This window comes from Diabrotica undecimpunctata, chromosome 1 (genome assembly GCF_040954645.1).
Source record: "Diabrotica undecimpunctata isolate CICGRU chromosome 1, icDiaUnde3, whole genome shotgun sequence".
NCBI lineage: Eukaryota > Metazoa > Arthropoda > Insecta > Coleoptera > Chrysomelidae > Diabrotica > Diabrotica undecimpunctata.
In genome coordinates this window covers 206,793,228-206,865,316 of record NC_092803.1, presented here as the reverse complement: position 1 = coordinate 206,865,316, position 72,089 = coordinate 206,793,228, and the positions used below count along the sequence as shown (strand labels likewise).

At 34.0% G+C, this 72,089-nt stretch overlaps 1 protein-coding gene and 3 long non-coding RNA genes across 4 annotated transcripts; all 4 read left to right on the top strand.

The window, feature by feature from the left end:
- Window positions 1-26,205: 26,205 nt before the first annotated feature.
- Window positions 26,206-27,775, top strand: LOC140442233 (uncharacterized). Its single transcript, XR_011951064.1, has 2 exons — window positions 26,206-26,600; window positions 26,862-27,775. It is a non-coding gene; the product is annotated as an uncharacterized lncRNA (long non-coding RNA).
- A 7,677-nt stretch (window positions 27,776-35,452) lies between these two features.
- On the top strand, window positions 35,453-37,843 carry LOC140432912 (uncharacterized). Its single transcript, XR_011949841.1, has 2 exons — window positions 35,453-36,668; window positions 36,930-37,843. It is a non-coding gene; the product is annotated as an uncharacterized lncRNA (long non-coding RNA).
- A 7,693-nt stretch (window positions 37,844-45,536) lies between these two features.
- LOC140432911 (uncharacterized) lies at window positions 45,537-47,927 on the top strand. Its single transcript, XR_011949840.1, has 2 exons — window positions 45,537-46,752; window positions 47,014-47,927. It is a non-coding gene; the product is annotated as an uncharacterized lncRNA (long non-coding RNA).
- A 2,526-nt stretch (window positions 47,928-50,453) lies between these two features.
- On the top strand, window positions 50,454-53,318 carry LOC140437254 (aspartate aminotransferase, mitochondrial-like). Its single transcript, XM_072526672.1, has 3 exons — window positions 50,454-50,507; window positions 52,555-52,759; window positions 53,032-53,318. The coding sequence occupies exons 1-3, from the start codon at window positions 50,454-50,456 to the stop codon at window positions 53,316-53,318; spliced, it is 546 nt and encodes a 181-aa protein (XP_072382773.1).
- The last annotated feature ends 18,771 nt before the right edge of the window (window positions 53,319-72,089 follow it).

The window sequence follows — 72,089 nt, the reverse complement described above, 5'->3', positions numbered from 1 at the left end:
CTAGAGATGGGTGTTTGTAACAGGTCAATAGTTTATCTTTGAAAATGAGTGTGAAAATTATGAAGTAAAGATTGTGTGAGGGGTTGTACAGCGATAATTTTCACGTCATTCTTATAATTATTTGCAAATTTGATGGTGGATTCTTGTTTTCCAAAAGTTTCCCTTAAACGGTTTAGAGTAAACGTTATCTATTTGCATTGCCTTGTTGCTTCTTTGTCCCATTGCTTGTTTGATCGCCACAAAAATCGAGGGTAGAGTTACCAGACATCCGGTTTTCTTCATGTTTGTATGGTGAAGAGAATCTGGGTAAGCCCGACAAGGGATTGTGCGATTTTAAAGAAATTTTGAATCTCTGACCCTTAGTTCAATTAACATAGATCTTACAACAAAAAAGACAGCAAGTAGGGTTCTTGCTAGGTAAATAAATAGTCCTAAAGCTAACTTCTTCACCCCGTCAATATTCCGTCAGTCTTCTTTAGCGCCTCGGTTAAGTCGCTAATTAGTTAAAATGGTAGTCACGTCGCTCTCTAAATTATATCAACGTCATCAATATTTCTTCTTCTAATTTTTTCTTCTTCTTCCTCTTTATAAGCAATTCTGCTTGTTCATTGGCGGATTAATACCTCTATGGAAGGTTTAGGATATTTCTTGTGCCGATTGGTGAGTTTTGGCGATCCTGCAGTTTTTTTTTGAGTGGATTCGACAGAACTGTGGCCGATCCCAAGCCCGGATAAAGGAGGAGAGGGTCTACAGGCAGGTTAGCATCCTACTGATAAAATTTAACATACAGCTGATAGAAACAGGATTATGTCTACTAATCTCGGAGTCAATATTTCCGTTTTGCAAAAATTCTAGTACCAGGAAAACAACAACATAAAATGATTGCCTGTTGATGTCAAAAATATAGTCCTGGAATGAAAAGACCTGAAGGGGCGCTTTGATTTCTTCGAAAACGAATACAAGGAGATCATTCACCAGATTCGTAGAAGGTGACTTAGTTTCCTTAAAGCTCTTGATAGAACGCTTTTATCGTAAGAGGCATTCTAGAACGAGGTTGTGATAATTACCTTTCGGCTGTTTGGGCTATTTATCAGACCAAGAAAACGAAATTTTGAGTGAGGCTAATACTATTTTTTAAACCACGAATTGAAAGAATTTATCACAAACACAACGAATGTGATCAGTAAAGAGCCGCGTAGATGCAAACTAGAAATAGACGGCAAAATTGTAGAACAAGTAATGAAATTCAATTACATAGTAGTGGAGATCACTAGTGACAGGGATATAAGAACAGAGACCACAAGGCAAGCATCGAAAGCGGCAAGAGTAAGTGGTTACCTCCGAGAAACCATATGGAGAAACAAATATCTGACCACGGAAAGCAAAATGAAAGTATACAATCCTAACATATGCAGCGAAGACAAGGACCGATACAAGAAAGACGAAACAACAAATCAACAATATCAACAGAAGTATACGCATCAACAATGCAAAATTCAAAATATTAACAGGTGGATAAAAACAAGAAAAAAAACTGGAACGAACATGTAAACCAAATGGGACCAGATAGATTAGCGAACATCTGTAAAAACAACAAGCCGTAAAGCAGAAGACCCGTTGGAAGGCCGCCAAAAAGGTGGAAAGATAATGTACAGTCAACAATGACTGAAACAGAATAAGATGCAGATAAACAGGAGTAATCCTAGTCGCGCGAAGAAGAAGAAGACAACGAATGTTTACTAAAGATTACTAGCTTATTTAGAGAAAAGGTACCCGTTTCAAAGTTTAGTTGTTTGAATTTCGAATACAAAATATTTCCAGCTTGGATTAACTACTCGAACTATGATCAATATCTCCATGGAAGTAGCATACTTCCACAGAACAGAATTGATGAAGTTAATTCTTGCAAAGTTTTGTTCGTAATATTTTTGAGTGGCGTTAATAATAATTGGGTTTATTTTCAAGTTACCCATTTCTATCCATAGTTGGGAGATCAAAATGTCATATGCTTTTTCCAAATCTATTAAAGCTATATGAGTTTCTCTATTTCTCTGCACTCGTTTTTCCATTGCAATTTTTAATGTGAAAATATTATCCATAGTGGAGCGTCCGGCCCTAAATCCCGCTTGTTCTTTGGGTTGTTTGTCTTTAATATCATTTTCTATCAAGTTTCGTAGTACTTTTGAGTATAGTCGGCCTGTAGTAGCAATCACTGCGATCCCTCTATAGTTTTTAGGATCCATCTTTGTGCCTTTCTTGTGTATTGGAGAGATATACGATTGTCTCGATTCTTCTGGAACTTCTTCCCCGTTTAAGCATCTTTCGAATAATTTTGGGATCATCTCAAACAGTTTTGATGATCTATACCTAATCAACTCTAGATGTATTCCGCCTGGGCCTGGAGATTTTTTAAATTTCATTCCCTTAACTGCTTCTTTCACTTGTTCTATTGATATTTCGATTCTTCCTTCTACTTCCACTTGTTCATTTGTCTGTTTAAACCTTTCTCTTCTCTCTGTTAATAAGTTCTCAAAATGCTCTACCCATGTGTTCTCTGGTATTCTATTTATTATGACTTGATTTTTTGTCGTTGTTCTCATCGATTTTATAGTTCTCCAGGCTTCAGACCTCTTTGTCCCTCCTACATGGTTGTCTAGGTAATGACAAACAACAGTAAACACACCATAAATGGCAAAAGTACTTTTATTAGATAACTAACGGTTTACCTGTGATCATAGAGAAATGCAACACTATGTGCGGGGGTAATTCACATGTGTAAAGGAATAAAACAGTCCACATGGTGTTCTATCTGAATATGGACTTGGTACCTATTCTTTTAAAGGTCACTATTTCAATTAGCAAACGATTTAGGACCTAGTGCTCTATTCCTTTAAATAAAGTGATGAAAGTTGATTATTAGTGAAAAAAAAATGTCTAAATTGAAAGAAAATGGACATATTGTTGTATCCCTCTAAGGTACAGATATATAGAAAAGGAGATTCTAAGATTTTTTTGGCATTTGTTATGGTATTTATCAGCTAATAAATGTCTTTAAAGTGTTCCGATGTTTTCTTAAACACATCCTAGTCGGGGACTCAGGGGACTCATAATCCATCAGTTAACCAAATTGATTTTTCTGCTGTTATTTCGCTAATTATCTAATATATATTTATATGCTTCTCTTATTTCGTTACTTTAAAGATTTCGTTCTATTTTCTTAATCTGGTCATTTGTGTTTTGTTTTTTGTCTTATTTTTGTTGTCCTTTATATTCCATATTGCTTCCACAAATGTTATTCTTCTTTTCATATACTGTTTGTGTGATCCGTTTCTTACTTGTGCCATATTCTTTACTTCCTTTTTATCTGTTTGCCTATTGTATTTGTTGTTATATTTAATACTTTCGTCTTTAGTTCTTTCCAATGGTCTTCTCTGTTTAGATTGTCTATGTTTATCAGTGTTTGTGTTATTTCCATTTCGTTGTTCTGCTTAGCATTTTGCTGCCACGTTTTTTATGGACAACACGGATATTGTTAGTCTTCACGAATATTTTAAAAAGTTCTTCTCAATATGGGAGGAGTAATGTGCGGGAAATAAGCTACATATCAGTTTTAGTGTAATTAAAGTATTAGAACCTACGGGATTGACTACAACCTTATGATTTAGGAACAACTTTAATTCAATTAGGTTAGAACAAAATGACGTATTAATCTAATTATAGATCAAATTGTAATAGTCTGTAAACAAAAAAATTGTTTATTTGTGTTGTTTGACCCTGTTTGTCTTTGTTTTTCGAGAGTTTGAATTTAATTTCACGTGGGCCAGTAAGTGACCAGATCTGAAACACACGCTTCCTTTAGTTTTTTTCATCTAGAATGTTAGGCATTACCCGTCGGCAATTGAGAAGTAATAGTAGTAGATTCTATTTAAAATGGAGGCAAAATACTGTTGATGAAAATAAAAGACTTCTTACAAAGGGATTCCAAATATGGTTAGAAGCAACATAAGACTAAGAACTATGGTACAAAAAGAGACATTTTATGTCATGCCGTGTATTTTATTCCATTTTCTAGCCATTATTTGGGCTATAGTGCTAATGAAAGAAAAATAAAAAAATGATGAATGAATGAACTAAAAGAATGCAAACTCCGGCAAAAACGTATACTGTTAGGAAAACGAAGAATATAGGAAAAATAAGAGAAAATAAAAAAAAAAGAATAAAAGAAAAAATTAAGTCAAGGTGGCCATGAACGATCACACCGAGAACGAGACGGAAATTGGACGACTATAAATAAGATTGCGATAAATTTAAACTACGCCGTATATTACTTAATAAATCATAAACAAATAAAGAATAAAATAAAAGGAAAACGTTGTAACAATACGTTACGTATACCGAAAAAGGTCCATCTCTATGAAGCACGCGGCCAGGTAAAAGCCAGAGCTACCTGCTAGAAAAAGAGAGACAGGACCCGGTTGAAGACGAAGATGAAGAAATTACAGTGGTAAGAAGAAGAAAGACGCAAGGCAAGAGGAATGGGCTACCTTGCGGCCATACTTCGAGTCGATTTGACAAGGCGTTGCCAGCTTTTAAACCGAATTTACCCAAATAATGGATTTATACCAAAATGGAATAAAAAGTCATACTTGAAAAAAAGACAATAGTATTTTTTTTTTTAGTATAATATGTAAATGTTCAATTTCTTTTTTTTTACTTATTTATTTTTAAAAATGGTGACGTATTGCCGGTAACTGTTACATGGTTTTTCGAAAAAGTTAAATTTTGATGATATTTTGAACATTTTTGATAATTTAACTTTGTGGTTCTGCAAAAAAAAGTAGTACAGCAAGCGGTTGGGTAGACTAGCGCGAAGAACAGAACTCTTCATACTGTTTTCTGTATTTTTAAATTTTAAATAATATTTTTAAAATTAAATTAAAGTCATTTTAGTATAGAGAAAATTTATACAGCGCTAGTATAGAAAATGCTACCATGGCTTCAAAAATAAAACAAGCCTGCTGAGAAGCTTATAGGAGTTACTGACAATTGAAAATTTTCTTGTTATATTATGGTTTGAGATGTACTTTTACAAATGTATAGATTTCTCGAGAATTTTTGGCATCAAATGCTTTTGAAAATCAGTTTCAATCTTTGTCCATTTATATTTTTGAAGACTTCACTGCAAATGCATGCTTTGTATTAAAGTAGCTATTACTAAAAATGTTTTTAATCATATAGCAATAATAAATTTGGAAGAAACCAAACAAGGAATAAGCTTATTGTGAACATATCCAGAAAATCCTTATAATATAAATACAAAAAAAAAATTAACCAAATAGTAAGTGCGTTGAAAAATGTTCTATTAAACACAATAAAATAATACAACAACACGACAACAATGTCATGGAACAGTGTCTCATGGTAATCGTGTAATAAAAGTATTTCATTCTTCTCTGATGGCTTGTGGCTCTAGTGTTTGTAATAGATACGATTCTATCGAGTAACTTTCAATCATCATGAGATTTCGGTGAAAAATATTAATTTAACAAGATATACACATGTGAAAAGCACCATTTGGCAACGTCGTCCGCTAACAGAGCATCCATGAACCAAGCTTATAGTGAACCAAAAGGAATTTCACGTGTCGACTCTTACACGTTGAAGTATGTACTCAAAAAGTAGATGGAAATAATAGCAATTACAGTGGGTTTTTTGCCGCGACGTAGCGATAGCGGTATTTCGATAGAATGTTACATAAAACATCGGTAAAAGTACGGAAATATAGTCGATTTAAATTTGATAGCCACTGCTTCGTCGTTAATCTGTGATACAGATCGGTACAATTACACAAAGTTAAATCACAGAAATGGATAACGCAACGATATTGGTTAGACTAGAATTTAGAATCTGGGAATCGATTTACTGATAGGGAAATCAAATATGTGCTAAAAATATTATTAACATTTTACATTTATTATACAAGGACTGGTAATGTACTATAATGCAACTTCTTACATACAAAAGTGGACAAAAGCTTTTTCACGTTGGGCTGTCATAAAGTCTGTGCTAAGAGAGTGTCCGAAAACAATCAAATAAAGCAGCTAATGTATCAAGATGTTTAAGCCATGTTATCTCGAAGAATACGAATATCGATTGTCCGCAGAATGGACTATTCGCGAGTTTGGAGAAGCTATTTTTATTATGAATGAAACGTAGTTAATAAAGTAGATCTAATGTATTATTTTTAACATTATAGGCAGAAACCTTAACTTTATAGTCTCACAAACACATCAACAGAAAAATTGAGGGGGATACGACGTAAAATGGAGAGATAAATGCTGGGAATAAGCTGAAGATACCAATACAATTTATTAAAAAACTTTCCATAGAAGCACGAGTTTCTACTACAAATTTTTAATATTATTTGGTCACAAAAATCAGTTCCAACAATCTGGAAAAATGCCGGTGTCATTCCTATTATTAAACCAAATAAAGATCGATTAACCAGAATCATATCATCCTTTATCATTAACATGTTCTTCATGTAAACTTATGGAAAAAATAGTAAAAGATTAATGTGGAACCTAGAACATAATGATCAACTTACCATCGAACAAGCTAGCTTTAGACCAGGCAGATCTACAAACAACAATATTATAGATCTAGAAAACGCTATTCAGGAAGCTTTACTTTGACATAGCTAAAGCATTTGATACACTATGGAAACACCATACTGTATCACATCACCAACATCAGCAAGTCCGAGTGAATGCTGCTCTATCCTATATTAGAGAACAACAAAACGGAATCCCACAAGGATCGATTATCAGTCCTACTCTATTTTTATTAGCAATAAACGATATAACAAAAATCATTGCGAAACCTTTTCAAGCAAGACTATAGGCTGATAACCTAATTATTTACATCAAAGGCCAGTACGTTAATCGTATGGTGTCAACACTTAATAAACTAGTAAATTGGTACCTAAGTACCGGGTTCAGGTTTTGCTCTGATAAAACAAAATGTATAATATTTTCAAAGAGACATATCGAGAATAAACCTAACCTAATGCTTAAAAACCAGAATATTTTCTGTACAAACGAAATGAAATTTCTAGGAGTGATATTTGATCAACAGTTAAATTGAAAAAGTCACATCCAACAGTTAGTTCTTTCATGTCGAAATCACATCATATGTTGGAATAGCAGGAAACGAAGCAGCAGACAAAAATGCGAAAGAAGCTATAAACGACAATAGTTTTTCCATGTCACCACAATTTGTAAGTATGGATCTAAAAAGCTACTATATAAAGCACCTCTTCGAGAACTGGAACAATAAATGAAATCCACACCATCAAAGCTTCAGGAGATAAAAAATAAGATTGGACCATGGCAACAACCCGAGGTATCCAGAAGAAAGCAAATAATTATTTCCCGTTTACGACTTGGAATTTCCCAGTTTTCTCATGAACATTCGTTTAAGAAAGAAGAACTCCCAATTTGTGATGAGTGTGGTTCACCCTTTTCGGTAAAACATGTGCTAGTGGAAAAGTGCGAAAAGTTCAATCGTCACAGAATTAAAAGGATGGACGGATAAAAAAAACCTCAAGAGTGGTTTGAACCTAAATTTGTACCAGAAGTCAAAAAACATTTAAAAGTACCAATTTGTAACAAATAGCTATGTTGTTAATTGAAATCTGCCCTTAAACCTGCTAAGATCTGCTGACGGAAAAATGTTTGCTAAAATTTTGCCCCCAAACACGACTGTGCTAGTACAATCTATAGTCTAAGGTGTTAGTGCTTTTATGAAGTAAAACTAGCGAACAAAGTTACTTCATAAAGTGGTAGTTTGCAAAGTCTTCAATAATTATGAATTGTGGTAATTATACATCATACATAAAGATATAAAATACCAAATATCTAAATAAGAGATCTCTAAAATACGGGAAGTTCTACAATGGTGTGGCGAATCCCACAAAGAGATTTTTAAATATTCACGTTAAATTAGATTTTTACATGTGTTCGATTGAATTTAGTTCAATGCTAAAACCATAAATATGAAAGTAGAGTTCTTATAAAAATATAACGAATATCTACATAAGCGCGACTTTGTGTAAACAATACGATTCATGTATTTAAAGCAACTTGTAAATAAAAAACAAGAATCCGAATCAATTAGTTTAGTCATTGCTTATATCGATTAATGTAGAACACAACTTTGCACAACCCGACCTGGGTTAAATTTATAATTGTTAAGTTATACAATAATTGGTTATGAAGTATTAGGAACAGAGAACAACGACAAAAAACACCACCAACCACCATGGATGGCAGAAAACGTAAAAGAAATGATACAAAAAAAAATCGGTTGCCTGTAAAGTCGGTTTTACGGGCGAAGATTTTACGTGACAACGTCTTTTCCCAGAGACACAAGCACGCACCGATTCAACGCGCCTAATTCTCTAGTGCTGCGCGCGCAGCGGACCGATCATGTTTGAGTGGGAGAGAGACGCAAGGCATTCGCCGGTCCGGCGGGCCTCTCTCTCGTTCGGTGACTCATCGTAACAGACGTGAGCGGGCGTTACACTTTTTCATGAGTGACTCCGAGCCACAACCTAATTTAAGACGTTGTCACGTCAAAAACCAAAATATATAAGAAATGGCTAACAAATAAAACATCTAGCAATAGAGTAACATATCAAAGGAAAAACGGAGAAGTAGGCAATCAAATAAAAGAAGCAAAAAACAATTTCTGGGAACAAAAATGTGTCCAAGTTGAAAATTTCATTGGTGGTTCTCAGACTACGGAAACATGGAGAACTATCACTAATCTAAAGAAAAACACCCATAACTCCTTAAGCAACTTAATTCCTATAAAAAAGTGAGAAAATCACTATAAAAATTTACTCCAAGAGTGCAGATTGGAATATTTGGGAGAGGAATACAATATGGAGAGACAAACAAATAGTAACATTAATACTACTAGCCACGAGGTCCGTACTGCGTAAATTGAAATGAAAAACGGGCGATCTCCAGAACCTGGCAATATAGCTGTAGAGTTAGTTAAAGCAGAAGGTCCACTCCTAATGGAACGAATAACTTTTCTGTTGAAAAATGAATCACGAATCAATGCTGCCAACAAATTAAAGTACCATCTGAATGGAAAACCGCCCACCAAGTGTCCATCTTTAAACAGGTGGGGGATTGTTTAGAAAGATAATAAATGGAAAAATACAAGATGATGTAGGACATCTAATTGGCGAAGCCCAAAGTGCATTTCAATATCCAAGAACTAAATGATATGTTACAACAATTAAATGCAGTTTCAGGAGCGGTAGGCTTAAAAATGAACTACAGCAAAACAAAAATACTGAGCCGAGACCAGACAAATATATCAATACAAAATCATACCATAGAAAATGTTGAACATTATGTATATCTAGGTCATGGTATCAAACTAGGAAAACCAAATCAAGATGCTGAAATTAAAAGAAGAACACAACTGGCATGGGGCGCTTTCGGCAAATTAGCATATATCTTGAAAAACACCTCCATTCCTGTAAACTTAAAGAAAAAGGTGTATAACACATGCATACTACCAGTTTGTACTTACGGCTTGGAGACAGTAGCCCTTACCAAAAAATCTGCTAAAAAATTAGAAACAACGCAAAGAGCAATGGAACGAATCATGCTTGGAATATCACTAAGAGACAAGATTAGAAACACCAAGATAAGACGTAGAACGAAGATTAGGGATATTGTGAAAGAAATTGCAAAAATGAAATGGCGCTGGGCAGGTCACGTAGCCCGATATAATGACAACAGGTGGACACGGAGAATTCTAGAATGGGGACCAAGGACGACAACAAGAAGCACGGGAAGACCTCAAAAAAGATGGGTAGATGACATAAGAACAGTGGCAGGCAAACAGTGGATTAGATTGGCGCAAGATAGAGAAAGATGAAAGCAATTGGGAGAGACCTACATTCAGGAGTGGATGGAAAATGGTTGACAAAGATGAAAGTGCATTTATGCCTGGTAGATCTTGCACTGATAACTTGTTTATACTCCAACAATTAATAGAAAAAAGAATAGCGGTTGGTACCAAACTACATCTAGCCTTCATCGACCTAGAAAAGGCGTATGAACAGTTCCAAGACTTAAATTGTGACAAGCTTTACAACAACTCGGCATTAGTCCATACCTTTTAGGAATAATCACAGAAGTATACAGGGTATCGACGCATATCGACAGTGTATCGACTCATACTGAGAATACCTTGGACAGACAGAGTGACCAACACAGAGGTATTAAGACAAATGGGTAAAGAGGTGGAATTGTTAACAACTGTTAAAAGGAGGAAAGCATCATACCTGGGCCATGTGTTCCGTAATGATAAGTACAGTCTGCTATAGCTTGTCGTGGAAGGCAAAATTGAAAGTAGAAGAGGTTTGGGCAGAAAAAAGAAATCCTGGCTGAGAAACTTGAGAGAATGGTTTCAAATACCAGAAGCTGCAAACATAATACATGCGGTACAAAACAGAGAAACCTATCGTTTGATGGTCGCCAACCTTCAGTAGAAGACGGCACATAAAGAAGAAGATACAGGGATAACACTACTTACCTAAAAATCGGAAATAGACTATCAGAGCCAATAAAAGTAATTAAAGGACTAAGATAAGGATGCAGTATGTCACTCTTACTGTTTAATTTGTATATTGAGGCAGCCCTCCAAAATTGGAACAACCACTGCCAGGGAATGGAAATCCCCATAGGAAATGACGTACTGTTTTTCCTGAACTATGCGGATGACCAAGTCGTCCTAGCTCAAGATTCTTATGATCTAGAATTTATGATAAGGCGTCTATACAGAGAATATGTAAAATGGGGATTACAAGTCAGCATGAAGAAAACAGAATATTTAGTTATCAATTCAGATGCTAGGTTTGAAGTAATAAACGAGGACGTCGAAATCAAACAAGTGGAAAAATTTAAATATTTAGGTGCACTCCTTGCTAAGAACGGTTCGGAAGAAACCCAAATTAAACACCGAATTAATCAGGGACGTAAAATTGTAGGATGTAGGAACTCGTTATGGTGGGATCGCAACATTTCCAAAAGGAACAAAAGAAGAATAGAGCAAACCATGGTTGAATTAATTCTTTGTTATGGCTCTGAAATATTATTTACGAAGTGCTAGGACATCAAGGCTGGAAAGGAAGACCAAGGAATCTATAAGAAATAACATGAATGCTACAGAAACGGTCATTGACAGAATAGAAAGAAGAGGTTTAAAATGGTTTGGACACCTATTGACGAACGTTGGCCTCAAAAAAAGATGGAAGCCCCCTGGAAGAAGAAAAAGAGGTAGACCTCGATGCTCATGAAATGAGGGAATTAGAAGATCGATGGAATCGAGAGGTTTGGAGGAGGAGCATGCCTTGGACCGGGAGGATTGGCGGAGGAGAACGGGAATACTGCGATAGCCGTCTCCAAAATGTATTGTATTTACAAGTTGAATCCTGTAATATATATATATATATATATATATATATATATATATATATATATATATATATATTATACAATAAAATAAAAGAGTACCATCTGGGTGAGCCAACGTAGTGGGAGACTAACGCCACAATGTAAAAGATAGAAAACGGGAATAGAATCAACATTTTACACAAATAAATAGTGAGAAAATAACAAGAAATGTAAGAAACAAACATCACAACTATAACTACAGCCTTACTATCGGCCAAGAACATGTTTCTGAGACAGAATAGGGTTTTATTATACTTATGAAACATTTTTGCCATTAATGTGGCTTCTATTTTAGATTCGCATATATTTAGGTTACTATTTTTAAAATACCATCAACCGATAAAGGTTTATTAAATATTTCTACGAATTATGATTCCTTTGGCATTGTACGCAATAAAACTTTAGAGGTATGGCTATTATGAAATTTCTGAAACAATATTTTTAATATATTTCCTATGAACTTCTTGATGCGTCAGTGATGATCCTCTCCGCATTCTAATCCTAATGACAGGTTAATGGATTATAGACAAAAAACCCACTTTATTTTTTATTTGCCCGACACTATATAATTTTCTACCATCAGAATGAAATAATAGTAACCAACAACGGTTAATAATATTCATCCGACAATGTACAAGAACAACACGAATAATCATGTCAAAAATGACTGTATAATGAGAAAAGTAGGTACATTTCGGTATTCTGCCATTATTTGATATCACGGATGGATTGGTTTCTATCTTGATGCTGCGTTATCAAGATCGAGTTCAAGAATTATCGTGGCTTTTTTCGAACGATAGCATTGTGCAAAACTACGAGGCAAGCAGATAAAATTAATGCCGTTCTTATATAATGTATTCAAATTTTTGTTCACCATACAACAAATGCATTTAATTGGATATAAAACAATTGAAAAACGTTAATTTTACATAAAAAAATTTAATTTAATAAATTAATTCTTAATTTTATCTTTTTTGTCACTCGACTTATTTACATTGCGTCAAAAATTCATTAGATATTGAATTATATATTATGGATGATGGGGTATATAGGATAGGAATACAATAAACCGGCATATCTATGTTTTGTGGACCTTAAGAAGACATTTCAAACTAAAGGACGTTATCGACTTATTGTACGCAAGAGAGTTACCTCTAGGAATAATCAAAACGATCGAAAATATCTACAAAACAACACAATAAAAGTAAAAATAGAAGAAGAACTAACTCACCCTTTTGAAGCTAACAATGGGATAAGACAGAGAGATTCCGTGAGTCATCTATTGTTCAACCTTATTATGGATAAAATAATAGAAAAGTAAGAACTAAAAAAGAACACCACTTGGGAAAAAAACAACTTAAAAATATCTGCTATGCAGACGACGCAATACTACTCTCCCAAAGTGAACTAGATTTACAACGTATGCTGCACCAATTTAATATAACCGCCAGAAAAACGAACATGTTAATTTCTCTAAAATAGACAAAATGGATGGTTATAGAAGCAAATTTACTAAGATGTAAACTGGAGCTAGAAGGGCAGATAATACAACAAGTGATGGAGTTTTCTATCAATTGTTCCAATTGTTCTCAAAAATTGAGAACAATTTTTCATTTTGAAATACATTGTCAAAAATGTATTGCAAGTATTAGTAAAATCATCGACCTGAAATCAAAATACCTGAACGTAATTGAATAATTTGCAATCAGTCACACTGTAAAATTATCCTAGTCGAATGAAAGATGATGTCTAGGTAACTAATAAACGTCTTGACCATTGACCAACGGGTCGTTCTCATGAAGCAAGTAAATATGCTCGACCATCATTAAAACTACTTAAAGCCATTTTTGCGCAATTTTAATCCGTTTCTAATAATTTATAGCTAAATTAGCCGTTTTTTTGTTAGAGCTTTATTACTTGCTCGCAGACATTATTTGCATAACATCGACTCAAGCGAATTATAGCTTTATCAATGGCGTCCCACATGCTTGACAATATCTCGGAAGAAATTAGGTGTTCTTAATCAGTTTTCTTGATTCCTTCATACTTCAAATTATTAGGAAGATCAATTAATAAAGAATTATGTGAAACATATTTCCTCTGTTTAGTGTGACAAGAATTACGAATACTATAATAGCAGTTTTGATGCAGTGTCTGATTTCGTGCAACTTTTGTGTTGCATCTAGAAATATATACAACTACAATAATATGCTGTAAAAGAGAGGCAAAGTGGAAGGAAATATGTTTTATAGGCAGAATCTTTCCGTGTATTTTTCATTGATGATATTAAGCGCATGTCTCGATAATTTCTTTTTCTTTATTAAAAACTTTTATTATGTTTTATATATTGAAAAAACTTTCTTGAGAATAGACCCATCTCAAACTAGATGTTATTAAAAACTTTTTATTTATTTATGAGTTGTTCTTTCGCCAGGTACTCCATCTATGTATTTATCAAAACTACTTCTAAAGTTCATCGATTATTTGTATTAAAGTATTTACAAAGTGCTAGTAAAAACTTACCATGAAACGTAAATTAGTCCATTTGGGGTGAAATCCAATAAAAAGTCATTAAGTTATATATAACAAACACAATTTTTTACAAAAATAATTCAACATTTTTAAAAATCTTAGCTATAGTCATTTCTACTCTTAACATGTCAATAAATTTCTTTATCGGTGGCCTATTGGAACGTAATTTGTTTCATGTTTTTGTGGTATTTAGTACAGGCTATTACAAACTGTTAAACCAAATTTTATTTAATAAATTTACATATTTTTTGTCATTTATAGCGTTTGAGCGTTGATGTGCATTGATTCATATATTCCTCTTTTTTTTGTGTTGTGTTTTACTTTTTAAAATTTTTGTTTGTTCAAAGTTGAAGGTGTGATTGTTGTTGTTTCTCATGTTTGATAAGGGTTGTCGTATTCTTTTTATCATATTTATGTGAATTTAATCTAGAATGCAGGTGCTGACTTGTTTGACCAATATAAACTCCTTGATTGTCTTTACATGAAGTTTCATAGATTATGTGTTTGTGTTTTTTCGATAGGGAAGTTTTCTCCTTAATTTTTCCAATTCGTTTTCCCGAGGAGTATCCCACACGTTTTTTTAATATATAGGTAAGTTAGGTAATATATCACTAGCCAAACATCCCTTGATTCAATTTTATGTCAAAAATAAACAAAACGTGAATCAAACATTCATCATACATCTTGTGCGACTCTCTATAGTCAGGAGAAAATATTTGTCATAAATTTCTTTTTTAATAGCAACTTTTGATATTACAATATATATTTTTTTTGATAAGTATTCCTAATCCAGATTTTGACTTACTTTACTCCCTTCTTTTTGGCTTCAATTATTATTACTATATTGATTTTGAACACCTATTGTTAATCCATTCATCTAATATATATTCCATGTTTAAGTTGAGAATTTTCTATCTTTGTTTTTTATTTATTTTTTTTGTCGAGCCAATCATGATGATGATATAATTACCCTAGGCAAAAAAAATTATTTAAAGAAATTATTACAATAATGTAATCAACAAGTAAAAAATTTGATCTTTTCGAACTCTTTGTTATATTCTCCCCTTTCGGGATTCGGTTTTTTCATATTGTAAATTTCCTTCTCTTACAATTTTACGTGAATTTGATTATTACACACTAATGGTTACAACAAATTCCATTTTCTGGTGATATATACATATATGGTACCTAATTTAAAGCAACTAGATCCTATCCCATAAAAAAAATAAAATTATCTCTAAAAAATGTGTTGAAACAACTTAAATGAAAAAGAAAATGTCCAAGTCGCACAAACATCGAAGAGCGGTAATCAATGGAAAGCGAAGTCAATGAAGCATCGAAAAAAATAGGATTGCAAGAGAATCTAATTCTAAAACCTAAATATTAAGCGATAATCAAAATAAAAGCATCATTCATAACCCAATAATAGAACATGTAGAACACTGTATGTATCATGTACACAACATAAAACTGGATAACGAAAACACACCTTGCCAACTGGTCTGTAAGGCAGAACTAGCATGGTCTATAAATCCAGTGAGCTTTGTCTATCGTTTTCGGTTGTAGATAGAAAAAGAACACTCAAGTCAATTGTAGTGGTGTAAAAAAACAACAGTTTATTCTTAAATTAGGATCAAGAGAAATGTCTGAAAATTACCCAAAAGATGGGTGAGTGACATTCGGAAAATAGTTAAGGACAAACTTAATTGAGGCTGAAAAGGATATACAAGCAAGGAAAAGCCTAGAGGCCTATATCCAGCAGTAGACTCTCTATGCTATAGTTGATATTCTCCTTAATTTTATATTTTTTTACTCAATCATCTTTCCCTTATTATAACATAAAAAATCTAAAATTATCTTGATAATGAATTGAAGGGGTCGTAGCCCTTCTCAGTATTCAACGACTACGCTTATCGTAGAAGTTGCTAGAAATACAGCTGGTAGAATTTTGATAGCAAAATAATTCGAGCTAGAGATATATAATCGGAGGTACGAAGGTATTATACGATCTTCTAATGCGCAATTAAATTGTTTAGTATCCCCCTATTATGTAGTCGATAGTTTTATTAGTTTTGAACCGTCGTGTAGCAGACGTAAAAGTTGCTTTCACGACCGATATGTCTCTGGAGGAGAAATAAAAATGTTCATTTTGACAGAAAAATTTATGATATCGACAACGTTACACGCGGCAACAAAGTTACTGTGAGGTAGATTAAATTGTAGCCATTGAATTATACTAATAGTAATAACTATGTGCTTAAAGACTAACAAAAATTCACTTAAGTATGCATTTGAAGATGAAAAGAGTATTATAAAATAAAAATTGGTTATAAAAATAGTTTATTACCAAAAAAACTGATGCAAATGTAATATCCCATTTATAAATAGTGGTTAGCTAGCTTTGATTGCCATTACACTATGATATTTCAAACTTCTCCCCCTTACGTCATCCGTCACTTGCCATAAGTCATCCGTCACATCATATGTCACGTATTTTTTTATTTTTTAAAACGATTTTTTTCTCCTCGGTCAAAATCATTTTTTTTCTCTCTATTAAAAATTTTATTTTCTATATGTCTAATCGTCTTCTTCCTTTTCCTCCGTCAATTTGTCTGCTTTTCCATTTATCGGATCGTCGCAGCGATCAAGTCCTCTTGTCGTTTGTCAAGTCTTTCTTGTCTGTGTAAATTCTTGTCGAAAAAGTATACTTCTTTTTCGTATCTGCTAATCTTTTCGTCAAAAGGGATCATTGATCAAGTAAACAGAAAAATAACAGAAGCCAACAGAGGTTAAAATAGTATCGTGCTACATAAAAGACATTGTTTCTCTGTTATACTCCGAAATACTCTTCGCTCTAGTAAGTTTTATATATTTTTTGTTTTGTTTACAAAACGATAGCGATTTTGGTGATATAGAAAAAAAGTTGAAATATCATTATGAAATTTATGTGCCTACACAATGGCATAACATAATTTCAAACTCAAGAGTTAAAAAGAACAAATTTGAAGTAGTATGCATGGAAAAAGAGGATTTCAAGAGTATGGATGCATTAAAACAAAATCTGGTAAACCGCAAAAAAGACTCAGATGAACAAAAAGTAGAATGGTTAAAAATAAAACAAATCAAATTTACTCAAGACCATCCAGGAGTTATGGAATTTAAATACACACATAACAAAGAAATACAATTTTATTCAGTAAATCTAAATAAGAGATTGAAAGGCCGACCTGTAAACCTAGCTTCTTTAAACTTAAGCATTCTTTACCCCGAAGGAAGAAAATTAAGTCAAGCAAAACTTAATGATATCAGATCACTTTTGCAATTCGTACCACCATGCCATCACCAATTTTACAATAAACTTCAACAAAGTGAAGTATTGGAAGATGACATTGAAGAAGAGAATGACAATAACAATGAAGAGGAAAATGAGATGAACAATGCGATCTAAATATTGCTACTATTAGTTTTTTCACACATTTTTGTATAATTTAATTACTCATAATTCTTGAAAATTTAATTCTTTTGTATTGTTAGTTTTAATGATGTATTAATAAACTTGATTACAAACAAAAAGAACAATTTATTTATACTTCTCGTGCCAGACAGAACTAAGTGCTAAAAAGTTTGCCAAAGTGAACCATGTACTGCAAATGCTGACCAAACAGCTTTAAAAGTAGACAAAATCATGTGCTGTTACTAAAAGTCTTAAAGAAATGTTCTTTTGAATAGTCTTAGAACCTTTTATATCCTATAAGAGATTAAAACATATTGCGTATATTTTATAACACCTTCATAACTTTAAACTGTCTTACTGAAAATTTTCAATTTCGGCTTTTGGTTCACTCTGGCATGAGACCATCCAAATATTCATTATTAAAATACTGTCACTGTCACTGCCAAATCTTAAAATTTGTCAGATAACTTATTTTGTTCAACCTCAAAAATGGCTTGAACTTTATTTAACCACCAGCAGATCTTTTTATTCTCATATGTTTTTCCTGAGAACAAATAAGCGAAAAGAAGAAGATCACAAACAAGATGAGTCCTCGCCGGGACGAATGAATGTACATAGCTTTATATAGAAAAAATTAAGGAGCTAACAGGAGGCCTATGTTTAACATTGTATGTCTCAATGCTAATCGATAAATAGATAGCAAAATTATGTATCCAACTGTTTCACAATTCTCACACTGCTCATCCAGGAAGTAATAATTCTGTAATGGATATAGTAATAGAAAATGTACCACCCTATACAAGCGCAGCGACTGACAGAAGAAAACCTCGGCTGGTGGTCACCCGGTGTACGTCTACGCATACAATCACGGAGATAATATAAATTGAATGGAGTTTATTCTCCAACAAAATCGCAAATCTTTATCTTAATCGTTTTGCATACGAGCAACGCGACAGAGCAGATATTTGACAGACAAGTTCTAGAGTTTTAGATGTAAATAAGGAGTAACTGATGGTACCTACAACTCTCCTCGGTACTTGTTGAAATTATGTGGCTGTCCTATGCGACTTTACTTTTAATTATAATACAGGGTGTTTTAATCAACGGGCATATATTCAAGGTTTTTTTGTTTGGATCGATTGAGATTGAGTGAGGCTTTAAGTAACGTCATTAATAAACTCGAAAATGGTTTTTTTAACAATACAGTAATACAGTCTTCTTTTTTTCTTCAAATTCTACCTTCTGTCGAAAGTTGGAAATGATTATGGCTATGTACATCTTGCTGATCGCCGCTCTAAATAGTTCTGGGCTACTGCATTCAAATCATTTCCACATGTTGCAATTTGTTCCTATGTTCAAATAAAATTGCCAATTACCTGAAGATAATTTGACCAATAGAAATAAATCCACGTGATTACAATTTACACGTCTTAAGCTCTGAGGGCACGCCAAATTATATTGCACATGTTGCCATAGTCAAGAAGGTCTTTCTTGTTCTTTGAAAAGGTGTAACATGTGTCACAATAAGTGTTTTAATATAATAATATATTTGTATATAGTCTGTATTCTATCACTTATTATTAGATTCACAAATTAAACTAAAAATTACCAGTAGTAACAAAAATTAAAAATAATGCTTTACTTCCTCCTAAGAATTGATTACTTTATACATTCAAAAAAAAATGTACAGGCCAAACCTTCAAAACTCTCACGTCCAATAAATTCTTGGTGAAATATAAAGTTGTACCTTTTTTACAAATTGTGTCAAATCAAATCTAAAAATGAAAAGAAAGTACTTAAAAATCAATTAGTAGCAAACCAGTTCCGCCTTCTTACTAACGAATTAAAATAATAGTACAGTATTCCTGGTGGGATGATATTATTAGTACCGCCTTTATCATTTATTTTATCTATTATTACGAAGTTAACAATATAAAACTGACATGAATTTATGATTTTAAACAACTGGTAATTACACTTCAGATCCAGAACTGTTTTAGCGGACGAGAACTATAACAGAACTAACAGTGAAAACGATCTAAATTAACCATCCACTTCAAAACACAAACCTCCTAACGAAAACAGCCTATTCTAGCATTAAAAAATGTCTCAAAATTCATAAAATCGGCGGTGAGTGGCAGTGACAGTAATGACTCAGCGACAGATAAAAAGGCTGAAAGTTTTTTTTGAGTGGCACAATAATCTACACTTTAAACGTAGATATGAAACACGTTACAATTTCATTTTTCTTGTATTGCATAGTTGATAAACGTCCAACTAATCTGGAGTGGTAACTTGCATTCAATCATTTCTTCGAAATATTCTTAGTTCATAACTTGATGATAATCACAGGTTTTCTCTGATTCAAACATATGTAAACCATCCGCAAGAAATCCTTTTACACTAACAATATGGGTAACTATGAGTCGTCGATCTTTTTGAGCTGTTCCACTTCACTGTATCCCTGGCGGAATCCTCTTAATGTTTTGATATTTCGGGTGTTCTCTTACGTTTTTTAAGATTTTTATTTGTCTGTCAATACCATTGCTTTTTTTGTTTGATCTTATCCAATTTCTTTTCATGGTCTACAAAACACAAGTACATATCGTAATTCATGTCCATCCATCTCTGGACCGGACATTCAAACCTATCATAATCACTTCTAAAACCAACTTGTGTAACACTTATTTCATAGTTGAGTTTTGACAATTCTGTCGTGTACGATACTCAAGAACGTTTTTAGTGTGTGACCCACTAAAACTTAATATTGCTCTGAAGCTATTTTCTTGTGGCATCTTATACTTCTGCGTCTTCTTCTTATTCTTTTTATGTAGACGTGCCACCAGTAAGTTGTCGTTCCATCGTTTTTGTGGTCTTCCTACTGATCGTCTTCCTATTAGAGAACCGTCTCTTGCCGTCTTTAGTACTCTATTTGTTGTTATTCGACTTATATGGGCATTCCATTCTACTCTTCTATTTATTGCCCATTTCTTGATGTTTTCCACCTTACATCTACGTCGTATATCTGTAGTTCTAAATTTATCCCATAGTGTCTTACCATCAATTTTTCTAAGTGTTTTGATCTCTGCTGTTTCTTACATCCTTTTTGTTCTCTCTGTGTTAGGCTGTGCCATTATTGGTCTGATGACTGTTTTGTAAATTTTGCCTTTCATTTCTTTCGTTTGAAATTGTGTATGTTTTGTGTAGATTATCAACGATATTACATAGGTCAAAAGAATCGAATACTTTCTATTAGAATTTATGAACATTTGATCCACATACAGCATACTTTCTTTAACATCTAATATAATGTCTTGAACAGGAGATTCCTATAGCAAGACTCAGTGAATTATCGAACGAAAGCGCAAAAGAACTTTCCATAGAGGTATTAATCCGTCAATAAATAAGCAGAGCTGCTTATAAAGACGAAGAAGAATAAGAAGAGGAAGACTGAGTGATGAATAACTGTTTGAAATTGTGTATGTTTTGTGTAGATTATCAACGATATTACATAGGTCAAAAGAATCGAATACTTTCTATTAGAATTTATGAACATTTGATCTACATAGAGCTACAAGTCATAAAATTAAGCTTGAAACTTCCACAACTACAGTCTTCATTCGTTTCTACAAACCAAGAGAATCCATTGAGATCGAAAAGTACCCTATTTTTTTCAATAAAAGCGATGACGGCACTTGATTGATTGCCTTAAACGTGGAAAACTTTTATCAATAATAATAAAAAACTGTTCAATCCGTCCATGAATCGGGCTTTCTCCATCACGTTGTCAAGAATCTTCTCACTACCCAAATATCAAGTCAGAGAACATTATTAATTAAAAAGAAAAACAAGTATAAGTAATATTTCCTTATAAAATAAGTAGTTTCCTGAATATTATAGTAATAAAAATGATCTTAAACCATCTCTGTCGGATCTCGAATATGTTTGCACGATATTCTACTGGCAAGACCGAATTCCACCGAGTTAATTTGATCTTGATAAGGAATTCGATCAGTGGAAATTAGTTTACGATGGCACAGCACTCTCTCTTTCTCTTATCTCTCCCTCTCTTTATCTCCTACCACGACCATTCGACTCTTTTCTCGAAAAAATATCAATATCCTAGCAGTTAATTATTGATTGCGGCGTTAATTTTAATATCTGTTATAACGAGATAGTAGGATGATTTATTCCACAATCGGAACCAGTATAATAATGAAACCATTAAGCGAGGTTATCGCTGTGTTGCTCTCTCTATCCCTTTCGACAATCTGAACAGATCTGATCCGAGTAGTTCGAGAACAGGGCTGCGAACAATGCAGAGATATCTGCGTTTGTGGTCCGTTTAGTCGGGGTACAGACAACAAAAATAGTCTTTAAAAGATAGGTAAGATTTAATCATTATTATATTCCATAGATGTTTACTTTTCTATAATATTGTATGATGTTTTGAGGCTGTTAAATAAAGTTATGTCAGATTTTATTTGTTTTACCAAAAAACCTTACAAAAAACTGTTTTTTTCTTGAAATTAGGCGTCCTTTCTTATTTTCCAATGAACTATATCCAAGGTTATTATCACCCATTTTGTGTCAGTATGCTTCTTAGAGTTGTCATCCTATCTCGTCAGCATGTTTCCAACCCCGTCTATCTTGCGCCGCTCTCATCCAGTTTTTATTGAGTCTTCTTAAATCGTCAGTCCATCTTGTAGGTGGTCGACCGACGCTTCTCTTGTCTTCCCTTGGCCTCCATTCCAATAACCTCTTTGTCCATGTTGTTACTGTCTTTTTATCAATACTTCCATAATTTTACAAAATATTGTCTATTTCAAATTTTCATTCAAGCTTTAACACTTACTTTAGCAACATTACAGTCCTTCCATCTTCTCGGTTTTCCTCAACCTCTCTTTCCCTCAACTTCTAATAGCTTTATTCTTTGTGTCACGTGGGTATTATTTTTATTTGATGTGACAAAACCTTTGGAATCTTTGTTTTTTAACCTTTTTTAAGCCTGTAGTCACCTCGGCTCATTCACTAATCACGTCTTTTCTGATCCTGTCCCTTCTAGTTTTAACCAACAACCACCGTAACATTTTCATTTCAGCTACCTCTATCTTCTTTTCCTGAACCCTCTATACATGCCACAGTTCACCGTCGTACTCCAACGCAGGGCTCACCACACTATTTTAGATAATTTTTTTTTAACCTTTCACCGATTTTTCGACCAGAGAGTACCCCACTTATTTGCTTCCAGTTAAACTGACCAACATGTATCTCATGGGCAATCGTCATTGTCCTCTAGTGTCCCATTTTCCCCAAGCCATTCGATGTCCCCAACCGTTCCTGTTTTCCCAAGCATATATACTCCGTTTTCGACTTACTAACCCTAAGTCCTCCCTCTTTAATAACACTTCTCCTACCCCTTTTTTGCTCTCCTGAACTCAACATTAATTGCCGCTAGATAAAAACGAACTATACAATAATGAATTTGGTTTCTTCTGTCCCATTGTGCCTCTGCTGCCACGCACTCTCGTAACTTAAGCCGTTTGGCTTAATCCATATCCTTATCCCCTAACTCTACAATATTTATTGTTTACGCTACCCTTTTCCCAAGGACTCCTAATATGTTCATCCAACTTGCCGTTCTCGAGCTTAGCGGCTTATTGGCTAATTTGTTATTCTGTTAATTTGTTTCCCATGGCAATTTCCGTAAAAGTCGCGTTAGGAATTACTTTGCTTATCTTCACTAGTATTTTTTAAGGTATCCAATAAGTTTTTTTTTCTACAAATATGCCATTATTAAGTAGCTATATTTTGGAAGTTCGTCTTTGGTTGTATAAAAATAAATTTAATTTACAAAAAGCTTTACTAGTAAAACACTTTACTAAAAGTATATGAGAGAAAAACTTACGATCGAATCGCCCGTGCTGTAAAACCGTATCAGTCCAACAGCGCTGCTACCTCAGTTACCTACCATCTTGGAGGTTATTGATGTTTTCTTGATCATATTTTGTACTTCCTTTTCTATAATCAATACTTATAGTGTATGCGGAAGATGCTGTAGCCTTCTTTTTCTTCGTCGCGCTAAATTTATTAACACTTGGGGCTAAGACGTCGAATGGTGAACTCGAGTATCGGCTACTAAAATTGTTATATATTACCGAATCAAACTGCGAATTGAAGAATGTTATTAACCTATTGTTCTCTTCTTTTATATGCGTGTTTCCTACAGTATACGATGTCGATCTTGAAAGCACGGGTATTTCTTTACATTTGATAAAATCAATTAAAACCTCGCTGTTTATTCTGGCTCTAGTTAATATAGGTAGCGGCATTTGTGTTTTGTTTTAGAATATCCACGAAAGCGATTTACAGTAGCCCTTCTAGCGGTATTGTGGTTTTCTTTAGTCTTGTTCGCAGGATTATTACTTTTCGATTTTTTAAGTATCTGATACAAGTGTTCTTCCATATTTTTTATATTATATCTCATCACAATATCCTTTTTTAATGACCCGTCTAGACATAGAGAAGTTGTATATAAAACACATGCTTTGCTCGACTTATTTAATCGATTACTAAATACCTATAACTGCAATTATAAAATGAAAAAGAAACTGATTATTCCCTTTGAAACGCGACAAGAAAATTAAAAGACCGTGTCGCTTGTTGTATCCCTATTAGAGCAACAGTAAATGGTGGACAAGAAATAAAAAACAGAAAGATAATACGTTTGCCATGCACTTAGAGAAGACACAAATTTTAAGAAAATAACTATCAAGTTAGTCGCCCCCAATGAAGTGGAGAACTAATCTAAAATGGAGATGAGCAGGACGCATAGCTAGAATTACGGATGGGCGATGGACAAAGAGGTCACAGGAGTGGAGACCAACGGAAGACGATTTAAGAAGACAAAATAAAAACGAGGAAGAGGCCTATATTCGGCAGTGGAGTTTTGAGGCTGGATGATGATGAATGAAAGGAAGGGAAATGAGAGGATTTCAAAAAAGCTCTAGGATATGACTTCATAACAGAAGCAGTTTAAAAAACGGTTGCCAAAAAAAACAGTGGTCGGAAACTCATCAAATTCTTAGCATATGGTTGAAGTCATAATCACTATTACCAATAATATCAACATTGTTTGAGAAACTATTGTGAAAGAATCTGAAACACATCAGATATTTCGCCACATATGTTCACGATTGATCAAGTACGTAGGACGAAGCTTAGCAGATTGGATTACCTACTACAAAAATTAGCTTAAATAACAGGTGATTCAATGTAACGACATAACTTAAAAAATAGAGGAGCCTTGGGCTTGCGACATAAACGTTATATATCTAGAGAGTAATAAGTTAAGTTATCATGGAAAAGTGGTCGGGTGAATAACGCGCATTACAACAATAGTTCCGTTTACACTACCATTTGCCACTCGTGCTCCAGTTTCGTCTAACAAGATTATTTAGACCTGGGTTAGGAACTTTAAAGGTAGTGGTTCAACCTAACAGAAAAGAGGTGGCAGTGTCAGAATTTCTCGCACACCACAGTAAATTGAAACGGTGCAAAACTCATTACACGTAAGTCCTCGAAGATCCCTGTAACGACGAAGCTTAGATCTGAAATTAAGCTATTGTAGTACCAGCAGTACTTTGCATAAAGATCTCCAGTATCATTCATTCAAAATCCAGATTGTGCAAGCCTTTAACGTTCGAGTTTATTCCACCCGACTAAGTTTTTGTGAACAAATGTTGGAGCGTATTAAGAAAAAGGACAACTTGATGCATAATCTTTGAATGAGTGATGAAGCTCACTTTCATGTAAGTGGGCATGTAAACATACACAATTTCCGCTATTGGTCCGACAATAGTCCACGGCAACACGTGCGGTGTGCAATTTCTTCGTTGGAGATCATCGGACTTTATTTTTTTGAGAACAAGGATGGTACGCTATTTCTTCTTCTTCTTCTTGATGTGCCTATCCGTTACGAATGTTGGCGATCATCATGGCAATCTTTATCTTATCTGCAACAGCGCGGAAAAGCTGCATAGATGTTGCATTCAACCAGATTCTGAGGTTCTTTAACCAAGATGTTCTTCTTCTTCCTGGACCTCGTTTTCCAAATATTTTTGCTTGCAGGATGGCTTGCAGGAGAGCATATTTGGATTTATTTCGCATCTGTCCGAAGACTTGTAACTTTCGAGATTTGATGGTGGTCAGTACCTCTCGGTTCTTATTCATTCTTCTGAGTACCTCCTCATTTGTGACTCAGTCAGTCCACGGGATCTTAAGTATTCTTCGATATAGCCACATCCCAAATGATTTCAGTTTTCTGCACATACCTTGGTTCAAGTTTCACGATTCAATACTATAAAAAAGGACAGAGAAGACGTAGCATCGCAGCATTCTTACTTTTGTATCAAGAGAGAGGTTCTGACTCTTGAAGAAGGCCCCCATCCGATTGAAGGTGGATCTAGCTTCTCCGATGCGTCCTCTAATCTCCTGGTTGTTGGTCCATTCTTCATTTATTATTGTGCCGAGGTAGTTGTAGTGCGTCAATCTTTCTACAGAGAATTGGTTGACATAGAGTTGACCTTCTGTTATCCTTTTCTTACTAATAATCATAAGCTTTGTCTTCTTAAGGTTTATATTGAGTCCATATTGTTGACTGTAATCCGTTGTAACGATACGATCGTTAATAATCTAAAATTTTGAACGTTAGCAAACCGAATCCCTACATTAACTACTAATCTGCCGCCGTTGGAGTATGCAACCCACAATACGATCTCATATTTCATTATTATGATTATCGATATCGATGATAAGATAATCGATTCCCTCGTCAAAAGGGAAAAAGAATAATGTAATGGCCATTTTGTAACAGAACTTGAAGGAGATGAGTTGTTGAGTTTGCGGCAGGCAGTACTTGAAGGGAGTAAAAAAAGAATTTAAGTTATTTTATTGTTTTTTTTTTGGGGGAAAGGTGAAGAATATTTTTATTGTTGTTTAAGACGTATTTAGTTTTGTGCATTAAGAAGTTACGTTGATTTATGGAAAATAAAACTCCCAAATAAGTTCTGGTAAGTTATCACACATCTTCCATTTAAATTTGCCAGTTCCCAATCATCTAAATCTTCTCAGCTTACTACAAATATCCAAATATCATTCCTATTTTTTTTATATATATAGATACAAATTATAATATATTCCAGTGCAGTCACACTATATTTTTGAGCCAAGGTCACCTAATGGCAAATATATTCTAGTTTTTGTTACTAGAACAAAAACTATAGATATTAAATACAAGAACACAGAATAAAAAAAGTTTTCTTTTCTTATAGCCTGCCGGCTCCAACTTCCAAGTTTGGAATTTCATTTTATTTGGAAAGAAGTTTTAATTTGGGGAAGAATCACATTTTATTTGGGACAGAAGATTTTTTTTGATTTTGGGAAGAAGTACATTTTTATTTATGAAAAGGAGATTATTTGATTTGGGAGAAAGAACTACAACACTTGGTTGGTCTGCCAGTCCTTAAAGGCTGATACACGGAGCATAGGCTGATCCATCTTAGAGCCATCCACTACCTGAACACTGGACAGCAGATTAAGTAACTCCCTTTCCAACAAAAGAGTTACTAAGCACCATTATATTTTATTAACTTTATAATTTAAATTTCAATTTTTTTATAATATATACTTGGATACTTAGGCCTTCAGTCTAAGTGGGTTACAAACAGGTTTGTGCACAATCCCTGGGTAGTACCCTCAACTTGTTGAATCTTTTTACTTGTTTAAATTTGTCATTCTCTATTTACTTTGTATTTATTTCGTTATTAATATCTTACATAACCCTTATGATAAGTGGTCAGGATACTTTATCCCATTTTATGATTACTAGTACGTACCTTTATTTTGTTAAATTGATGTATGTATTGTTCTAATGTCTTAACTGACTATTCTCATATTTTAAACTGCCCTTTTGTAACTTATATAAGTACTTAATTGTTTTATAATATTTTAATTATTATTTACTCCAAGTGAGTTATCCAACCAATAATCCCAGACCATTTTACCTCATTGCCAGAGGACAGTGTAAATCAATTGTTGTATATAATTATTATATTTTGGGTCATTTTTTTTTAGGTAATTGTTTTTTTTTGTAAATATATTTTGGGGATATATTTTAATAATTGGTTAGGGTATATAAGTATAGGGTTGGGATAGTACATAAGATTTGAATATAGTGTATAAAGCATTTCTGATTTTTATTTGTTTCCTATCATTTATTTTTCAGTTAGTATATAATTACATATATCCCAAATTGGAGTGATATTCAAAATTCACCCTGGCGCCCATCTCAAGATCATCTTAGGATTGATCTAACTATCTTAGGTTACTACAGGCAAGCAAACGTGCCAACCTCCTCTCTGAGCACTACTCTCATTCTTTTGAGCTAAGCCTATTCTATTGTAGTACTTCAAGTAAATTTTATATTTTCTTTTGTATTGGTTACATTCCCTGTTATTTAATCTTATTAAAATAATAATTGATTAATTTTAAATTTTATTTAACCATAAATCTTACTTAATTTCTAATATTGGCTTCACCATCTCAGGCTTTTCCTTTTAATGTGTCACAATTAGCCATATCCTTTTTTTTTATCGGTAACAATTGGCGCCCAACGTGGGGCCTTAGTAGTAACATAAGTTATATTTTAGTGTTATTATATTTAAATATTTAGATATATTTGGTAACTGTGGCTATATACACTTATATTAGATAATCTTGTACTCAGTTAATATACCATCATACATATCGTTTAGTTTGTTAAGATACATTGGGGCAGTACAGTACAGTCAATTTGATAAATTTTAGTATATTTTAATAATTGTGGTCTGATCTTATTTAAACAATATTTGAGTATATTTTCTTAACTTAATATTTTGATATAGTTGTAATTACTTTAATTATTTTAATATTTGTTATATTGAATTAATATTTTTTTCATAATATTAATACAAATTTACATTACTATAATTCGACTTGTTTGGTAAATACGGTGGTCTTGTATTTTGGTGTAGAGGTTCAATATTTGATATATTTTCATAATGTCTTCATTTAAAGTAGAACATTTATTAGTTAGTGAGTTGGATTATGAACTCAAAATTAGGGGTATTAATATTGAGGATTTACCTAATGTTGATACAAAGCGCAAGGTCTTGCGTGGAGCCTTGAAACAGGAGGAGGGCAATAGGAGTTTTACTCAAATTTCTGCTGGATCGATTCCATTTGAAGAACAACAGCAAGGAATATCCGTGACTCTCGATGACTTAGCTCAGAAAATAGGCGAATTTAGAGGAACTGTGCATGACAGTCAGTATGGTCGACTAACTTCTCGCTTAGCACACATTTCAGGTCGTGTCCACTTGCTGAGTTGCATTGATGAGGATCAACACTCCTTCAAAAGGTCTGTCTCGGTTAGGATACTTACTTTGGAGGGTGAACTCGACTCTAGAGTTAACCCTATTGCTTCTTCCACTCCTAATGCTCCAATTAACATAGTCCCTAGTTTTTCATATTCCAAACCAGTTCAAGTGCATAAATAGGGTATTACATTTTCTGGTCAAACTCAACACATTGATGTTATTTCTTTTTTAGAGCGTGTTGAATGTCTAAGGATATCTAGAGGTGTTTCAGAGGATGATCTTTTCGCTGCTTCAGCTGAACTGTTCACAGATTCTGCATTTACGTGGTTTATGAATAATAGGGGTCGTTTGTCTTGTTGGTCTGATTTAGTGCAGAAGTTGAAGTCTGATTTTCTCCCCTATTCATTCCAGGATGATCTACTGGATGAGATCAAATCCCGTAAACAGAAACCTGGTGAATCAGTCACGATGTTTATAAATAATATTTTGGGTATGTGTAGTAAGTTAGATACTCCCTTATCTGACTCTGCAAAAATCAAAATCATTTTAAAAGGTTTGTTACCTTTCTATCATGCTCAGTTAGCCTTGGTGGATATCCACAACATTGAAGATTTGACTGACAAATGTAAGAGAATTGAAGAAACTCTGTCTTGGTCTTCACATCCTCCGACCTCATCTCGACCTACTTCAGGTCCTTCGTCCACTCCGTATCAATTTTCAAATCGATCATGGCATCAGAAATCTAGTAACATGTCGGTTTTAAATTCCAATTTATCATGTTGGAATTGCCATGAAGCTGGACACACATTTTATGAGTGTGGAAAACCAAGGACACATATATTTTGTCATGGTTGTGGAAGAGATAACACTCTCAAGAGGAATTGCCATAAGTGTTCGGGAAACGAGCAGACCGAGGCTCGTACCCTGAGCGTTCCTCCGTCTACAATCCCATCAGGGAGCACAACCACCGTCGTGGAAGGAAATGTAGGTCAAGCAGGGTCCAGCAATTCAAGGTCAGGTCCCCTATCAGAGAAATCATCAACAAAGCACAAACGCCACAACAAGTCGAATCAAGGAAAAAAGTAACTTGGAAACCCAAAGCACTCCATTCTGACGTTCTCAATTCTAGAGTATCTTCTCCTTTATTAAATGTTAGGTGTAATTATGTTAATAATATGGACCAGGAAACAGTTCTGTCATCTGTACCAAGTTTTGATGTTAAAAATGATAACGATAGTTCTATATTAGTACCTTATAATGACTATTCTATACCTAGAGTCTCTGGCTTAGATATAAATTCTTTATTAGTTAAGAAATGTAACGATAATCGACCATATCTCCAAATTGAGATTCTAGGACAATCTTGTTTGGCATTATTGGATAGTGGCTCCAATATTTCATTACTAGGTTCCCATTCATTAGAAATGTTAGATAAAGCTAACATTAGCATATCACCTATTTCCTCCCTGCAAGTTTCAACTGCAGATGGAACAATCCAATCTATAGTAGGTAAATTTGAAACCGAAATTTTAGTGGCTAATATCAGGAGGAACATTACGTTTTATATAATTCCTTCTGTACAAAATTCCATAATTCTTGGCATGGATTTTCTAAATATATTTAATAGTACCTTAGATTGTTCAGATTTTTCATTGTGTATTTCTCCACTGAATTTATCCACTCTTACTGTCATCCATGATTTTTCTAGTTTATCAGTTTCACAGCAGAAACAATTAGAGGCCATTATGTCCAAATTTTCATCGATCTCTTCGAAAGACAAATTAGGCCGTACCTCTCTAATTTCGCACACTATTGAGGTAAATACGTCTACTCCATTTAGACAATATCAATATCCTATACCTCAAGCGTGGCACGCAGACTTGGGAAAAGAGATTGATTCAATGCTTTCTTTAAATATTATAGAACCATCGACTTCTTCTTATTGTAGTCCACTTTGGTTAACTAAAAAGAAGGATGGATCCTTCCGAGTTTGTTTTGACGGTCGTAAGCTAAATAGTATCACTGCTAACAGGGATGCCTATCCTATCCCCAGAATTGATGTCATCTTAAGCAAACTCCGGAGAGCCAAATATATCTCTTCTATTGATTTATCCAAAGCATTTCTACAAATTCCTTTAAGTGAAGAAAGTAAGAAATATACTGCTTTTGCTGTCAGTGGTAAAGGTTTATTTCAATTTGTTACTATGCCTTTTGGTCTTGTGTCAGCTCCTCAGACCATGTGTCGTCTGATGGACTTAGTCATTGGTCCACAATTGGAACCATATGTGTTTTATTACTTAGATGACATTATAGTTGTCACTCCTGATTTTGATTTACATATTGAGATTTTAGAGAAAGTATTTTCTCGCCTTAAAGAGGCGAATTTAACAGTTAATATAGAAAAATGTAACTTCTGTCGTCCTAATCTTAAGTTTTTGGGATATGTTGTCGATAGTCGAGGTTTGCAGACAGATCCTGATAAGGTAACTGCTATCAAGGATTTTCCAATACCGAAAACCACTACCCAACTACGTAGGATCTTGGGAATGTGTGGGTATTATCGTAGGTTCGTACCTTCCTACTCCACCTTATTGTCTCCACTTACTGATCTCCTTAAAAATAGGAAAAAGGGCCAGACTATTACCTGGACTTCTGAAGCCGATGATGCTTTCCGGCTTATTAAAGAAGCTCTCACTAGTGCTCCTGTCATGATGTCTCCAGATTTTAACGAACACTTCTATCTCATGACAGATTGTTCCAATACCGCTTCAGGTGGTGTCCTCTTTCAGATGAAAGATGGAGCGGAACACCCTATAGCTTACACTAGTAAGAAACTCAACAAAGCTCAGAAGAACTATTCGACTACAGAGCGTGAACTCCTAGCTATTATTCATGGCTTAGAGGCATTCCGGTATTATTTAGAGGGTCGTAAGTGTACACTCATTACCGATCATAGCTCTTTATTATGGCTACATTCCATGCGTAACCCATCACAACGTTTATCCCGTTGGATTTGCAAACTATCAGCTTTTGATTACAACATTGTACATCGCAAAGCCAATGGTGTCGTAGTAGCTGATGCCTTGTCTCGTACCTTTGATGTTAATATTCTCGATTTGTCTAGTTTAATTCCAGATGCATGGTATCAAAAGATGTTGGTTAGGGTTGCTCAAGAACCGGATCGGTATCCTGATTTCAAAGTGGAAAACAATGTTCTTTACAAACATATTGTTAGTTCCACAGAAGTTTTAAATAATATGTCGGATTGGAAAATAGTAGTCCCCACAGCAAATAGGGATGAAATCTTGACTTCATTTCATGATAATGTGACAGCAGGTCACTTTGGTTTTTATAAAACGTTTAGTAGAATAGCTGAATTATATTATTGGCCTGGCATGCGGTATACAATTAAGCGATATATATCCAGATGTAAAGTTTGTGCTACATGCAAGCCCAGGAATATGCCACAAGCTGGATTAATGGGTTCCTTTAGGAACATTAATTTCCCATGGCAGATGATCTCTATGGATCTTATTGGACCATACCCCCGTAGTTACAATGGGAATACATATTGTTTGGTAGTTGTTGATTATTTCACAAAATTTCCTTTAGTTTTTCCTCTTCGTAAGGCTACTGTTCCTGCTATTGTTAAATTTTTAGAGGAGCAAGTCTTCTTGTTATTTGGTGTTCCACAGATAGTATCGTGTGATAATGGTCCTCAGTTTGTATCTAAGGCCTTTAAAGACCTCCTCAGTAAATACAAGGTACAAAAGATTTTTTATAACGCTGCATATCATCCACAGGCGAACCATAGCGAACGGGTGAACCGCAGTATCGTAACTGCTTTAAGATCTTATACTTACGAAGACCATCGAGCTTGGGACCAATATATCCATTCCATAGCTCAGGCTATAAGAACGTCTGTCCATGAGATTACTAAATGTTCTCCCGCTTATCTAAATTTTGGCAGAAACGTGCCTTTATCCGGTGATTATTTTGGTTTGATTTCAGACAATTCTGTAAATCTTCCTCAAATTTCAGAGAACCTCCATCGGTTAGATGATCTTCAGCATCTACCCCCGATCTTTGCCGATATTAGGAAGAAGTTGAAATCTTCTTACCTTCGATCACGAGGTCATTATAATCTGAGAAAAAGAGACTTGCGATTCTTTGTTGGCGATCGAGTATTGAAACGGAACTTCGTTAAGTCTAGCAAGGGAAATGCGATTTCTGCCAAGTTCTGTCAGAAATACATTCCTTGTATTGTCAGTAAGGTAATTTCTCCTTTAGTCTATGAACTGAAAGATAGTTTGTCTAACAAACGTATCGGTCAATTCCACGTGAAGGATTTACTGCCAGATAATACTGTCAATGATTTGGACTCTTCATCATCAGAAGAAGACGTAACTTAACAACCTTGCTTAAGTTAATTCCTCCTTCTAATTTTTTTTTTTGGTAATACTTGATTGGTTCATGATTAGGATTTGGATAGGATTTTGATTTGAAAACCCCGGATAAATGCTATGTTGTATTTATTTTAAATTTTGTTACTACTAAATTTTTATTGATAGTTAAATAGTAATTTTTACTTAATTATATAGCGTAAATACTGGTACAGAACTGTCATCCTTGGTACATAGTTGTTTTCATACGGTTTGGGTATGTTTTATGTATGTTGGTTACGATTTTGATATTTGTATCGAGAAAGTTAGTATAAAATTTAGTATTAGTCTGGAAGGTTATTATTTTCATTTGGTCTATCTAGCCTTAATACTATACAGTTGAGGAATACTATATAGTTAACTTATATTTATAAGGAATCGGAAATAAGTTGATTTACTAAAGTCAACCCCAGTCGATTCACTATAATAATATATATATATATATATATATATATATATATATATATATATATATATATATATATATATGTATATATATGTATATATATATATGTGTATATATATATATGTATATATGTGTATATATATATATATATATGTCTTAATATAGGTTGAGATGCATAGAGATACAAAGTGTTGAGATTACTCATCTTGGCAAATGCTGGTTGTGTTGTTTAACGGTGTAGAACGTGGGTTCGAAACCTGTCAACCTTATCAATTGGTACCTCGATAAGGGGCGGATTTCATAGCTCATGGTTTTTGTCGTTATGATATACGCATCTTCCCAGATGTTAGATCTCCTGATAGTATAGTTAAATATAGTCTTTATATTATGTATCAAACATTTTAGATATCTGTCTTCAGTCTACTCATTTTTTATCAAACTATTGATTATAAGTTATGGTATTCTCACTGTAGTTAACCGTTTAATTTATTTAGCTCACTAAGTTTAGACCTTTTATAATATAGATACCTTTAATGATGTTCTTGTATAATGGACAAATGGATATTTTAGTTGAAACCTAACTTTCCCTACAAATTCAAAAATTTTGTTTAGCGACTAGAGACAACTTCAATCTGCAGTTTCATTGGAAATTGGTTTACGCGCGCTCTAGTCCTGCTTATTTTAGTATGTGTTTCTGTCGTCGACTATTTTATGGTTAATTCGTTAATAGGGATGTCTCCAACATCTGACGTGCTCTTCTTCTGGCTATTCTTATTCATCCATTCTAGCTTTGTGCTATAGTTACAGAATTCCAGAATGAGTTAGTTATATTTGTCTTGATAATTCCATACTGGTACCTATACCTTCATTAGTTCATATAAATGGTCATAACCATTCATCTTCTTGGTGTGTAGAATTTGCTGGTTATGCACGTTAATCTGGGGTTTAGTAATTTTCAAGGACACGAAAGGGAGTCCTAGGAAGATGAGTTGGGATTCTTCCGGATGTTCGGCCTAGTCAACGAAATATTATTGAATGCCAGATTATTGCTGTATACTAGTTAAGGACTATAAGACCGATTATTTTCTATGATGGTTTGACTTCATAACAGCATGTGAACTGAAGATAGGTGAATCCAATGTCGTCTCAGTCAGTAGTCACCTGGTACACAGTATACTTTATCCTTTGTTATAGCTTAAGGTTACGTATTGTGTAGCAAGAAGTCTTATATGAGCCTGATTGTTCTCCTTGGATATATTAAATTTGAATCTGTTGTCTAGGGTAGAATCGATTTTGGATCTGGCTGTTGCTACCATTGTTTTTATTACGTTGGTACATCCGTAGTAATGTGTTGGTCGACATGTTCAATTTTATTTGAGTTTAGTTGTTATATTGCGAATGGTTATAAAACCTGTATGATTGTCTCACCTTGGATATGCAATATATATAAATCTGGTGTCCCTTGTTGAGTCAACTTGGTCTATCTTACCCATTCAGCGATAATTATCTGAGTATGTGGAGTTACATTTGGTTATATTTGGTATCTATTTTGGTCACTCCTACCTTTATTGGTAGTAGAGTGTTACAACTCCTTTTACGAGACTCTTAAATTTGTGGTTATTTTTTTTAATCGTTCGAGTCTTGTAAAAGTGGAAGTTGTTATTTTTTTGGTAATATTTGGTATGGATTTTTTGTCACTCCTACCTTTATTGGTGGTAGAGTGCTGCAACTCCTTTTACACGGCTCTTAAATTTGTGGTTATTTCTAATCGTTCGAGTCCGATGTAAAGGTGGAAGTTGTTAGATACTTTATTTATATTTGGTGTGTGTTTTGGTCACTCCTACTCTTAATGGTGGTAGAGTGTTACTACTTCTCTTACACAGCTCTTAAATTTGTGGTTATTTTTAATCGTTCGAGTTCGGTGTACAGATAGAAGTTGTTAGTTTTTCGATTATGTGAGTGTATATTTTGTTTGCTCCTACTCTTAGTGGTAGTTGAGTGTTTGTGGAGTTGAAGCAATTATAATATGGGGTTTTATTAAATCCGCTAGATTGACTTCAACAACTTTTGGTTTATCAGTTATTAGGTAAGTCACAGATGAAAGACTCTGTGCAATGAATTATATGTGATCAGAGCAGTATCTGAGTCACTATATTATGTAGTTTAGTATTCACACAAAGGTTTAATCTCACAGTGTGTGATTACTGTCAATTATTTTTAGCTAGTGTTTATTCCTTTAAATGTAGTTTCCACAGTTTAAACAACTTAGTATGTTTTAATTCAATATTTAAAAAAAAAATTACCTTTAGCTTTTCGTTATGCACCTAGAGGTATATTTATAAGTAAGTCAGTCCACATGTCATTTAATAGCTACAGACCATTTAATGGGTTTACTATCTTCAATAATTGGGTTCCCAGTAAGAAAAAAAAAAAGAAAATGGCTTTTCTTTTTTTTTCCCGAGTTGTAGGAGATTGTAACGATACGATCGTTAATAATCTAAAATTTTGAACGTTAGCAAACCGAATCCCTACATTAACTACTAATCTGCCGCCGTTGGAGTATGCAACCCACAATACGATCTCATATTTCATTATTATGATTATCGATATCGATGATAAGATAATCGATTCCCTCGTCAAAAGGGAAAAAGAATAATGTAATGGCCATTTTGTAACAGAACTTGAAGGAGATGAGTTGTTGAGTTTGCGGCAGGCAGTACTTGAAGGGAGTAAAAAAAGAATTTAAGTTATTTTATTGTTTTTTTTTTGGGGGAAAGGTGAAGAATATTTTTATTGTTGTTTAAGACGTATTTAGTTTTGTGCATTAAGAAGTTACGTTGATTTATGGAAAATAAAACTCCCAAATAAGTTCTGGTAAGTTATCACACATCTTCCATTTAAATTTGCCAGTTCCCAATCATCTAAATCTTCTCAGCTTACTACAAATATCCAAATATCATTCCTATTTTTTTTATATATATAGATACAAATTATAATATATTCCAGTGCAGTCACACTATATTTTTGAGCCAAGGTCACCTAATGGCAAATATATTCTAGTTTTTGTTACTAGAACAAAAACTATAGATATTAAATACAAGAACACAGAATAAAAAAAGTTTTCTTTTCTTATAGCCTGCCGGCTCCAACTTCCAAGTTTGGAATTTCATTTTATTTGGAAAGAAGTTTTAATTTGGGGAAGAATCACATTTTATTTGGGACAGAAGATTTTTTTTGATTTTGGGAAGAAGTACATTTTTATTTATGAAAAGGAGATTATTTGATTTGGGAGAAAGAACTACAACACTTGGTTGGTCTGCCAGTCCTTAAAGGCTGATACACGGAGCATAGGCTGATCCATCTTAGAGCCATCCACTACCTGAACACTGGACAGCAGATTAAGTAACTCCCTTTCCAACAAAAGAGTTACTAAGCACCATTATATTTTATTAACTTTATAATTTAAATTTCAATTTTTTTATAATATATACTTGGATACTTAGGCCTTCAGTCTAAGTGGGTTACAAACAGGTTTGTGCACAATCCCTGGGTAGTACCCTCAACTTGTTGAATCTTTTTACTTGTTTAAATTTGTCATTCTCTATTTACTTTGTATTTATTTCGTTATTAATATCTTACATAACCCTTATGATAAGTGGTCAGGATACTTTATCCCATTTTATGATTACTAGTACGTACCTTTATTTTGTTAAATTGATGTATGTATTGTTCTAATGTCTTAACTGACTATTCTCATATTTTAAACTGCCCTTTTGTAACTTATATAAGTACTTAATTGTTTTATAATATTTTAATTATTATTTACTCCAAGTGAGTTATCCAACCAATAATCCCAGACCATTTTACCTCATTGCCAGAGGACAGTGTAAATCAATTGTTGTATATAATTATTATATTTTGGGTCATTTTTTTTTAGGTAATTGTTTTTTTTTGTAAATATATTTTGGGGATATATTTTAATAATTGGTTAGGGTATATAAGTATAGGGTTGGGATAGTACATAAGATTTGAATATAGTGTATAAAGCATTTCTGATTTTTATTTGTTTCCTATCATTTATTTTTCAGTTAGTATATAATTACATATATCCCAAATTGGAGTGATATTCAAAATTCACCCTGGCGCCCATCTCAAGATCATCTTAGGATTGATCTAACTATCTTAGGTTACTACAGGCAAGCAAACGTGCCAACCTCCTCTCTGAGCACTACTCTCATTCTTTTGAGCTAAGCCTATTCTATTGTAGTACTTCAAGTAAATTTTATATTTTCTTTTGTATTGGTTACATTCCCTGTTATTTAATCTTATTAAAATAATAATTGATTAATTTTAAATTTTATTTAACCATAAATCTTACTTAATTTCTAATATTGGCTTCACCATCTCAGGCTTTTCCTTTTAATGTGTCACAATTAGCCATATCCTTTTTTTTTATCGGTAACAATTGGCGCCCAACGTGGGGCCTTAGTAGTAACATAAGTTATATTTTAGTGTTATTATATTTAAATATTTAGATATATTTGGTAACTGTGGCTATATACACTTATATTAGATAATCTTGTACTCAGTTAATATACCATCATACATATCGTTTAGTTTGTTAAGATACATTGGGGCAGTACAGTACAGTCAATTTGATAAATTTTAGTATATTTTAATAATTGTGGTCTGATCTTATTTAAACAATATTTGAGTATATTTTCTTAACTTAATATTTTGATATAGTTGTAATTACTTTAATTATTTTAATATTTGTTATATTGAATTAATATTTTTTTCATAATATTAATACAAATTTACATTACTATAATTCGACTTGTTTGGTAAATACGGTGGTCTTGTATTTTGGTGTAGAGGTTCAATATTTGATATATTTTCATAATGTCTTCATTTAAAGTAGAACATTTATTAGTTAGTGAGTTGGATTATGAACTCAAAATTAGGGGTATTAATATTGAGGATTTACCTAATGTTGATACAAAGCGCAAGGTCTTGCGTGGAGCCTTGAAACAGGAGGAGGGCAATAGGAGTTTTACTCAAATTTCTGCTGGATCGATTCCATTTGAAGAACAACAGCAAGGAATATCCGTGACTCTCGATGACTTAGCTCAGAAAATAGGCGAATTTAGAGGAACTGTGCATGACAGTCAGTATGGTCGACTAACTTCTCGCTTAGCACACATTTCAGGTCGTGTCCACTTGCTGAGTTGCATTGATGAGGATCAACACTCCTTCAAAAGGTCTGTCTCGGTTAGGATACTTACTTTGGAGGGTGAACTCGACTCTAGAGTTAACCCTATTGCTTCTTCCACTCCTAATGCTCCAATTAACATAGTCCCTAGTTTTTCATATTCCAAACCAGTTCAAGTGCATAAATAGGGTATTACATTTTCTGGTCAAACTCAACACATTGATGTTATTTCTTTTTTAGAGCGTGTTGAATGTCTAAGGATATCTAGAGGTGTTTCAGAGGATGATCTTTTCGCTGCTTCAGCTGAACTGTTCACAGATTCTGCATTTACGTGGTTTATGAATAATAGGGGTCGTTTGTCTTGTTGGTCTGATTTAGTGCAGAAGTTGAAGTCTGATTTTCTCCCCTATTCATTCCAGGATGATCTACTGGATGAGATCAAATCCCGTAAACAGAAACCTGGTGAATCAGTCACGATGTTTATAAATAATATTTTGGGTATGTGTAGTAAGTTAGATACTCCCTTATCTGACTCTGCAAAAATCAAAATCATTTTAAAAGGTTTGTTACCTTTCTATCATGCTCAGTTAGCCTTGGTGGATATCCACAACATTGAAGATTTGACTGACAAATGTAAGAGAATTGAAGAAACTCTGTCTTGGTCTTCACATCCTCCGACCTCATCTCGACCTACTTCAGGTCCTTCGTCCACTCCGTATCAATTTTCAAATCGATCATGGCATCAGAAATCTAGTAACATGTCGGTTTTAAATTCCAATTTATCATGTTGGAATTGCCATGAAGCTGGACACACATTTTATGAGTGTGGAAAACCAAGGACACATATATTTTGTCATGGTTGTGGAAGAGATAACACTCTCAAGAGGAATTGCCATAAGTGTTCGGGAAACGAGCAGACCGAGGCTCGTACCCTGAGCGTTCCTCCGTCTACAATCCCATCAGGGAGCACAACCACCGTCGTGGAAGGAAATGTAGGTCAAGCAGGGTCCAGCAATTCAAGGTCAGGTCCCCTATCAGAGAAATCATCAACAAAGCACAAACGCCACAACAAGTCGAATCAAGGAAAAAAGTAACTTGGAAACCCAAAGCACTCCATTCTGACGTTCTCAATTCTAGAGTATCTTCTCCTTTATTAAATGTTAGGTGTAATTATGTTAATAATATGGACCAGGAAACAGTTCTGTCATCTGTACCAAGTTTTGATGTTAAAAATGATAACGATAGTTCTATATTAGTACCTTATAATGACTATTCTATACCTAGAGTCTCTGGCTTAGATATAAATTCTTTATTAGTTAAGAAATGTAACGATAATCGACCATATCTCCAAATTGAGATTCTAGGACAATCTTGTTTGGCATTATTGGATAGTGGCTCCAATATTTCATTACTAGGTTCCCATTCATTAGAAATGTTAGATAAAGCTAACATTAGCATATCACCTATTTCCTCCCTGCAAGTTTCAACTGCAGATGGAACAATCCAATCTATAGTAGGTAAATTTGAAACCGAAATTTTAGTGGCTAATATCAGGAGGAACATTACGTTTTATATAATTCCTTCTGTACAAAATTCCATAATTCTTGGCATGGATTTTCTAAATATATTTAATAGTACCTTAGATTGTTCAGATTTTTCATTGTGTATTTCTCCACTGAATTTATCCACTCTTACTGTCATCCATGATTTTTCTAGTTTATCAGTTTCACAGCAGAAACAATTAGAGGCCATTATGTCCAAATTTTCATCGATCTCTTCGAAAGACAAATTAGGCCGTACCTCTCTAATTTCGCACACTATTGAGGTAAATACGTCTACTCCATTTAGACAATATCAATATCCTATACCTCAAGCGTGGCACGCAGACTTGGGAAAAGAGATTGATTCAATGCTTTCTTTAAATATTATAGAACCATCGACTTCTTCTTATTGTAGTCCACTTTGGTTAACTAAAAAGAAGGATGGATCCTTCCGAGTTTGTTTTGACGGTCGTAAGCTAAATAGTATCACTGCTAACAGGGATGCCTATCCTATCCCCAGAATTGATGTCATCTTAAGCAAACTCCGGAGAGCCAAATATATCTCTTCTATTGATTTATCCAAAGCATTTCTACAAATTCCTTTAAGTGAAGAAAGTAAGAAATATACTGCTTTTGCTGTCAGTGGTAAAGGTTTATTTCAATTTGTTACTATGCCTTTTGGTCTTGTGTCAGCTCCTCAGACCATGTGTCGTCTGATGGACTTAGTCATTGGTCCACAATTGGAACCATATGTGTTTTATTACTTAGATGACATTATAGTTGTCACTCCTGATTTTGATTTACATATTGAGATTTTAGAGAAAGTATTTTCTCGCCTTAAAGAGGCGAATTTAACAGTTAATATAGAAAAATGTAACTTCTGTCGTCCTAATCTTAAGTTTTTGGGATATGTTGTCGATAGTCGAGGTTTGCAGACAGATCCTGATAAGGTAACTGCTATCAAGGATTTTCCAATACCGAAAACCACTACCCAACTACGTAGGATCTTGGGAATGTGTGGGTATTATCGTAGGTTCGTACCTTCCTACTCCACCTTATTGTCTCCACTTACTGATCTCCTTAAAAATAGGAAAAAGGGCCAGACTATTACCTGGACTTCTGAAGCCGATGATGCTTTCCGGCTTATTAAAGAAGCTCTCACTAGTGCTCCTGTCATGATGTCTCCAGATTTTAACGAACACTTCTATCTCATGACAGATTGTTCCAATACCGCTTCAGGTGGTGTCCTCTTTCAGATGAAAGATGGAGCGGAACACCCTATAGCTTACACTAGTAAGAAACTCAACAAAGCTCAGAAGAACTATTCGACTACAGAGCGTGAACTCCTAGCTATTATTCATGGCTTAGAGGCATTCCGGTATTATTTAGAGGGTCGTAAGTGTACACTCATTACCGATCATAGCTCTTTATTATGGCTACATTCCATGCGTAACCCATCACAACGTTTATCCCGTTGGATTTGCAAACTATCAGCTTTTGATTACAACATTGTACATCGCAAAGCCAATGGTGTCGTAGTAGCTGATGCCTTGTCTCGTACCTTTGATGTTAATATTCTCGATTTGTCTAGTTTAATTCCAGATGCATGGTATCAAAAGATGTTGGTTAGGGTTGCTCAAGAACCGGATCGGTATCCTGATTTCAAAGTGGAAAACAATGTTCTTTACAAACATATTGTTAGTTCCACAGAAGTTTTAAATAATATGTCGGATTGGAAAATAGTAGTCCCCACAGCAAATAGGGATGAAATCTTGACTTCATTTCATGATAATGTGACAGCAGGTCACTTTGGTTTTTATAAAACGTTTAGTAGAATAGCTGAATTATATTATTGGCCTGGCATGCGGTATACAATTAAGCGATATATATCCAGATGTAAAGTTTGTGCTACATGCAAGCCCAGGAATATGCCACAAGCTGGATTAATGGGTTCCTTTAGGAACATTAATTTCCCATGGCAGATGATCTCTATGGATCTTATTGGACCATACCCCCGTAGTTACAATGGGAATACATATTGTTTGGTAGTTGTTGATTATTTCACAAAATTTCCTTTAGTTTTTCCTCTTCGTAAGGCTACTGTTCCTGCTATTGTTAAATTTTTAGAGGAGCAAGTCTTCTTGTTATTTGGTGTTCCACAGATAGTATCGTGTGATAATGGTCCTCAGTTTGTATCTAAGGCCTTTAAAGACCTCCTCAGTAAATACAAGGTACAAAAGATTTTTTATAACGCTGCATATCATCCACAGGCGAACCATAGCGAACGGGTGAACCGCAGTATCGTAACTGCTTTAAGATCTTATACTTACGAAGACCATCGAGCTTGGGACCAATATATCCATTCCATAGCTCAGGCTATAAGAACGTCTGTCCATGAGATTACTAAATGTTCTCCCGCTTATCTAAATTTTGGCAGAAACGTGCCTTTATCCGGTGATTATTTTGGTTTGATTTCAGACAATTCTGTAAATCTTCCTCAAATTTCAGAGAACCTCCATCGGTTAGATGATCTTCAGCATCTACCCCCGATCTTTGCCGATATTAGGAAGAAGTTGAAATCTTCTTACCTTCGATCACGAGGTCATTATAATCTGAGAAAAAGAGACTTGCGATTCTTTGTTGGCGATCGAGTATTGAAACGGAACTTCGTTAAGTCTAGCAAGGGAAATGCGATTTCTGCCAAGTTCTGTCAGAAATACATTCCTTGTATTGTCAGTAAGGTAATTTCTCCTTTAGTCTATGAACTGAAAGATAGTTTGTCTAACAAACGTATCGGTCAATTCCACGTGAAGGATTTACTGCCAGATAATACTGTCAATGATTTGGACTCTTCATCATCAGAAGAAGACGTAACTTAACAACCTTGCTTAAGTTAATTCCTCCTTCTAATTTTTTTTTTTGGTAATACTTGATTGGTTCATGATTAGGATTTGGATAGGATTTTGATTTGAAAACCCCGGATAAATGCTATGTTGTATTTATTTTAAATTTTGTTACTACTAAATTTTTATTGATAGTTAAATAGTAATTTTTACTTAATTATATAGCGTAAATACTGGTACAGAACTGTCATCCTTGGTACATAGTTGTTTTCATACGGTTTGGGTATGTTTTATGTATGTTGGTTACGATTTTGATATTTGTATCGAGAAAGTTAGTATAAAATTTAGTATTAGTCTGGAAGGTTATTATTTTCATTTGGTCTATCTAGCCTTAATACTATACAGTTGAGGAATACTATATAGTTAACTTATATTTATAAGGAATCGGAAATAAGTTGATTTACTAAAGTCAACCCCAGTCGATTCACTATAATAATATATATATATATATATATATATATATATATATATATATATATATATATATATATATATATATATATATATATATGTATATATATGTATATATATATATGTGTATATATATATATGTATATATGTGTATATATATATATATATATGTCTTAATATAGGTTGAGATGCATAGAGATACAAAGTGTTGAGATTACTCATCTTGGCAAATGCTGGTTGTGTTGTTTAACGGTGTAGAACGTGGGTTCGAAACCTGTCAACCTTATCAATTGGTACCTCGATAAGGGGCGGATTTCATAGCTCATGGTTTTTGTCGTTATGATATACGCATCTTCCCAGATGTTAGATCTCCTGATAGTATAGTTAAATATAGTCTTTATATTATGTATCAAACATTTTAGATATCTGTCTTCAGTCTACTCATTTTTTATCAAACTATTGATTATAAGTTATGGTATTCTCACTGTAGTTAACCGTTTAATTTATTTAGCTCACTAAGTTTAGACCTTTTATAATATAGATACCTTTAATGATGTTCTTGTATAATGGACAAATGGATATTTTAGTTGAAACCTAACTTTCCCTACAAATTCAAAAATTTTGTTTAGCGACTAGAGACAACTTCAATCTGCAGTTTCATTGGAAATTGGTTTACGCGCGCTCTAGTCCTGCTTATTTTAGTATGTGTTTCTGTCGTCGACTATTTTATGGTTAATTCGTTAATAGGGATGTCTCCAACATCTGACGTGCTCTTCTTCTGGCTATTCTTATTCATCCATTCTAGCTTTGTGCTATAGTTACAGAATTCCAGAATGAGTTAGTTATATTTGTCTTGATAATTCCATACTGGTACCTATACCTTCATTAGTTCATATAAATGGTCATAACCATTCATCTTCTTGGTGTGTAGAATTTGCTGGTTATGCACGTTAATCTGGGGTTTAGTAATTTTCAAGGACACGAAAGGGAGTCCTAGGAAGATGAGTTGGGATTCTTCCGGATGTTCGGCCTAGTCAACGAAATATTATTGAATGCCAGATTATTGCTGTATACTAGTTAAGGACTATAAGACCGATTATTTTCTATGATGGTTTGACTTCATAACAGCATGTGAACTGAAGATAGGTGAATCCAATGTCGTCTCAGTCAGTAGTCACCTGGTACACAGTATACTTTATCCTTTGTTATAGCTTAAGGTTACGTATTGTGTAGCAAGAAGTCTTATATGAGCCTGATTGTTCTCCTTGGATATATTAAATTTGAATCTGTTGTCTAGGGTAGAATCGATTTTGGATCTGGCTGTTGCTACCATTGTTTTTATTACGTTGGTACATCCGTAGTAATGTGTTGGTCGACATGTTCAATTTTATTTGAGTTTAGTTGTTATATTGCGAATGGTTATAAAACCTGTATGATTGTCTCACCTTGGATATGCAATATATATAAATCTGGTGTCCCTTGTTGAGTCAACTTGGTCTATCTTACCCATTCAGCGATAATTATCTGAGTATGTGGAGTTACATTTGGTTATATTTGGTATCTATTTTGGTCACTCCTACCTTTATTGGTAGTAGAGTGTTACAACTCCTTTTACGAGACTCTTAAATTTGTGGTTATTTTTTTTAATCGTTCGAGTCTTGTAAAAGTGGAAGTTGTTATTTTTTTGGTAATATTTGGTATGGATTTTTTGTCACTCCTACCTTTATTGGTGGTAGAGTGCTGCAACTCCTTTTACACGGCTCTTAAATTTGTGGTTATTTCTAATCGTTCGAGTCCGATGTAAAGGTGGAAGTTGTTAGATACTTTATTTATATTTGGTGTGTGTTTTGGTCACTCCTACTCTTAATGGTGGTAGAGTGTTACTACTTCTCTTACACAGCTCTTAAATTTGTGGTTATTTTTAATCGTTCGAGTTCGGTGTACAGATAGAAGTTGTTAGTTTTTCGATTATGTGAGTGTATATTTTGTTTGCTCCTACTCTTAGTGGTAGTTGAGTGTTTGTGGAGTTGAAGCAATTATAATATGGGGTTTTATTAAATCCGCTAGATTGACTTCAACAACTTTTGGTTTATCAGTTATTAGGTAAGTCACAGATGAAAGACTCTGTGCAATGAATTATATGTGATCAGAGCAGTATCTGAGTCACTATATTATGTAGTTTAGTATTCACACAAAGGTTTAATCTCACAGTGTGTGATTACTGTCAATTATTTTTAGCTAGTGTTTATTCCTTTAAATGTAGTTTCCACAGTTTAAACAACTTAGTATGTTTTAATTCAATATTTAAAAAAAAAATTACCTTTAGCTTTTCGTTATGCACCTAGAGGTATATTTATAAGTAAGTCAGTCCACATGTCATTTAATAGCTACAGACCATTTAATGGGTTTACTATCTTCAATAATTGGGTTCCCAGTAAGAAAAAAAAAAAGAAAATGGCTTTTCTTTTTTTTTCCCGAGTTGTAGGAGATTGTAACGATACGATCGTTAATAATCTAAAATTTTGAACGTTAGCAAACCGAATCCCTACATTAACTACTAATCTGCCGCCGTTGGAGTATGCAACCCACAATACGATCTCATATTTCATTATTATGATTATCGATATCGATGATAAGATAATCGATTCCCTCGTCAAAAGGGAAAAAGAATAATGTAATGGCCATTTTGTAACAGAACTTGAAGGAGATGAGTTGTTGAGTTTGCGGCAGGCAGTACTTGAAGGGAGTAAAAAAAGAATTTAAGTTATTTTATTGTTTTTTTTTTGGGGGAAAGGTGAAGAATATTTTTATTGTTGTTTAAGACGTATTTAGTTTTGTGCATTAAGAAGTTACGTTGATTTATGGAAAATAAAACTCCCAAATAAGTTCTGGTAAGTTATCACACATCTTCCATTTAAATTTGCCAGTTCCCAATCATCTAAATCTTCTCAGCTTACTACAAATATCCAAATATCATTCCTATTTTTTTTATATATATAGATACAAATTATAATATATTCCAGTGCAGTCACACTATATTTTTGAGCCAAGGTCACCTAATGGCAAATATATTCTAGTTTTTGTTACTAGAACAAAAACTATAGATATTAAATACAAGAACACAGAATAAAAAAAGTTTTCTTTTCTTATAGCCTGCCGGCTCCAACTTCCAAGTTTGGAATTTCATTTTATTTGGAAAGAAGTTTTAATTTGGGGAAGAATCACATTTTATTTGGGACAGAAGATTTTTTTTGATTTTGGGAAGAAGTACATTTTTATTTATGAAAAGGAGATTATTTGATTTGGGAGAAAGAACTACAACACTTGGTTGGTCTGCCAGTCCTTAAAGGCTGATACACGGAGCATAGGCTGATCCATCTTAGAGCCATCCACTACCTGAACACTGGACAGCAGATTAAGTAACTCCCTTTCCAACAAAAGAGTTACTAAGCACCATTATATTTTATTAACTTTATAATTTAAATTTCAATTTTTTTATAATATATACTTGGATACTTAGGCCTTCAGTCTAAGTGGGTTACAAACAGGTTTGTGCACAATCCCTGGGTAGTACCCTCAACTTGTTGAATCTTTTTACTTGTTTAAATTTGTCATTCTCTATTTACTTTGTATTTATTTCGTTATTAATATCTTACATAACCCTTATGATAAGTGGTCAGGATACTTTATCCCATTTTATGATTACTAGTACGTACCTTTATTTTGTTAAATTGATGTATGTATTGTTCTAATGTCTTAACTGACTATTCTCATATTTTAAACTGCCCTTTTGTAACTTATATAAGTACTTAATTGTTTTATAATATTTTAATTATTATTTACTCCAAGTGAGTTATCCAACCAATAATCCCAGACCATTTTACCTCATTGCCAGAGGACAGTGTAAATCAATTGTTGTATATAATTATTATATTTTGGGTCATTTTTTTTTAGGTAATTGTTTTTTTTTGTAAATATATTTTGGGGATATATTTTAATAATTGGTTAGGGTATATAAGTATAGGGTTGGGATAGTACATAAGATTTGAATATAGTGTATAAAGCATTTCTGATTTTTATTTGTTTCCTATCATTTATTTTTCAGTTAGTATATAATTACATATATCCCAAATTGGAGTGATATTCAAAATTCACCCTGGCGCCCATCTCAAGATCATCTTAGGATTGATCTAACTATCTTAGGTTACTACAGGCAAGCAAACGTGCCAACCTCCTCTCTGAGCACTACTCTCATTCTTTTGAGCTAAGCCTATTCTATTGTAGTACTTCAAGTAAATTTTATATTTTCTTTTGTATTGGTTACATTCCCTGTTATTTAATCTTATTAAAATAATAATTGATTAATTTTAAATTTTATTTAACCATAAATCTTACTTAATTTCTAATATTGGCTTCACCATCTCAGGCTTTTCCTTTTAATGTGTCACAATTAGCCATATCCTTTTTTTTTATCGGTAACACCGTGATTTTCTTCATAAGAACTTGTAGGTCTTCTAAGTTGTCCGCAAATACTATGGTGTCATCTGCATATCTGATGTTGTTTAGCCAGTAACCATTTAGTAGAATACTTTTTTCAGTTTTCCAAGATTTCAAAGATTTCTAATTATTTTCAGATCTTGGTTGTTAATTCCTACTTCTTTTAGTATTTGCATCATCTTGGCGTGCTGTACTCGATCAAACGCTTTCTCGTAATCAACCAGATATGCGTATACGTCGCAGTTTACGTCTCTGCATCTCTGGAATAAGACTTGTACTGAGAACAAAGCCTCTCTAGTAACACAGCTTGTAGATTCTCTTATAAATTATCTTTAGGAACTTTATCGATGGGTACGCAGAACTTTATCTTTCCCATTTTTTTATCTTTTCTATTTTCTTCATGTTGAAAATGAATTATTCTTTTCATTAGACCGGTATTTCTTTGTAATTTATATATCTTTATACAGTTTTCGAAGTTAGATGTTTTATTAACGCTTCTGATCCTTGCTTCTTTTAGTTTTTAACATGTTTTCTTCTTGCTTTTTGTTGTAGACAAATACTAATATAAATTTACTTGTATCAGTACATACTAAGTCTATAAAAAATTTTAAAACTGGAATCCCCGAGACTGAACCCGACACTGCGTTCTACGGGAAAGAAGAAAGTCCAAATATGATAAAATCTTCGTACATGTGCCTCCTTGATTGACATCTCTTTGGAACTATAACCACAACCGTTATGTTTCTAGAATCCTATCCTTTATTAAATCAAGCAAGTGGGCAGCGATTTTACATCGAAACAAGTGAATAGCGAATTAGCTAATTGATAAAACTTCACTTTCTCCCGATCACGTACTAAATTATTTGCTTGTATTTTTGTAATTAGAGCCGTCGAAGAGACAGGAAACGGAGATAACATTATCTTTACAAATTATAAAAAATATCAAAAGACACGATATTTCTTCGGTACTTTTAGGTTAGAAAGTAAGTTTTGCCTACTTCATTTAACATGTCTAATTAATGATTCGACATAGGTTATTGCAAAATGTGCACCGATAGTGATGAAAAGAGAAAATTTCAAGTAGTTTCTTTATTGAATACTTGTTGTGGATATAGTTAAGCGGTATATCATTCAGATACACGATTAAATCGATTAAATATATTGGTCAGTATTTCGGGATGGCGGAACAAAAACTTTGACAGTTTTCAAGTTTACTCAAAACTAACTGAGGTAGCTAAGGCAATGGTCTCCAAAATAACAAACGAGGAAGTTTCTCAAGCACTTCAAAAGTAAAGAAACGTAAAGGAGTTTGATCAGATGATATGCTTGGGGAAGTGTGTTTAACGTCCATCCTTCTACACCGTGGAGCAGAGTAGAGAGGACGTAACATTTCGTCGCAAGTCATCGGGTGCTACATATATAACACTGAATGTTGGGCAATTAAACAAAGAGGAACAATGAATGCATGCGGCGAAAATGAGAATGCTTAGATGGATCGGTGAAGTAAAAACAAAGGATACAATTAAAATTTGATATATTAGGGAAAGTACGGTGGCACTATTGAATGGCAAAATGAGAGCATATGTTTCCAAGTTGTTCTTCCTATACGACGAGTTTTCAAGTTGCTATAGGGAGTAGTAGAAAAAGACCTGGTGGAAGATACTTAGACAATATCTGTAAAGAAGGCAGATATTGGTATAATCCAGAAATTTGTTGTAAAATGTAATCAGATAAGTCAAGAACAGCAATATATTCATATTAAAAAATTTTTAACAGTTATTAAAATTATCAGCTTTATCATATGATGTTAAATTCGTATGTGTTAAGGGTCATTCAGACATATTGGATAATAGTATTGCGGATTCAATAGCTAAAAATCCACTTAAGCACCCACATATATTGATTAAAGAATGTAACATTGCATATGTAAAACAGCATATTAAATTTAAATGGGATAGTCGTTGGATCCAGTTCGGAGAAACTGCAGGCACCAATTTGTTTAAATTATAACCAATAGTGGCTGCGAACCAATTTTACAAAGTTGTTGCACTAAGTAGAAAAAGAGTGTCGACCATCCTAAGATTAAAAGTAGATCATGGATGTTTTCCGAAGCATCTATATAAAATCGGAGTTCTCCCAACAGACAGATGTGAGTATGGAACTAGTAAAGCTGATCTAAATCACATATTCTTTAACTGCCCCTTACATGTCAATACAAGTACGTGGCTGCTTCAAAAAATGCTGAAAGCAGGATTAAAGATGCAACTAAACTTAAATGTACTATTAAGTGAAGACAATACAAAAATTTTTATATTGATTATGGTCTTTCTGCAAAAAATTAAATTAAAGGTGTGAATGAAAAATTTGATCGTTTAAATGGACAATGGACATAAAATTTAGCAGGTTACCAGTCGAAATTAAGAATATTGGCGGTAAAAATTTGTGGAGCACCGATCCATATAAAAATTCTTTTAATATATTTGGCCCGGTTTTGTTGTTATATATATACAAGGATTTCCACAGTTTTCACTGTATTTCTTCACTCAACCGTTTTCTCCAATTTTTCCTGTTTAGCCAGTCCCCTTCCTGTAGGTTTCTTCTACTCATTGCTTCGTCCACTTCATCTCTGAAAGATCTTCGGGGTCTGCCTCTCTTTCTTCTTCCTATCGGGCTCCACTCTGTTATTCTATTTATCCACCGATTTTGGTCTGCTCTTCTGACATGTCTGTACCAGGTTAACCTCTTCTGTTCGATGTAGTCTATTATGTCGGAGTTCATTCCCATTCTCCGTTTTGTTGTTATGGATTATTAATTTAAGAATATAAACAATAAGAAGAAATACATTTCAAGATTATTTTATGTTTTTCTCACAACAATCTGATTGGGAGGAGTTGCAGAAGTTATGATTTGCAGTATTTGTAAGTACAAATAAGTTATTATTTATCGGGAGAATGATAGAAAAGAAGACTTTTGGCACCCAAAAAGAGATAGAGAAAATTGTTAGGACGTTTGATCTAGATTCCATGTTTGCAGAACACAGGAAGGAGTTTAGCTAGAGGGTTTTTGATAAACGAATATCAGGAATATTTTAGAATTGTAAGGTGTTCTTTTATTACTTTTCTGTAAATTAGTATCTGTTATTGGTAAAACTTAGATATTTCCAAGTGATTTGTTTATACGTGTAATAATTTTCTAAGGAATTTTAACATTATATTTAATTGTATTGAACATATTTTAATTTTATTTATTTCCTTCTACTCCTACTTATTATTGAACATTAGCCAAAGATGAAGGTATTTCTGAACTCAAATAAAAGCCCTGTGATATAATAACAATCTAATTAATAATATGGCGTCTGTAATTAAAATTATCCAGATATATGAACTCAATAAATGTTTTTTTTGTTTGTTACCGATATCATATTTTATAGTATCGATAAATTCTTAAAAAGTGTAAACTGATAAAAGCTTACCAAACTGGTCGAATACTACGTTTCAATTACCTGTAACAAAAAATATTACAATATTAGTTAAATTTGTTTCTATATACACAACACAATAATATAGACAATAAGCAAATGTTACTATTTAGGTTTTTGTTAAAAGTATTCATGAGACTTTCAAATAAATAGTCAATTACATGTTTTACAAATATTTTTCATTGTGTCTAAACAATTACCTCTTTTATTGGAGCCCATATCAACTCTATTTGGTTTAGTTCATAATGAGAAGAAGGTAAACGAAGCAATATTATAGACATTTAACAAAGTATAAAATAAAAACTGTCTTGCGAAACTGCTACACGAGGTCAGAAGCCTTACTACAATTAAAGAGCTAATATTTAATCACGCTTATCAAAAAAAAAAAGTTGACAAAAGCTTATCAAAAGTGGCTGACAAACAAACATATAATATGAAGAAAAGTAAGAATTCGACCGCAATAAGATCTTCACAGACGTTATAGCGGCACATATTTCCTTATCGATAGTAAAGATTCCTATAAGATTTACAAACATTTTTGTCCGAAACGTAAAATTCTTAATAAAAAATATTTTTGGCCTACATGAAGTAAAAGATCTAACGTGAAAACTTTTGGTGGAGCAAAACATTTAGTACCAAATTTAAGTATCGAATCACAATAACGAAATAAGGCTTGGTTTAAAAAAGTTCCGAAAGCTGCTCCTGATTAAATTTTTAGCCTTCTAGAGGCTTCGACCCTTCGAAACAAAAAGTAAATCTAATTCTAGGAACGTATAGAGATGATGACGAAAAACCGTTCGTTTTACAAAGCGTTCGCAAGGAAGAATTAAAAATAATGTGCAAAGATATGGATAAAGAATATGCAGGCATGACAGGAGATCGAGTATTTGAAAGAAAAGCCTTTGATTTGACAATGGGAGAAGGTAATGCATTTTAACAATGTGGCCGAACTGTTTTTTGTCCAAACTGTTTCCGGATCAGAAGCAATTGGTGTAGTAGGTGGATGATTTTTGTCAAAGTGGCTTCCACGAACGGTAAATTATATGTATGTGAACCCATCTGGCCCAATTATCATGGCATTCTTCGGTATGCTGGAATGTGTACAAAAACATACAGGTACTATAACTATAAAACATTACCCTGGACTTCGAATGTTTGAAGGAAGATTTGTATAAAATACCCCGTATATCCATAGTGTTATTTTACGCCTCAGCCTATAACCCCAGAGGAGTTGATCCTACACCCGAGCAATGGAATGAAATAATAGCTATCTGTAAAGAGAAGCAATTTTATATTATTATTGATTTCGCATATCAAGGTTTTGGTTCGAGAGATCCCGAGTTAGATGCATACTCTGAACGTCAGCTTGCTAAAGCTGGGATTGGTATGGCCGAAGCAAAGCGAGTGGAGTCCCAAGTAAAACTAATAGCCAGTTGTCTTTATACTCAAGCCCACCAGTTAATGGTGCTAGAATGGCGCTAGAAATTTTAACTGATAAAGAACTCAAAAAATTATGGCTCTCAGAACATAAATCATTGTTTAATAATATGTGCGAATTTAACGAAATTAATTAAGAAATAAACAATATTTGTAGGATGTCACGTACGTATATTCCTGTTACTGTAAAGTAAGATAGCCAGGCAAGTAAGAAATTTCTCAGAACGATCTCCAAAGTTACCTACAGAGATATCTGTAGGTCTTCTTCTTCTAATGGCGCTACAACCCTTTGTGAGTCTTGGCCTGCTTAACAATGTTCTTCCATTCTGCCCTGTCGGATACTTTCCTTCGCCACTGCCTGATGTTCATGGTTTTAAGATCCCTCTCTACGTCGTCTATCCATCTTTTACGGGGCCTTCCTCTTGTTCTGTTTCCTTGGGGCTTCCATCTCTGGACTACTTTTACAGCTCGATTATCTGGCATTCTTTCTAGGTGACCAAGCCAGTTTAGTCTTTGTGACTTTACAAATCTGACAATATCTGCGCTCTGCATTAGTTCATCCAGCTCGTGATTCATTTTAATTCTCCACGAACCATCGCTGCATTGGGTTGGTCCAAATATCTTCCTTAGTATTTTGCGCTCAAATATTCTCAGTTGATTTTCATCAGTGGTTGAGAGGGTCTACGTTTCACATCCATATGTGACCACTGGTCTAATTACTGTTTTGTAGATTCTCCGCTTAGACTCACGATTCAGTAACTTACTTTTCATTAAGTCTTTGTATGCATAAAAGCACTTATTACCGCTAAGAATCCGTGCTTGTATTTCTTGACTGATGTTGTTGTTGTCATTTATTATTGAGCCTAGGTAGGGAAAAGTGGAGGCATATTTGTAGGTATGGTTGTCTACCTTCAGATTCTCATGTTTATTCGATTTTGTGCACTCCATATATTTTGTTTTGCTTTCATTTATATATAGACCAACCGTAGCAGCTTCTCGTTTCAGTTCTATAACTTTTTCGCTTAATACACTTTTGTTGCGGCTTATTATGGCAACATCATCCGCATATGCGCATATTTGCATAGATCTTGTATTAATACAGCCGTTTATATCCAGTTTTCTAACAAAAGCTTCTAAAGTTAGATTAAAAAGTGTTGTTGATAAGGCATCCCCTTGTTTAACTCCATTTTCAATATCAAAGGCCTGCGTCATATCTCCATCTATTCTCACCATAGCTTTGGAACCCTCCAGAGTCATTCGTATAAGTTTAACCAACTTATTGGGTATCCCTAACATAGATAGTTGCTTTAACATCTTTTGTCGATCTACTCCATCAAACGCCTGTTTGAAATCGATATACAAGTTGTAAATAGGTATGTTATATTCAACACATTTTTCATGTATACCTCTTAACATATGTATTTGGTCAATAGTTGACCTCTTTGGTCTGAAGCCACATTGGTATTCACCAATAATCTCCTCCGAAAACGATTCCAGGCGGCTATATATAATTCCTGATAATATCTTGTAGATGACATTTAAAACTGTTATGCCCCTATAATTTTTGCAGAGTCGTTTGTCTCCCCCTTTGTACATAGGAAGTATGATTCCCACTTTCCAATCTTCTGGGATGACTTCTAGTGTCCATATGCGGTCGATTAGTTTATGGATACGCCTCCATAGCGCATGTCCACCATTCTTTATCAGTTCTGCAGTTATTCCATCTGTGCCAGGTGCTTTGTTATTTTTTTAGATGTTTTATGACGTTTATCGTTTCTTCCAATGTTGGTTGCTCAACTAGTTGTTCTGCTGTGTGGTGAGCAGAAGTTACCTACAGAGATATCTGTAGGTACCTTTGGATATTTAGCGATAAAATTCATTTATAATAAAATAATTCAATCCTAAAAAAATAATTTAATATCGACGCCGCTGGAGTTGTGCAATTTCCTAAAAGTTGACGAACTAACATTTAAGTATTGTCAATGAGTCACCCCCTTCAATTGAATGTTGGACTATAGATCAGGGTTTCATATACAAAGTATTTAATATATAAGTGTAAAATATGTTATTTTAGATTTGTTAGATTTGGAGTGAACAGATTCTCGTCGGTACTAACAAACGAAATTGTTGGTAATCAAACAAGAAGTATTTTTAAATTTGATTTTCAGCATCGTTTTTGGCACCTTCGGGCGTTTAACAATGAAACAATAAACAATTTATTCAATATCTTTGATACGCTGCTCCCAGATTATTCGTACAATTTCTTCGAATTGGATAATCAGGCCTTTAAGCACTCAGGCTTTTCTATTATTTTGTTATTTTTTATGTCAGAGCATTTCTATTATATCGAAAAAAATTGACTAGCCTACGATCAGATTAGTAGAATATTGATCCCGGTTAGTCATTAGTGAAAGTCGAGATCGTTGCTACAGTGATAAAAATAAATATGCACGCAATTAAACAAAACATACTTACATAAAACGCTATTGGCCTTTGACCGACAATTTGAAAGTTTTTAATTATACTGAAAGCACATCTACTGATTCACAGAGCAGGATTAAGTGGTAATAAAATAATGAATTTAGTATTGCCAATATGGGCACTTTGAAAATGCAAGACATTAAATAAAAATTAAAACCAAAAATAAAAGAAACATTCCTGCAATTGAAATAAGCGTGACTTTGATTTTTTTAAGCCACTCTGTATAATCAACATGGATGCCACGTTATTGACTACACATCGCGCTTCGGCCGCTAAAAAAATAGACTCTCTTATTCCATGAGACGAAGGTCGTAAGACGAAGAATCCCTGTAAGAAGAGGAGGAATCACAGACCAGCCCAAGACTCATCAATTACCAGTCTCACTAATGAGTTTTATGGCTTTTCGTTTATAATATAATCACATCCCAGACTGAGGTAAACACTACAGCACACATGGCTGCACAAATCAATCTTTTTAGAAGTATTTTTTTCGCTGTACGTCGAGAATTTCGAGGAATCGTGAAAAGATCATTTATCATTTTGAGAAAAGAAAGATTATCCTTCGGGGATTTGTTGTCGGAGTACTTCTTTTTCGTTTGGCATACCATGAAAGGGGTGTTTCGGGCAGGCCTTTAAAAAAGTATATGAAAAATAGATTACTTTTTGAAATCTGAAAATAAAGGAGATATAAAGTACTGGTCTGACTTCTGAGTACGTTCTTATCAAATAGAAGAAAGTATTATTCGTAGAAAAAAAATCAAAAAACCATTGACACAGGTTGTAGACGGAGAAAAAAAGAAGAGTATAGACGTCTTAGAAGAGAGGAAAAACGTATCCATCGACGTAAGAAGAGGGAATACGAACAGAACACTCTCAGTGAGATACAAAGTTTGTTCGATAAAAATGAAACGAGGAAATACTACAAATCCTTAAATAATAGCCGTCGAGAATTTAAACCACGATTAAAAATTTGTAAAGACACTAACAGTGAAATTCTACATGATAAAAACTCAGTTATTAACAGATGGGCACAACATTTCATCGAATATCTAAATATAAACGATATTGAAGGAGAGTACAACATAGAAAATAAACAAGATATACAACGTCAACTACACAGTGAAGACCCAACTAGAGAAGAAGTGTCAAATGCGATCCCAAAACTCAAAGACAACAAAGCCCCAGAAATCGATGAAATCTGTTCGGAAATGTATAAAAAAAAGTGGAGATCACCTTTTTGCAGCAATCCATAAACTAACAGTACTTAAACATTTTACAAAGGATATTGTTGATCAATATCAATGCGAATTTACTGCTGGAAAGTCAACTACACATCAAATTCAAGAACATAGGCAGATTCTAGAAAAGTCACTAGAATATAACATAGAAACACACCATATCTACATTGACTTCAAAGCAGCCTATGACAGTATGAAAAGAACTGCATTATATAATGCAATGATAGACTTTGGGATCCCACCTAAGTTAGTTAAGTTGACCCAACTAACAATGCAAAACGTATTGAGAAATTCGTATTTCTCAAGTTTTTTCCAAGCATTCAGTACAATTTTTTGTGTTTGGGTTCAAGTTCTTATCGTTTTATTTATGTGGACCTTAGAACAAGTGCCTGTTCACTAAAGATTGTAGATTTTTTGCAGCTTCTTCGTGATTATTTCCCACTGCCATAATAACTTTGTCGTCCGCAAAATTTGCGATTGTTCCATTTTCAGATTTGTTTTCCTCTAGTGCCTTTTCAATAACGTTAGTAATTCTATTTACCTTGTCTATCGTTGAATGCCTCTGTCTTAAACCAAACTAATGTGTTGAGATTGAGATCAACCTGAAAATAGACCTAGAAATATTAAATCTTCTTTATTTTAATTTTCTTAAATCGCTTCCGCACTGTCTTCGAAAATTTATCTTCTAGTTTTGCTGGAACTTTACACCTCGTTTCAACAAGTTTCGTCCAACTTGCTCTAGAATAACGTCAATTTCAAATGATCATTCTAGGTATTAGGTTTTGGGATATGATCTAGTCCAACTGGTTTCTGTCAAGGAGGTTAAGTAAATTAGTACATATGAAAGAATGCTATAAAATCCTTAAAACATGCATGCTCCTGAGTCAGCAAAGTGGTTTTATCAAATGTCTATATTTGCTGTATGAATATGTAGGGATAAGGTAAATATGAACATCGATGCAGAAATAACTGGCTCTAAGAGAGTTTTTAAACTTGATCAGAAAAACCTTTTATAAAATAACCTTGTGGATCCAAAAAACGTGCTCATATTACCTCTACATATAAAGTTAGGCCTTGTAAAACAATGTATTGAGGTTCAATTCAAAAATATACCATGTTTTGAGTATCCCTGCCAACAATTTCCATGCCTTTCAGAAGCTTAGCTAAAAGAAAACGTGTTTGTCAGACCTGAAATTATATATAAATATGTTTCAATTGTAGCTTACATGTTATAGAAGTTTCAAAATGTTTGATTAGCTTGAAATGTATTTTACTTTTCTGTAGGACACATTACAAGACTTGATAGACACTGCGACGAAGACAAGTTTTAATTAACCAACTACAATAAAAATGTTATGGACTAAACCAATGATCACTTTACAAACATATAAATGACAATCTGTATAAGCAAAATGAACAACACAATTAGAACCGTAATTAAACTTGGTTCAATGGTCAAAAACAATAGTACAAACTAAGGACAATCTGCATAAACAACTATTACAAAAATCGAGATAGATACAATAAATCAATTAATGTGTAAATAATAGGAAACACAGAAGAAAATTAAAATAATCTAGCACTAAAAATAAAGTCATATACCACTAACAAAAATCAGAAACCAACAAAAAGAAATAGTCTGACCGACAAAAAATTAAAATCTAGCCCCACGTTGGGCACCAAAATATTTAGAAACAAATTTTATATGATCTAGGAAAACATTAAACAGTAATTATCTTATAAGAATAGATAAGTAGAAAAGCTATTAAATTGTCTCTCAGAAGACAATTTTGAGTTTATTCCACATAAAACTTAATCTCTGGGTGAATATTAAACGACACTGACCTGAAGATCCACGTAAGTGATATTTTAAAAATCTTACGGCTATATCCAGTTTCTATACAACCTCTTGAAGATCCATATAGGAGAAATGACAGGTAGTTTTATTGCTTTATACAAAAAAAAAATCGACTACAGCGACAAAAGCTTTAACTAATATTCCATACTATAATTTATAGCTCAATCCATGGCTTAATGCTTATCATAGTCCACAAAATAATTCCAATACAATTCTTAAAAGACTTAATATAATTCTCAGACAATATGGTCGATTGACTTAAGTTTGGTGTGTTCACTTCAAGCAACGAATCTAGACAATCGATCAAAATGAATTGCTTCGCAAAGTGACTACAGCCATCTTGATCCGTCAAAATAAACACTTCGGTTGGTAAAATTTAATACCAAGCTTTTATATGTAATACCAAATTTTAATGTAACAAGCAGGCAATAAATGCGTAATCCCTGAAATAAAGAACATGGGACAATATGGAATTACTGATCATGGTGCAATTGTGATTAATATTTTTGAGTCCAAAGACTATGAAACACTATATTCTTCTAGACTGTCGAACGAACTGACTGAAATACTCACAAAATATGTTGAAGGACAGAAAAGAGCGGAGAATTGATAATTCAGTTGCAGGATGACCAAATCGCAAACGACTTCATTTAAATCTACATCCTCACATCTTTAATATTTTCAGTAATAAACACATAAAACACATTATTTACAATCTTAATATCGCGTGCATTAATTAAACAAAGACTTCCACCCAACACTTTATTTATTTATTTAATCGTAGCATTCCCATTATACCAAAGCTGAGAGATATAAAAAAAAGATGCAGAAAATAACGTCTAAGGCGGATAACGTAATCCTAATATTTGTTGCCTGAGGTGAGGTGAACTTGTTCTGCATTTTTTGTTTAAGTTACTAATTAATTTTAAAGAATGCGCGTTCAACCGGCCGATACACTGGCCAACACTTGCATGACCGGCAGTTATTCAACTCCATAACTTAAAAATAAAATATTTCGAATATAAAATAATGTCGAAAGAAAAATATAGTAAAAAAAAAGATTTTTTTATTTTCCTGTTGACGTTATAATTTGCATAAAAATACGGATAGCAAATGTTTATCTTTTTTTATTTTATCCTTCAATAAAATCTACATAAGCGGACAAATACAAAATGATTGGCTGCTATCAATGTTCATTCCGATTTCCAAAAAAACAAACGCAAATAAATGCTCCGATCACAGAATTACGATTCTGATCAGCTAAGCCCTGATAATTTTCCTTAGCATTACACAGTCATTAAAAATTATATTACACTAAACCTTTAAATCGCTATTAATGAAAAACACAAAGACACTAACGAAAAAATTGAAGAGTTTTGTAGATTTGCCGACTTTATCCGAGAAGCCATAGAAATTGAAAAAAACCTTTGACTTGGAGACCTCGAATAAAGCAAATACCGTCCGCTCCATCCGTCAATCAAAATCCTACTGTCAGAAATGTTCGCGCCAATCCCCGCACCAATCCCCACGCTAACCCTCACGTCAACCTCCACCCAAATCACGTCACCATCGACGGTATAAATGACCCTGAAGAAGACATCGAAAGGGATGTAGATGTAGAAGATCTATGTAGACAAGCCTACTGTATAAAAGTTTGTTCCGGTCAAACTATACAGTGATTTACTCTACTTGTAGCTCATCAGATAGTCGTAAGCTGAAGACAAACTGAAAGACTGATAGGTCTTCTATTCGTGTTTCCCACAATGAAGTGTACATTATTATGTAGGCACCATCTCCCTTGGATTCCAGAAAACCACAACTTTCTTCCGTCAACTATGCATTTACAGCAAAGATTTGTAGAACATCTATATTGGCGGCAGTGTAAGCAAGTCTAATCAAGAGAATTGCTGGCTTTAATTAATAAATTTTTAAAAATAAAGTTATGACTACGGAATCAACTGAATTACCCGTGGAAACCAGTTTTTGTTGAGTATGTGTAGAATGCCTCTATTTATAAATTTACGACCACCAAACAAAATTTACTGAATTCAAAGAAAATATGAGATAAGAATCAGGGCGCCAGCGGCGGCGGCGGCGGTATAATATATTTAGAGTAAAACATACGAGAATAAAATAAAAAATTGCGAGAACAGAAACACTAATGTTTGTATTTTGAGAACGATTTCCGAAGTGGAAATTGAAACGTCAATAAACGTACTTTAACCTTTAGTTGTGGCTTATTCCCATTTAAATAGTAATTACTTTTTATTGCTTGTTTATATTGTTCATATTGTTGTATTGTTGTTGTATTGTGTCGTATTGTTGTAACAAAAAAATTATCACTCGAACGTTGTTCGAAAGATATGGAACATGAATGGACACTTTAAATGAATGGACACAAAATAGAAAAAAGAATGGAATAACCATAGAAGTAGAATGGATGAGACCCGTGTCGTGAAAATAGCAAGAGATAAGTCACCAATCGACAAAAGAAAGATCGGACGACCGCGCAAAAGATAGGAGTGACAACCTTTCATAGAGGTATTAATCCGCCAAGGAACAAGCGGAATTGCTTATAAAGAGGAAAAAGAAGAAGAAGAAGATGTTGTTCATATTGTTCGCTTTCTTGTATTCGCTCGCTTGTTTTCTCTTATGTCTTTTCGAATTGATCGGTGGATCATCATCCAGCCTCAAGAGTCCACTGCTGAACATAGGCCTCTTCCTCATGTTTCCAACCCCGTCTATCTTGCGCCGCTCTCATCCAGTTTTTATTGAGTCTTCTTAAATCGTCAGTCCATCTTGTAGGTGGTCGACCGACGCTTCTCTTGTCTTCCCTTGGCCTCCATTCCAATAACCTCTTTGTCCATCGCCCATCTGTCATTCTGGCTATGTGTCCTGCCCATCTCCATTTTAGTCTGGCTATCTTCTCGATGATGTCAGTCACTCCGGTTCTTCTCCTGATGTCTTCGTTGGTTATTCTGTCTCGCAGAGTTATTCCTAACATGGACCGCTCCATTCTTCTCTGCGTGACTCTCAGTTTGGTAGCTGCTGCTTTTGTTAAGGTAAGTGTTTCTGTTCCGTACGTCAAGACTGGGAGGACGCACTGATCAAATACCTTGCTCTTTAGGCATGTGGGCAGCTTACTTTTAAAAGTTTCTCTCAGTTTTCCAAATGCTGCCCACCCAAGGCCGATTCTTCTCTTCAGTTCATGAGTCTGGTTATCCCTGCCAATCATAATTTCATGTCCCAGGTATTTATATCTATCTACGAGTTCTATTTCTTTTCCACCAATACTGATGTTCTGGTTGGGTACCAAATTGGTCATGATTTTTGTTTTCGAGATATTTATATTTAAACCTACACTTTCTGTAGCCACAACGAGTTCCTGTACCATCTCTCTTGCCATACCTAGATCTTCAGCTATTATAAGTATATCATCGGCGAAACGTAAGTTGTTTAGATATTCTCCATCTATTTTTATTCCCTTTGTCATCCAATCCAAATTCTTAAAAGCATGTTCTAGCACCGTATTAAAAAGTTTAGGTGACATTGGGTCTCCTTGTCTAACCCCCCGTTCTATTTTTATGCGATTACTGTTAGTATGTAATCTGACAGTGGTTGTTGCCTGCAGGTATATTTTGTATAATAATTTAGTATATCTATAATCTAGCCTGCATTCTTTAAGCGCCTGTAATATTTTGCTTAGCTCAACTGTATCAAAGGCTTTGTGAAAATCGATAAATATTAGAACTAGAGGTTTATTGTATTCCACTGCTTTCTCTATTAGGGTTTTTATACTTTGTAGATGGTCATTTGTTCCGTAACTTTTTCGGAATCCTGCCTGTTCCCTTGGTTGATAAGTCTCTAATTTTCTTTCCATTCTCTTAACTAGTATTCGCGTAAACAACTTATATATATGGCTGAGGAGGCTAATCGGTCTGTAATTCTCTAAATTTGCTTTATCTCCTACTTTGTGTAATAGAATCATAGTAGCGTTGTTCCAGTCTGTTGGAATATTGGCGCTGTGAAGGCAGATATTGAAAAGTTGTTTAATTTTTTCAAGTAATACATCCCCTCCAATTTTTAGTGCTTCTGATACTATTCCATCTTCACCCGGGGTTCGATTATTTTTCATTTTCTTCAGGGCTTCTTTGATTTCTGATTTTGTTATATCGGGCATTAAATCTGATCCTTGGTTTAATACCCCAGTTTTTAGTGTAATTGGAGGTTCCGTATTGTTATCTTTTTTTCTTGATCTATATAACTCTGTGTAGAACTCTTCGACTATTCTTAATATTTCATCTCTGTTCGTTGTTTCTTCTCCAGTGCTGTTTCTCAGTTTGTTAATTTCTATTTTCCCCTTTTGTACGCTCCTCTTCAAAACTTTCATGTTCTTATTTTGCTCTATTGCCTGTTTTGTTTTTTCTACATTGTAGTTTCTTATGTCTTTTCTTATTGCCTTTGTGATCGTCTTATTTATTTGATTTATCGCTTCTTTGCTTGTAGTGTTATCTCCTTTCATTTGTCGCCTTAGTTCTATAAGGGTTTTCGTGGGTTGACTCAGTTTTTCATCTTTTTTGCTTGTTGGACAATATTTAGTTTGAGCCTGTTGTATTGTGTTGACTATTTGTTTGTTCAATATATTGATGTCTGCTGTTGTGGTATCTTTCAATGAATTACCAATATATTTTTCGAACTCCTGAATGTTAGTTGGTTTTGTCCATTTCTTTGGTTGTTTCTTATTTATCATTTTGAGTCTTTCTTTTTCGGTTGATATCGTTATTTTAGCTCTTACTAACCTATGATCACTGCTTGTACTGAACTGGTTTAGCACATTTACGTCTTTAAATAATTCTTTTTTGTTTGTTAAGAAATAGTCGATTTCGTTCCTTGTTTTTCCATCAGGACTTTCCCATGTCCATCTTCTGTGTTTTTTCTTTTTAAAGAAGCTGTTCATTTGATAAAGATTGTTTTCCAAAAGGAAAGTCAGTAGTTGTTTGCCTCTATCATTTCTGCCTTCGCTTCCAAAATTTCCCAATATTATTTCAGAGGGGTCTTCCTTAGTGCCTATTTTGGCGTTGAAATCACCACCTATTATTAAGAAGTGGCCAGGATTTAATGTGGTGGATATCTTTATTTAATTTCTTCGTCAGCTGTCTGTCAGCTTCTTTTACTTAGGAGCTCGTTGGTATCTTGGCTTAGTTTATCTTTATGGATCACAATTGTCTGGTAGCTTTTCCCTTTCTTAAGTGCCTCTGTTATGCCATTATTTGCTTGTGCAATGTTCTCTATTTCATTTTTTTCAGTCTTGTATATGTCTGATTATTGTAACTTCACAAATGTAGTCTGTTTCTGGAGGAATCCATTTCTTCTTTCGTGTTTTTAAGATTATCTTGGTTCTTTCCAATTTGATATTGAATCGTACCTTTGCTGAAGTGACTGAACATGCATTGATTCATCTTTATTTTCTTCAGGACGGGATAATACGAGGCGGGTTTTGTTAAGTAAGTACCGTTTTGGAATTAAAAAAAGACGTGCAAAGATATGGCAATAATTTTATTTTTATATGAAAGCCTGTACCTTAATCTACTTTTCTACATAATATCCGTAAATATTGAGGCACTTGTCATAACGTGGCACCAGTTTTTGAATACCCTCCTGATAAAATTCTGCCGCCTGACTTGTTAACCACTACATCACAAATGTTTTGACTTCATTATCGTCTTGAAGACGCTGAGCGCCCAGGTGTTTCTTTAAGTGCTGGAACAAATGGTAATCCCTGGGCGCCAGATCAGGGCTGCATGGAGGATGATCTAGAGTTTCCCATTTAAATGATTTGATGAGATCTTTGGTCTGATAAGCCACATGTGGACGGGCATTATCATGCAGCAAAACGATACCCTTACTCAACTTGCCACGTCTTTTGTTCTGGATTGCACGACGCAGATTTTTCAATGTCTCACAATAAGACGCTGCATTGATTGTCTCATTACGAGGCAGAAACTCCACTAGCAATACTCCTTCTCTGTCCCAAAAAACTGTGCACATGATTTTCCAGGCAGAAATTGTTTGCTTAAACTTCACTCTTTTGGGTGATGATGAATGTCGCCATTCCATAGATTGTTGTTTCGATTCTGGTGTGACGTAGGCCACCCACGTTTCGTCACCAGTAACAATTTGGTCTAAAAAATCTTCACCTTCACTGTGGTACCGATCAAGGAAATTCCATGCACTGCCTAAACGTTGGGTTTTGTGCAAATCCGTCAACATTTTTGGAACCCAACGTGAACACAATTTCCGGTAATTCAAGTTCTCGGTAACAATGCGATACAAAACACTACGAGAATACTGAGGAAAGCAGTCGGACAATGATGAAATTGTAAAGCGTCTGTTTTCTCTCACCTTTTCGTCCACTTTCTGCACCAAATTTTCATTAACGACCGAAGGACGCCCACTCCGTTCTTTCATGCACATTTGTGCGGCCATCTTTAAATGCTCTCACCCATTTCCTTACCATTCCATCACTCATAATTTTTTGTCCGTAAACTTCAACGATTTCACGATGAATATCGATCGGTTTTACGTCTTTAGCACTAAGAAATCGTATAACAGCCCGTACTTCACAATCAGCGTGACTCACAATTGTTGGAGGCATCTTAAACACTGGAGTAAATAAGTATACAATGAAGAATCAGACTGTAATGGCGTCAGTGCGTAGACAAGAGATGTAGGTAACCAGCGCTCATGCGCGAAACGCCGACCGCAGCGCTGCGGCGGCGGAATCGCAAAACGGTACTTACTTAAAAAACATGCCTCGTAGAAAAAAAGATCAAAAGTTTTCTTTGATATGTTGAAGTCAAAGTTAAACATTCAAGATAAAAATCCAACATTACTGAAGCAATTTTTATTAACTTTAAATGATCATAAAACAAGTAAACACTTCCTTAATTTCTAATCGGATGTTTCTTCTATGTTTAACGAAATGTCATAAACAATAGCATTTACAACGAGCGTTCAACAAATCAAACTCATCAACGAAAAAACAATATCGTTTTAAAGGTGTCGACAGTTAGTACGTCCATATTAATTTTATCAAACGTGTGTCCATTCAAGTGTGCTCCACGGGGGGCATCGGTATTCGAACCCCACTGTGAACAAATATCTCGATAGTGCTGCCAGCATAATGACTTAGAAATTATAGGTCAAACTTTAAAAACGCTTAAGAGAAATTTTGATTGTGTTCGTAAGACAGTGAGGTAGAGGGAGAAAGAAGACTGATGAAGTTAGGTCGGCGGAGGTTTAATCCGTAGTGTTTTAGTATACAGGGGGAATTGGAAAGATAGCGACAAAGTCGATAAATTCCTTAAATTTGGCTCTACTAAGTTTGAATGTTCATGGTAATCAGTTTGCCAGTATTTTGGTATCATACACAACATTCAGTAGGGTTATAGGTCTATAGATTTTTACATATTTTCAGGCTCCTTTTTTTAAATAATAATTGTGTAACTGCTGCGTTTTAGTTGTTTGGTAAATTTGTCTCGCTTCGCTGTTTGGTAAAAATATTTATCGTTTCGAAGTAGGTGGCCCAGATGCGATGTTTTTCTTATTTTAATGGTGTTCATAAGCTTTCTGTCATGTCCTATTCGTCTTAGTACTTTTTAGTTTGAAACTTTTGCAGTCCAAGGAATTTTACTGTTTACATTCGAAATGTAGCTGTTGGCTATACAGCCACATTATGAATGCCTCCTTTTTTTTGTATTGGGCTTTAACATCCAGGCTTCTACCCTATATAGCAGTTGCGACTATACAAAAAATTCGACGAACCTCAATCTGATTACCATACTCAATTCTTTATTTGTAAACATTGCATTGTATTTTATAAATCCTTTTCGAGCTATTTCAATTCTGACCTTTATCTCCTAGATAGCTAAAGAAGATAAAGTATATATATACACCGCTATTTAGGCGGTACGCCCTTCCGGTAGGGATCTATGGAGGAGTATCACCGAGCCGCAAGCCCTTATCTCTTGCCGTACTGCTCCACCATAGGCCGATCAGACACTAGCATATTCTAGTCTAAGCCGCAGATTCATTTAGAATTTTAAACTGCTGCGTTAGCCTTTTTGTTTTCTGTACACCGAGCTGGGGATCGAACTCATATCCACTGAACCACTAGCAGTGAAGCGAATGAGAACCGGCCGCCTAGCCCGCTTGGCTATCTGACCGACAGAAGATAAAGAAGATAAAATACATGTTTAAAAAAATAATATTGTGAGATACACATTTAAGGGAGTAACAACTATTGTTAGGAGAGGTGTAAAAAGACTGATAAATTTCATGTGAAAGGTGTGGTGGCTCGGTGCTTAGTCCTTGTTTATTCTCATTAGTTTTGAATTGTAAAACAGCGAAACTCCAGAGTAACAATCCATAATGCTTATTTATATTATAAAAGGGATATAGAATAAACATTGAAACAGTGGAGACAAGTTCTTAAGGAAAAATGTTTAAAACCCAGGAAAAAAGAAAGTGTTTGGAATATTTACCACAAATAAAATGATATAAAGTGGAAAAAACAATTGGTGTGTTGTGTGACAAAAAGCTACAATGAAACTAAAGGGAGAATTCTATAGAACTGCCGTAAAACCATTAAGTCAGCTCATGATATTCCGGTGTGTGGGCTCCAAATTATATGGGAGGGCATGCATCTCGTTACCTCATGTTATGGCATGCTGGACGAGCTTTACAGTCAGAGAGAGAGAGAGAGAGAGAGAGAGAGAGAGAGAGACATGACAAACTCCAATGGTAAAATCATTCTCGACTCAAACGAAAAAAAGGAAGAATGGATTAATTACATAAATACGTTCTTCCTGGATACGAGACCACAACTTAATACTGCAAAATATACGAATGCTGGTCCTAGAATTTTAAAAGCGGAAGTCGAGAAAGCCATCAAATAGAGCAAAAATGGAAATCTCCAGCCCCTGATCAAATATTATCAGACTGGCTCAAACTTTTAGATGACGACAATGCCTCAGAACTAACAAACATTTATAACTACTTGTACGAAACTTGAATAATGCCACAAACATGGCTGGAGTCTACATTTATCCCACTCCAAAAAAAACCTAATACATCATCATGTAAAGACTTAAGACTAATCAGTCTTATGAGTCATTATTTCAAACTGCTTCTTAAGATAATTCTTTATAGAATTATACAGAAATGTAAAGAAATAATGGGAAATAAACAATTCGGTTTTACAGAAGGATTGGGAACAAGGACAATGCTAACATTACTTCAAATATCATTTAAAAAAGCGTTTGATAGGGTCCAAAATGATAGGCAATTTGAGTATCTAGAAATGATTGTAATATATGATAGAGATCTGAGACTTTTAGAACATTTGAGGCTTCTATTCTGGTAGACTGCAAAGAAACAGACAAAATTTTCATTCAAAGAGGTGTCTGACAAGGTTGTGTATTATTTCCAACTTTGTTTAACTTGTACTCGGAAATAATATTTAACGAACCGTTGGAAGGGCAATGTGGAGTTCGAATTGGGGGAGAAACTATCAACAACATTAGATATGAAATAGACAATCAAGATTTGATTTCACGTACAAAGTGTCTATGTATCTGTTTATACGTATTTCGCCCTAATAGGGCTCATCAGAACAGATATTCATAGGCTTTCTCAACGTGAAAAATAAATCTTTTCTGTCTTTAAGAAGCAACACTAAAATGGCTTCGATGTGGACGCAATAGCGACATCTGATAATAAATCCGTAAAATAGTTTCGAAACACAATTCAGATTTCTGCCTTAATCTACATTAGATATGTAGATGACACAGCGATGATAGCTGAAAGTATCGAAGATCTTTAATTCCTTCTAGATCGAGTCACTAGAGAATGCTTCAGTAACGGACTTAATATATAAATACATAAAAAACCAAGTTACTTGTTGTTAGTAAACAAGACGTTGGCTGGCGAAAATTCTCTTATATAGCAAAGCGTAAAGCATAAGAAATACCAAAGGTCTTAAATCAGTGTTTTGGATTAGTTATCACATACTAACCATGGACATTTACCAATGACAAATTAGAAAAAAGTTTATTTGTTTTCTTTTGGATTTGCTCGATCAAAATCATTTTAAATATTTTCAGAAAAAATATGTAATTTTTAAGTGCAGCGCAATCTTTTGCATATCCACTTTTGTCTTCTGTAAAAGTAACATACGAATTAAAGTATTCCTGCGAACCATCATCATCTAGTAATTATTTTAATTATTTTTAGTAATTATTTTTACTGCTAAAAATGATGTCATTTATACAGATACCTTTTATCAAAGTTTTATTAAAGATCCACAGACCCAACTATAGTTTTCTATTGGTAAATGTTGCGTTGTGCAACAACAAAACATGCAAACGTATTCATCACAGTTGGCGTGTTGGAAGAGATTGTGTGAAACAGGTGTTTGAAAATATTTTTTCGGCGTTTGAAATTTAGCAGGAGAAAACTTTATATGGCATAAGTGCCGATTTAGTTTATAGTGATCCTTTGATATTTACGGCTAATTTGAGTTGCGTCAGTACCAGGGTATACAAAAAGTTTTTAAAACAAAAAGATATGAGATGTTTTCAGGTTTCTTGTGTCTTTTTCGTTTCTTGCAGCTTTAGTATATTTAAATATTCTGCCGGTTCTGCCATGGTTTTCCTCTTTTTTATTCCAGGCTTCCGATTTATTTTTGCATTCAAAAAGCATTTGTCACTATCTGCCTCGCTTCTCCCTAGTGTCAAAAGAAAAGATTAAATCTTTAAGCAAAAGCTGCTATCGCTTTCTTGAATCTAATGGCCTAATGGAGGACAAATTCAATAAACTTCCGGTGCTTGAATCGGTATAAATAGAGTGTTGACTCATTTCAGTATCCCTGCTTTGAGATGTGGTGCTACCGCCGTATACTAAAAATAAGTTTGGTGGATAAAATTACAAATGAGGAGGTAATACGCAGAATAAATAACGATCCAGAAGTTATACTGAATATAAAAAAGAGAAAACTTGAGTACTTAGGCCACCTGATGAGAGGACAAAAGTACACATTCCTACAAAATATAATGCAAGGAAAAATCCAAGGATGCAGAAATCCAGGCCGTAGAAGAATGTCCTGGATGAGAAATTTAAGAGAGTGATTTGACTGTACCACTAACGAATTATTCAAAACAGCAGTAAATAAAATTAGAATCGCCCTAATGATATCCAATCTCCGATAGGAGAGGCACTCAAAGAAGAAGAAGCTTTATCAGACATTCGGGCTGATACAATTCAAACTTGGAAAGTCCAAGGAACGTCTCCTAAAACTTGACCACTGCAGTGGTTAGCGTACAGAGGTGCCACCTGCTTTAGAGGAGCTGGTAACTAAATGTTTCTCTATAAAAAAGAAATTTTTTTTTATTTATTCAGAAATTGAATTCATTTTACGCTTCGCCTGTATGTAGTGAAGTTCGGGTAAGGTATTTTTTTCGTATTTCTTTTTATTTTTATCTTCTGTTATTTGACTTGATTTTCTCTCATTTAATTAGGATCCAATATCTGAATATAATTCAACGATTGTCCGACGTAATCCTAAGTAAATCCACGGTTGGTCGAAATTTAATCCCAAGTTAGTCCTAGTTAGTCTCAGGTTATGAAACGATTGGGAATCCATTTAAATATCGTTGTGAATTCCAGGTTTTTCTATTGGGAATCCATTTTTATCCTGAATGAGAGTTCAGTTCCTGGCATCTAAGTATGGTGGCCCTCGTATTTTCAGGAGTTGACTACACAGAAGGCCAACGTCAAGATAATGTGCTTTTTTTTTTATTTACAAAGAAAATAGTCGCTTCAACCACTTGGGTCATTAGCGACATTAGTTTTTACATTAGATTAAATTATATAAAGATGTATCTTTAAGAAAATTAATTAAGTCTTTGATGTTTAAATGTTCACCTAATACTGTTTTTAAGATAATGTGCTTTCCAGCTAAAATATTGTAAGTACATTTCTTGCCGATTCAAATGGTGGTTAAGAAAGTTACACAATAATGAGACTTTATAAAGACATTTTTTTAAAACTATCTGTAATATGTGTTGATAGTTGTTCTATAGTAATTTTCTGTTACATATTTAATTTGAATTATTAATTTTGGACTTTATTAAACATGTTTACTCGAAATGGATTAATGAAATAGTAAACAATATTATAGGTACAGTTAATCCATTGTATGGCGAACGTAGATTAGTTCTCATGTTTCATAATACATTTAATGATATGTGATATATCTGATATATGATATCTGATATATTCTATTCGATTATTTTGTATTTTTGAATATATTTTATACTGTTTTTTTGGGATTTAAACATTTAAAAAGAGTGGTGTCGTTTTTTTTAAAGAGTTGTTCTCTTCCTTAATTTCCTTTCTTTGTTGTTTAGTATATTTACTTCCTTACGTTTTTCACCTCTAAAGCACGAATCCTCACAAAATCTACCAGGACTGAGCAACGGATCCTTCGAGCTTATTGGTTGCCGATGTTCTAAAATTAATTGTTCATAATCTAGATCACTAGGTATGGTACAATGTTCAAGAGTGTAGAGTATAACCTTTTCGCAATTCGAATAGGTTCAAATTCTAAAGAGAAGAAGAAGGGAAAGTCGAAATTCCTATATTTCAACTTCGAAAAAACCTTATCATTTCATCTCACTAACACGCACGTATCAAATACCCGGTCGAACCAACGAAACAAAAAAAAAAATAAAAAATAAAAAAGTTGTGACTAACGAAATCCCGAAAATTATCTCGACAAACCGCATTTTGCAAACAAAATTTAAAATTTTAATCAAAGTAAGCCTGATATATTTCTAAAATCACTACGACGGGAAGCCTGTAGTTGGCCTTGCATTTAGTTTTTATTCTCGGGCTGCAACCCGTTCGTAGTACAGGATTTTAGAGACGAGAACAACAAAATTTGTCAACAGTTTTGTATAGTCACTAATAAATTGTGACCTGTACGCCGATTATTACACATTCTATCAAAGGACAGAAACTCAATTTATTATGTACAAGAATGGACTATTTTGAGTGAATTTAAGGACTGTATAATTCGCATGTGTTGGGCATTGTAATAACAAGCAAACAGATATTAAAATATCAAAGATAATCACAAATATTCAAATTTCGGATGTTAATATTTAGTAGAAAAGTTTA

What these genes read in the sequence shown, in the direction of transcription:
- LOC140437254 (XM_072526672.1), top strand. Translation starts at nt 50,454, where the DNA reads ATGGATGTTTTCCGAAGCATCTATATAAAATCGGAGTTCTCCCAACAG. An exon ending in AGTTCTCCCAACAGACAGAT is followed by an intron (nt 50,508 to 52,554) that starts GTGAGTATGGAA and finishes TTAAATTTTTAG; the next exon opens with CCTTCTAGAGGCTTCGACCC. An exon ending in TGATTTGACAATGGGAGAAG is followed by an intron (nt 52,760 to 53,031) that starts GTAATGCATTTT and finishes GTATATCCATAG; the next exon opens with TGTTATTTTACGCCTCAGCC.